Source organism: Lycium ferocissimum, chromosome 10 (assembly GCF_029784015.1).
Source record: "Lycium ferocissimum isolate CSIRO_LF1 chromosome 10, AGI_CSIRO_Lferr_CH_V1, whole genome shotgun sequence".
Classification (NCBI taxonomy): domain Eukaryota; kingdom Viridiplantae; phylum Streptophyta; class Magnoliopsida; order Solanales; family Solanaceae; genus Lycium; species Lycium ferocissimum.
Window position 1 is genome coordinate 26,645,260 of NC_081351.1, and position 71,824 is coordinate 26,717,083.

The 71,824-nt window shown below is 34.9% G+C and overlaps 5 protein-coding genes across 6 annotated transcripts; 4 read left to right on the plus strand and 1 right to left on the minus strand.

Annotated features, from left to right (window-relative positions):
• The first annotated feature begins 8,229 nt into the window (after nt 1–8,229).
• On the plus strand, nt 8,230–13,487 carry LOC132033071 (L-ascorbate oxidase homolog). The gene is made up of 8 exons (XM_059422933.1): nt 8,230–8,497; nt 8,788–8,897; nt 10,933–11,203; nt 11,758–11,860; nt 11,963–12,308; nt 12,411–12,773; nt 12,873–12,951; nt 13,047–13,487. The coding sequence occupies exons 1-8, from the start codon at nt 8,363–8,365 to the stop codon at nt 13,257–13,259; spliced, it is 1,620 nt and encodes a 539-aa protein (XP_059278916.1). The 5' UTR covers nt 8,230–8,362; the 3' UTR covers nt 13,260–13,487.
• Nucleotides 13,488–16,095: 2,608 nt separating this feature from the next.
• LOC132035262 (enoyl-CoA hydratase 2, peroxisomal-like) lies at nt 16,096–21,391 on the plus strand. The gene is made up of 11 exons (XM_059425533.1): nt 16,096–16,255; nt 16,337–16,359; nt 17,752–17,857; nt 18,050–18,120; nt 18,267–18,339; nt 18,877–18,916; nt 19,206–19,278; nt 19,353–19,503; nt 19,717–19,787; nt 20,840–21,013; nt 21,101–21,391. The coding sequence occupies exons 1-11, from the start codon at nt 16,193–16,195 to the stop codon at nt 21,186–21,188; spliced, it is 933 nt and encodes a 310-aa protein (XP_059281516.1). The 5' UTR covers nt 16,096–16,192; the 3' UTR covers nt 21,189–21,391.
• A 3,982-nt stretch (nt 21,392–25,373) lies between these two features.
• On the plus strand, nt 25,374–32,828 carry LOC132033073 (uncharacterized). Its single transcript, XM_059422936.1, has 15 exons — nt 25,374–25,580; nt 27,421–27,812; nt 28,038–28,158; nt 28,371–28,487; nt 29,174–29,335; nt 29,458–29,529; nt 29,857–29,925; nt 30,022–30,102; nt 30,182–30,301; nt 30,376–30,450; nt 30,568–30,648; nt 30,966–31,039; nt 31,123–31,183; nt 31,870–31,925; nt 32,449–32,828. The coding sequence occupies exons 1-15, from the start codon at nt 25,449–25,451 to the stop codon at nt 32,531–32,533; spliced, it is 1,698 nt and encodes a 565-aa protein (XP_059278919.1). The 5' UTR covers nt 25,374–25,448; the 3' UTR covers nt 32,534–32,828.
• An 85-nt stretch (nt 32,829–32,913) lies between these two features.
• On the minus strand, nt 32,914–41,035 carry LOC132033072 (uncharacterized). 2 transcript variants are annotated; one of them, XM_059422934.1, is made up of 12 exons: nt 40,729–41,035; nt 39,866–40,085; nt 38,736–38,936; nt 38,534–38,604; nt 38,124–38,283; nt 35,879–36,472; nt 34,889–35,269; nt 34,360–34,435; nt 34,206–34,269; nt 33,889–34,027; nt 33,527–33,640; nt 32,914–33,440 (listed from the first exon to the last, which is right to left on the minus strand). In XM_059422934.1, exons 1-12 carry the CDS (start codon nt 40,839–40,841, stop codon nt 33,375–33,377), a joined length of 2,199 nt encoding a protein of 732 aa, XP_059278917.1. In that variant the 5' UTR covers nt 40,842–41,035; the 3' UTR covers nt 32,914–33,374. The 2 variants fall into 2 exon arrangements, with proteins under 2 accessions (XP_059278917.1, XP_059278918.1); XM_059422935.1 differs by lacking the exon at nt 40,729–41,035 and having other exon boundaries at nt 38,736–38,931; nt 39,866–40,080.
• Nucleotides 41,036–46,995: 5,960 nt separating this feature from the next.
• On the plus strand, nt 46,996–52,193 carry LOC132033076 (rop guanine nucleotide exchange factor 1-like). The gene is made up of 5 exons (XM_059422938.1): nt 46,996–47,465; nt 48,905–49,021; nt 49,110–49,648; nt 50,589–50,942; nt 51,575–52,193. The coding sequence occupies exons 1-5, from the start codon at nt 47,159–47,161 to the stop codon at nt 51,926–51,928; spliced, it is 1,671 nt and encodes a 556-aa protein (XP_059278921.1). The 5' UTR covers nt 46,996–47,158; the 3' UTR covers nt 51,929–52,193.
• Nucleotides 52,194–71,824: the final 19,631 nt, after the last annotated feature.

Here is a 71,824-nt window from a genome sequence, read left to right on the forward strand (position 1 = left end):
TTACGTAACTAATATTACTTGTTAATAATTTATTTAAAATACGTAAAACAGATGGGTCACCACAATCTTTAATAAAATTTTCGATAAAAGATTACATAACTAATACTAATACTAATACTACTTGTTAATGATTTATTTAAAATGCGTAAAATAGATGGATCACCACCCTCTTGATCCGGCCCTTCGACCGAGAGTTACTTGTATCTTTAGCACCGAGCATAGGTCGCAACATATACGGACATCCGACTGCGGCCGAGTCTCGGTGTTCGTGCCGATTAGGGGACTCGACGGGAGATCTTAGCTACCGCCCCCACATCCTCGTGTCCCGGATATACTACGGCCGGGCGGTATCTCTCGGTGCGTCGAAGTTGGTCGGGTACGCGCACGATAGGTCGCTAGTGACGGATTGATTGAGAGGTGGCGACCGGAGACGCACGCATTTCATCTCCGCACCGGTGAGGCTACCATTACCCTTCGGGATGTGGAGGTCGTTGTAAACTACGGTGTTGATGGACGCCCGTTGTATATTGAGGAGCCTCGTGTGCCGCCTTACCGAGACGAGTTGATTAGGCTCGCCGGTTTCGCTGCTCGATGGTCGTATTTTCGACGAGAGTCGACTTTTGTCGGCCCTTATGCTCACTTGCGCCTCGCCGACATACGAAGATCCGATTGGAGAGGACACGCCTCAGCCGATGTTGATCGACGTGCGCGTCTATACCTACTCATCATATTCGGGGGCCATCCTATTCCCGAACACTTCGGTTCGCATAATAGCTTGAGGTATCTTCGGTATATCGACGATCTCGCCGAGATAGATGTTATAGTTGGGGCGCCGCCGTGCCGGGCTACATGTATCGAGGATTACCGCCGATGTTCTACGGGCACGAGGCAGGTCCCTCGCATTTTGCTCGCTCCTTCGTGTTATATATTTAAGCGCGTGTAATTATACACAAAATATATTTTTTTTTAAAACGACGATCGATAATTTTTTTTTAATTGACTATATCGTATATGGGTGTGGACTAGGTCGAGACCTTTTTCGACCCATTCCGAAATTTCGACCCTCCCGCCGACTATCTTACTATCCCGATGCCATACGCGCGGAGATGGTCGCGAGCGTACGCCGACGCGTGGAGACGCACCACGCCTTCTCCCGTTTGAGAGTCGGCCACCGCATGACGGCGCGCAAACGGTATGTTCATATTTTGGATTCACACGCTAGACCACATAACTACTATTTAGTCTTGTTGTTAACTAGTTCAATTCTTTTTACAAAGCTTTTATACGGACGCCGTATGATCATATTTTGGATGAGCCGCCGGCGTTTTGTAGGGGCCGGTCGCACGTGATGTCGCGGTGTCCATTGATACATATGGATATCGTTGAGTATCACGCGCCCGATCGCGTGTTACGGCGGTTGGATGTCGTTATACCCGCGCTACGGTTCGGGAGCACGACCACTTATACGAGGGACGAGCGTGCGGCGTCGATGATGCATGACGACTCATATACGAGAAGAACGTCCGGACGGGATGTGAGGATGGCGAGCCTAGCGGGGTCGGACACTCCCATCCATGCGTACGGAGCGGCATACGCGGATCACTCGCATCATTGGCAACCCCTTTAGGCGTCGTCCCGTATATATATGTAGCTCGTAATGAGCGTGCACGAGGCGCCGGTAAGTTTTATTAGTCTTAAACTTAAACCATCGTCTTATGTACTACTTTTTTTATTAAATTGTTAATATTTGCAAACATATGCGTATGGACCGTTCGTACGATGCGCTACGAGGAGCACCGCCGTGCACGGAGTCCCCCGAGACGGCGGAGTATGCGGACGGATGATTGAGCTTGTCGAGACCGGTATGAGACAGCACATGACTTCGAGCGTCTCCACGAGCGTGTTCCCGTGCCCCACCACAGCGCGGCGGTGGTCGTGGTCCGAGGAACCGGCGGCCGTCGCAGAGCGCGGCGAGGTGATGAGGCTCCATCGATTACAGATATCCCATCGACTTCTCATTCCCGGCCGTCGACTTCGTCGGACACCTCTATATACGCCGGACCTTTTTCGGTGTTATGTGCCCCGGCCTTCACTTTCACATCCACCGCCGTGATCCGGGCGAGCGGCCGGTTCGTGATCTACGTGGTGGCCTACATTTGCGCTTCGACGACACCATGTTCGAGGACTTCGTGTTTGATATGGCACCATTCATCACCCGCCGCGAGGGCCGCTCGAGCCCTCTCACCGAGGCATCTCGAGGCCGTCGACACACAAGTTTGACTTTACAACAAAGTAAAGTAATTTATTAATTATTTGTTTATTCCGAGGTTCATTTTATAATAAATCAAATCTAAATTATTTATATATTATTTCGGATTCATTGTTCTCACGCCCGTGGGTCCACAAGAGCGACCCATCCAGAGACTACCTATATTCACCACCCCATCCATCTCGTGAGCCTACGGACCCATCTCGGAGCCTACTCAGCGCCCGTTGGACACACAGTTCTATTAAATAAATAACGTTAATGTATTCAATATAAATAATGAATGGTACTAATTATTATATACTTTTCGGTTCATCCTTCGCCGCCGAGGTGGCGACTCCCGACGAGGTGAGGGTCGAGACACTGCACCTAACTCGGTAGGAGGTTCCGAGAAGTGCCGGGGGCGGATGATCATATCCCAAGAAAAGCACGTTCAGTTAAGGGATCACGGGTCGCGAAGAGATGATGATCATGAGTTGGAGCGCCCGGTTATTAAGAGGAAAAAGGGCGATGGAGACGATGACGAGCCGGCTGGGATGGTATGAGCACTTGGCCTAGGGGATAGTCTAAGGCATACTACGTGGGACCCATCTCGATAGTGTATATACATTAGTGTTGTAAAATTTATCGTAAATAATATATATTTTTTTTAGCATATTTAGTCTTTAAATTTATCGTAAATTTTTTGCATATTTTTCAACTTTCACGAACAAATTATCGCGCGTGAAAGGGTTAAATATGTTTGTTCCACTTTTCACGCATTGTGGATTTCGTGGTTTGGGTGTAAGTTTTTGAACTTTCACGCACGGAATTTGTGCGTGAAAGTGGAAAACCTTATTTAACCTTTCGCGCACAGAATTTGTGCGTGAAAGTGGCAAAACTATTTTACCCTTTCACGCACAAATTCCGTGCGTGAAAGTGTAAATTTTTTTTACACACTTTCACCCACAGATTTTAGGGTTTAGGTTGAAGTTGTTCCACTTTCACGCACAGATTTTGTGCGTGAAAGTGTACAATACGACTTTTGCACTTTCACGCACAAAATCGTGCGTGGGAAGTGCAATGATAACCCAACCCTTCACATACAAATATGCCGCATTATTTGTGCGTTTTGTATTGCGCACCAATTTAATGCGCACTATAAGTATTGATTTGATAACACACCACGCATGATAATTTCAGGAATCTATAACACATAAAGGCTTGATTTGACAATACGTTGCTGCATTATTTGACCGTTTTGTATTGCGCACCAATTTAATGCGCACTATAAGTATTGATTTGACAACACACCACGCATGACAATTTCAGGAATCTATGACACATAAAGGCTTGATTTGACAATACGTTCCGCATTATTTGCGCGTTTTGTATTAAGGACCATTTTAATGCGCACTATATGCATTGAGTTGACAACCCGCATGACAATTTCGTGAATTTATTTAACTTGAAGGCTTGACGAGTGAAAAACTCATCAATTGCATAGGCCTAAGTCTTACAAGTCATAAAAAAAATCAAACTTCATTCAAAAAATGTCTCAAAATGCTTCGCGTGTTAAGGTTTCAATATTTTGGGATGGAGATATCGTCGAGGACAATTACTCCATTCGTTATAGTGTCAAACCAAAAGCCCATGTTAAATTTCCAACAACTTTAAGTTATGAAACACTAGTCGGTTACTTGCACGAAAGAATGAAAACTACACCCACCGAGTTTGGAATCTCAATAACCGGCGATATCCACAAACAATATCAAACGGTGTAGTGCGTTATGGCATGCACAATATCAACGATGATGAATCTTTGAGTGATTATTTGGGATCACCTAGAATATCGTGATTTAGTATTCATTAATGTTAACTGAGATGTATGTTGAAAAGATACCTCGGGAACAAGTCCCTCAAGTCCAAATTCTATTCATGGTAACACTTATGGGGACTTTAGTTATTATGGAGACATTTTGAGTGGTCGAGTGCATTGAAAATCTAAGCCAAAGAATTTAATCAAGCTCACAATGAAAATTGGTAAATATGGTTTTGTTATATTATTATTATATGTAGTAGCATGTGTTTGTTGTATGAATTGGTAAATAACCGCTTTCAAATCTTTATAGAACTATTCTCAAAACTCACCAAGCTGGTACCAAATATGGATGTTGGTCAATCCCTCTCAGGTTCGGTGGAGTTGATCATTCTCCACACCATGACAAGCAATTTTATGAACAACGGAAGTTCATCACCTCGATATTAAATTATCTATATATATGTATGATGTTGGTATTTAAAATATGTTACTTTTCATGTAGGAGGATGAATGCACTTAATAATGAAGATTTTCCTAATTATTATGAGTCATCATCAAGTGATGACGATGAAATAGCTAATAATGCGAGAGGTAACCGATGAAGACGATGATGATGTTCAAGTTGGTATGACCAACAATATTCCTCAAAGCCAAAACCAACAACAACCAACGCACCACCACGTACCACCACCGATGGCTGAAAACCCAACTTCGAAAGCCCATTCGGTGGCATTAACAATATCCCTTATCTTGATAGCACCGGTGGTCGTGATGATGCATTTGTCTTCACAAGAGAAGATTATGATAGTCGCTTAAAAACCCTGGATTGAACCTAAGGATCTCAACAAAGATCGATGCTACCTTGCAAAGGGAATGTTGTTCGCATCCAAAAAGCTTTGCAACGGCCGTCAAAATTTATTGTTTTAAGGACATGAGAGAGTTTAAGGTTGATCATCAACCTCAAAGATATGGAGGCTAATTTGTAGACGACGGTATCAAGGGCGTGAGTGGTTGCTTCGGGGAATTGTTAAGCACGATGGTATGTGGGCTATCACAAAAATTCAAAACACACACTTGTGATATGGAAGAAAATCGAGCAGATCATTATAATTTAGATACAAACATGATTGCTCAAGTGTTACTTAAAGACATTGCCGAAACGCCAAGGTAACTTATCCTACCTAGTACATTATATGTCTTATATCAATTGAAAGATTATTACTAAAAGTTGTTTGTTTAAATTTGTGCAGGTTCACGATAAAGATTGTATTCGAAACGTTCAAGCCGTATATAGTAAAACTATAAGCAACAAAAAGGGATTTCTCGGGCGTAGACGCGCGCTTTTGAGATGGTCTTTGGAAATTGGCATACTTCTTTTCGATCGCCAGGTATATGGAAGCTACAACATTTTAATCACTCGTATCATTTGTAGAGTGGCGACTTATAGAAGGTAAAATCTTCAACTTCGTATTTTGAACATTCAAAAAATGCATTGATGGTTTTGCTTCACCGCTTGAGCCACATATCCATAGATGGTACGCATGTATATGGTGCCTACGACATCAAGCTCCTAATTGCAATAGGAATGGATGCCAACGGGTCAATATTTCTCTTTGCTTTCGCAATTGCGCTAACGAGAGAACGACACGTACGGGGGATCTTTTTGACCCATTTGAAAACTCATGTTATTAAGGATCGTACCGCATATGCGTGTTGTCGATCGTCATAAAGGCATAATGCCAATATGGATAATTTACCGGGGTGGCGACTCCTTTGTTTACCATCGATATTGTTTAAGGCACTTGAAAGGCGAATTTGCAATCAACGTTTCACAACGGCACTCTAAACAAATTGATGTGAGGGCACGATGGGAGCATCAACGAAAATGGGCACGCAAAATGGATCCGATCGAGTCGGTGAGTGAACCCGCATACGTTTGGTTGATGAAGCTCGATGTTGAAAAATGGACGTTTAAATGTGATGGAGGAAAAAGATGGGGCATGCTCACAACAAACAAATTGACTCAGTCTTTCAATGACGTCGAAATACGCTCGAGGACTACCCTCGCACCGCAATGGCGAGAATGACTTTCAAGCAAGTGGTGGAGCGATTTGTTGTTGGACAAGCGAAGCCAGAGCGATATTACCGGACGAAGGGACATGGATGCCAAAGCCATGGCTTCAAAACTATGGAGCATTATAGACAAAAATGTGAGCGTCACCAACGACCGAGTATGACCCCGATTCAATACGTGTATGAAGTTAGGACGGGTTATTATAACGGTAGGGTGGAAACGTGCATACTGGTTTACAGGCAACAAGAATATGCACTTGTGGTAAGTGGCAAACGTACCACGCCGTGTTCTCATCTTTGTCAAGTGCTTCGAGAGAATGAGAAAAACGGTAACAAATTATGTGGGGAATACAAGGTCCAAAGTTACCTTAGAGCATATTAGAGCCAATTCCACCCACTTGGTAATGAAGCTTATTGAAACGAGCCGTAGTTTTCGATGGTTGCTAACAAGGATTACATTAGAAAATTGGGCATTAACTCACGGAGTCGTAGACCCAATCAAATGGATATTAGTGAGAAAATTTGCACTCTCTCAAGTGCTACATATATGTGAAGAATATGACCGAAGCGTTCGTGTGGGCAACAAGTAGTGGTAGTACAAGCATGTCTCGAAGTAATAGAGCCTCTAGAACTTGAAGATTGTATTGTTATTGTAATTGTAATTTATTATTGTATTGCTTTGAATTAGTATTGTAATTAAATGGAATGAATTATTTTTTAATTAGTATAAACCTCTCGTATTGGATGAATTATTATTAAAACACTTAAATCAAAACCCTATAAATATTACAAGTTTCAAAACTTGCTTGGTGACTTTAGACCCCTAAAACGACGATCCAAACGTTTGGGTGAACACATGAATGGTAGGCGACATTATCGTACGCAAAAAAAGATATTAAGTTTATATAAAATATTGATATTTTAGAATTTTGAAATATGACTAATCTTTGCCCAAAAAATGGAAAAAAACGTGTTTGGAAAGGTAACGCAAAAAAAAAAAAAAAGACAAGTTCATCCACGCACGATTTCGTGCGTAAAACCAAATTGAAATTTTGCACTTTGTTCTTTTCACGCACGAAATTCGGCGAATACTATTAATTAATTTTTTTTTTTTTTCACCAGCCGGCTCAACTTTTTATTTTGTCTTTCATGTTTCTCGCGGATTCCAAGAAGCATGTGGAGGGGCATATGAGAGTTCTTCCTATTAACTACTACTGTTGTAGTGCCGCGTGGTCCCCAGCACCGACACATCAAACCGCCCTTTTTTAATTTCTCATAATAATATTTCTTGGTTTCCCCAATTACAGAATTGCAGTATTTTCAAAATTTTCCACTAATCTTTCCCTCTCTTTTTTCACGGCCACACTCCTAGACCCAACTTGACGTTTACTCCAATTAATAGTAGTGATAGTTGCCGGGCCGAAGGATGGTGAGAAGAGTGAGATTATTGCCATTTATTAGTACTTTCTTTCGTCTCAAATCATGCGATAGTGTTCCACAGACCATGAAGTTTATGAAATCTTTTTAAAATTTACGATCTAAAATAATTTAGAAATATTAGTGTGGTTATAAATTAACTCAGTTAAAATAGATATTTTAAAGTTAAATTATACTAAACGTAAAAATATGTTATTCTTTAGAAACTAACTAAAAAGGAAAAAAGTGTCACATAAATAGGAACATAGTGAGTAGATGCTTTGTTTCGAGCATATGTAATAGAACAACTTTTAATAGGTGTTTAAAAATTATAGTTTTGTTTGGACATGCATTTCACGTGGAAAAAAATAATCCTATTTATATATTTTTTCAAATAAAAAAAAATCAGCTTTAAGGTGAAATGAAAAATTAACTACGGTATATAATTAAACAGTTTCTTTCTAAAGAAGAGTTGAAATGAAGCAAAAAAGTTACATGTCCAAACACGCCCTTAATTATGGAGCATTTCTCTTTCAATTGATCATACATGGCAAATTTAAATTAATCCAAACAGTAAATTTTAAACTTATGGACAATTATAGGAAACTTACATAAAGTCTGTACCGCACTTTTAAATATGCCATATGCCTTTTTCATCACCTTCACTTTAATACTTCCCTCCTACCCCATCTCTCTCCCCACCCCCTTCTTCGAGAACCCACTCTTTCTTCTTTTAAATTCCTTCTATTTCCACTCTGTTTCTTGTTATAGCAAATTTCAGTGCAACATAAAGTAAAGCAGAAAAAATGGTGCCGCTAAAACTTGCGGTTATGGTGTTTTTAGCACTAGTTGTGAATATAGTAGTAGCAGAAGATCCTTACAAATTCTTCAATTGGAATGTTACTTATGGCACTATTTGGCCTCTTGGAGTTCCTCAACAGGTACATTTTCCTTTCTTCCATTTCTGTAAATGGAATGTGTGTATGTGTGTGTGTTTTTTGTGTGGATCTCTGTTTTTTGGGGCTTATTTTGATCATACGCTCATGCTACGTACTGCTTTTTGTGTCGCATTATTTCGTTGTTGGTACTGCTTTCACTTCCTGTATTTCATTTTTCAAACTCTTTTTATTGCAAACATGTAAAACTGTAATTATACTGTACCCTCCCCAGGGTATGTTGTTGTTGTTGATGATGATGATATGTTATTTTTTTTTATTTTTTTTGTGTGTAGGGAATTTTGATCAATGGCCAATTTCCTGGTCCTGATATTCACTCTGTCACCAATGACAATCTCATTATCAACGTTTTCAATAGCTTGGATGAGCCTTTTCTTCTGTCCTGGTAATTCATCAATATTCCATTTTTTTGTCACACTTTGTGCGTTGATTACATTGAAGATCATGCTTCTTAGTTAACGGGCATAGCTACTTGGGAATACATTTTGGGTTCTGAGTTCAATGATGAATATTCAATTTGCCTCGGGGCTTTACAATTCTAAGTGCATTGGTTGTGGCAAAAAAAATTACTGTATAATATATTTTGACCTAGTTAGGCAGGTGTTAAAAAGGTTATGCGGTCAGATCTCACTATAATAATCGGATTTAAGGCGAGTTTGGTGAGTTAAACTGAACTCGTAGTTTTTTGCTCGAACTATGTATATGTAAGCAAAAAATTATAATGTATGCATTTAACAGGATACACATAGTTCCAAATCTAATTGACTCTAGATCTTGAATTAGTCTCTATGTATTGCCATTTTAGTACAAGAAGCAGATTGACGAAATCATCAGTGGATACAAAATGTTATGTAGCTACTGTTAGTTTGGGGTAATTGATGTTACCATAGATCTACATTTTTCTACACATTAGTATTCAACTATGTAAATGTGGTTCTTTGTACACTCTGGCGAATATTACCACCCCTGTTCACCATGCTACACAGAAATCTACTAAGCTTTAATTTTGGGCAGGGCAGAGAGCAATAAAAGTCTCTTTGGAATAGGGAAATAGGGAATCTTCTTTTTTCTTTTCATTTGATTCCTATTCATTTAGTTTATTCTTGCGTCATCTTAAAGGAACGATTTTATTTGAGTAATTTCAATTTCACGTGGAATAGTACTAGTAAATAAGTTCCAAAGTAGAAGAAGTGCAATACAAGTTAGAACAAGTACTAGTAGATTTGATCTCAAAATTCATCGATTCAGTGACAGTATGCCTTTTTTTCGGTACACAAAAGCTATTATTGGAATTAATTATTTTTGTGGTTTAGGTAGGATTGGACGACAAGTTGACAAGTTCCACTTACTCACTGCTGGCTTCTACTAACATAACAAACGAAGTAACAAAAATAGAAAAATACCACATGGGCTTTGACATCAACATTGTCTTAAGTCTCGTCGGAATCTTCGTTGCTTCTTCTAAATTCACACGCAACGAATCAAATTTTAGCTATTTTTGGTTGCAGCTTAATAAGTTAGTTATCCAGCTGTATAATTATTAGCAAGTTGTTTTCCAATTAATAATTTTAGACGAGCATGTAAGCAACAACGCTTTGGTCCCATCAGGGGGATAACGAAATGTGGTTAGATGGTTGAGATTGCTTCATTAATAATCAAAAAGTTTTAATAAAATGAGTTGAAAATAATGAAGTTTCAAGTTCAATTTTTAACAAGGCAAAATAGTAGGTGATTTCTTCCTATCCGTCTAAGTTGTGGTGGACAAAGATACTCAGTACCTGGGCTGGTGGGAGATAACAAATGCATTCAACCACTTATTGATCGGTCTATATTGTACAGTTTGAACTAATCAGATCAGTAAGTTTCGACTACAAAATGATTAAAAGGGTAAAAATATAACGTGAATTGTTTCTCATAATATTTATTTAAAATCACATGGTTCCTTTGGTCTGCTTAACAAATGATGAAAGTGTGTAAAAATTAGATTGAATGTAACTAGTGGTGGGTCATGTCAAATACATGTGAAAAGTAGCTGCTACATCTTATTCTGGCTTCTTTGAGGCTCGTGCTCTGTCCTTGAATGTGGACAATAGAATAATTTAAAGTAAGTCGAAAGCGCAGTGTGTTGGCCATTTCAGCTCTTTTGTTTTTATTATTCCTAGACCTAACTTTCTTGTTTAAGTTTTAAATATTAGGTAAATCAATGTCTATTAATATTCGCTTTCTTTATTCCACCTTTTTCCTAAAGTCTATTCTCTTTTCTGTTTGGGGTATTCATTTTATTTCCGAGTTTGTCTAATAACATGAAAATAATAATTCTTGTACCTAAGAGCTCTTCATGTTCTCGTACCATACTACATTTTGTGAATTATCTTATCCAAAAATTTAAATTAATATCTCATTATCTTGAAATTTTATAGGAACGGGATACAGAACAGGAGAAACTCATTTGAAGACGGAGTATATGGAACAACATGCCCGATACCCCCTGGGAAAAATTACACATTTACTCTACAAGTGAAGGATCAAATTGGGAGTTTCTACTACTTCCCATCTCTTGCATTCCACAAAGCTGCCGGTGGTTTTGGAGGAATTAGGATTCTCAGCAGGCCTAGAATCCCCGTTCCTTTCCCGGAACCTGCAGACGATTACACCATCCTCATTGGAGATTGGTACAAGAAGAATCACACGGTATAAATTCTTTTACACCGTCAATATATAAAAGTTAAAAATTAAATTTGATAAAATGCATTTAATTCTCGCAAGTACATTGCATGTACTAATAGAGTAATAGTCAAAGGACCATGGGTTGTCTAATGTCTTGAGTGTCGGTAACGTAAAGTGTAGTCGCATTTTTGGAATTTAGTGTGCTTTTGCTCGTGGGGCGTAATTTGTTGGGTCTGTCCTTGATCAATCTTTTAGTAATGCGGGCCCATAGGAGACATCAACTGGAAAGTGCACCTCTTTTTTGAAAGTGTCAAGTAAAAAATCAAATCAAACTTCTTTACCCTGAGTTAAACATGATTGAGCAGAGTCATGTGAATTGTGAAAGTGTCAAGTGATTTCTGGATTTGTCAACCAGGTTGTATAACTTTCACTACTGAAGAGCTAGGATTATTGTTTTGAAAAGAAAATATAGATGTATAAGTTTGAGTTAAGAGTTAAAATTAAATAAGTTTTAGCCATTTTTCAGATATAGAAACTCAAATTTATTTATGATTCGAATTTCGTCGTATACAATACAGGCCTTGAAAAAAATTCTTGATGGAGGCAAGAAGTTACCTTTTCCTGATGGCATTCTGATCAACGGTCGTGGCCCTAATGGTGTTACTTTCACCGTCGAGCAAGGTAAACAGAAGGACAAATATTGGTATTAAAATCGCGTGAGAATTCATAGACTAATGTCATCACATTTTCTGATAATCTAACAGCAAGTTTTTCTTATAACAGGGAAAACTTATAGACTGAGGATATCCAATATTGGATTGCAAAATTCACTTAACTTCCGTGTTGAAGGACACAAAATGACATTAGTTGAAGTAGAGGGAACACACACATTGCAAACAACTTATTCCTCACTTGATGTTCATGTTGGCCAATCCTATTCAGTCCTCATTACAGCTAATCAAGAAGCAAAAGACCACTACATCGTTGTTTCATCCCGTTTCACAACTCCGGTCCTCACCACCACCGGTGTACTACACTATAGTGGCTCTAACAAACCCGTTTCCGGCCCTCCTCCTGGTGGACCTACCATTCAAATCGACTGGTCCCTTAACCAAGCCCGCTCCATTAGGTATGTCTAGCTTCCACTAAGCTCATATGTGGAGCCCGTTTAGTTTAACTGATTAAAAGTAGCTGATAAGCATCAACCTGATTATTTACTGTTGTCTTTTAGGACAAACTTGTCAGCAAGTGGACCAAGGCCAAACCCACAAGGATCATATCATTATGGTATGATCAACACAACTAGAACCATCAGACTTGCCAGCTCTGCTGGTCAAGTAAATGGCAAGCAAAGATATGCAGTCAACAGTGTGTCGTTTGTGCCACTTGATACTCCTCTTAAGCTCCTCGACTACTTCAAGGTTGGTGGATTCAAAGTTGGAAGCATTAACGATGCCCCAACCGGTGGAGGAATTTACCAAGACAGGTCAGTCCTAGGCGCCGATTATAGGAAATTCATTGAGATAATATTCGAGAACAATGAGGACATCGTCCAGAGCTGGCATCTTGATGGCTACTCTTTCTGGGTTGTAGGGTATGTTGTAACAAAATTCACTAGTGCTGACCCATGATTTTCTAACATTGCACCTAATTATTTCATTCTTGATTTTGATTTTTCCAATGTTAAATGCAGGATGGATGGAGGTCAGTGGACTCAAGCTAGTAGGGACGGATACAATCTTCGTGATGCAGTTGCACGTTGCACAGCTCAGGTAAAAATATAAAATGAACAAAACAGAGAACAGGATTTGAAGTCACTTGTTTCTTGGTAAGAAGTTAACCTAACGCGATAAAATGTGAAATGCAGGTGTATCCCAAGTCATGGACCGCGATATACATTGCATTGGACAATGTGGGAATGTGGAACCTTAGGACTGAATTTTGGGCACGACAGTACCTCGGACAACAACTATACATGAGAGTTTACACGGATTCAACCTCATTGAGAGACGAATATCCGATTCCAAGGAACGCTCGTCTTTGTGGCAAGGTGGCTGGCCGGCACACACGGCCACTTTAAGCAAAGTTGCAATTATAATAGAGAAGATTTTTATTTATATTATCGCGATTTTTAGAAGTAATACCTTATTACTACTACGGCCATTGGTGTACCACTAGCCGCTAATTTGAATGACCTTAGCTCAAGGTCGCATTCTTTCTTCAATTCCACGAAACATTGTATTTGGTTCTTTCTTCATTGCTGTAGTGTGTTAAATTATGATAAATGAAGTGCTTTTTCATTACTATATGCAGATTGCCAGATTTCATGCCTTTTACATTTTAGTTTTAGAGAAGCTATGTTCAGACATAGTTTGCCAGCTTATGAGTCTATAATACTCTGATTAATTCGGATTCGTGCTCGAAATTTTTACCTTGGGGTAAAACGCTTCCATTTCTGCTCTATCATAACCTTGGTATTATCGACCCAAATCGCTGTTAACATATATTTTCTTCCCTTTTTATACATACAAATAACTTTAATCTAGCATACAGAGATTGAGTGTGGCAAAAATTTTGTAGGTCACAACCTAATCAATGCGCATAGTAAATAGTAATGTATTTGTACATTGACAGGTGAAGAGTTGTTGAAATATCAACTATATTGGTAGCAATTTGATGAGCATTTAACTTTTGTCTCACCCATAATTTTTGCGAATTTCAGCAATAATTTACAACCATATTCATAAGCCGCCTACGTAAATACCATCTTCTTTTAAGTTTTGGATTAGCATTTAATAGATTGGTTGCAAATTCAATACTAGTACACCCGCCTGTTAAAAAAGAATGTCCATTTAGCTTTTATTTTTTGGTTTGAAAGGAGTGTTCACTCACCAAATCAAGAAAGAATTAACCTTATTTTTTCAGATTTGCCCTTATTAAGTGTTAAGTAACCAAATCTCAATCCCTACTTAATTAGGGGTAATTTAGTCAAATTACCTATTTTTGCCTAGAAGTTAATATTTTCTTAAGGGATGTGCAAATGGCTAGTGGACACTCTTTTTGAACCGGAGGGAATATTAATAACTCTCTTTCCATTTTATGTTTAACTATCGGATGGTTATTGAGCCAAATTTTGGATTCCAGGTCTTGATGCATTATTGTCAATCTTATACTTCCTCCGGTCCATTTTACTTATTGTTCTTACTAAAAATTGATGGTCCAAAATAATTGTCATTTTAAAAAATCAAGGTACAATAATAAAAAAGAGAGTAGTATTAATTAGGAGGAGTAATAAATAAGGACAATTTAGTCAAATAATCCTCTAGTTAATATTTTCCTTAAGGGGTGTACAAAAAAAAAAAACATGACAAGTAAAATGGATTGGAAGGAGTAATTGAGTTATGTCACTAAGATTGCATTAATCATAATACTAATTTTTTTTAATCAAAAATGTCACTTAACTTTGCCTAATAATAACTCAGAAAGTTAGTAGAGTACATTTTTTGTTAGTTAAAAAGTTACTCAACTTTGCCTAAATAACATAAAAATAGCATTATGACAACTACCACCATACATCCTAGAGCTTTCCGTAATATTTATAAAAAATTAAGTGACTTTTCGTTATGAAAAATAATTTGTAACTTTCGTGATATTTAAATCTAATTGAAATAATTTTTACTATAAAAAATATTTTAGTAATTTTGATACAATAAAATAAAAGTAGAAGGACCATCCATAAAATTAATGGGTAAATTTCATAGATATCACATAACTATTACTTTTTTTCACCAAAGTCACTTAACTATGTTTTATAACATAAAAGTCACCTAACTAGCACTTTTTTCACTAAAGTCATTTAACTATGTTTTCTAACACAAAAAAGTCACAAAATTTTGAACTTACTAACACAACAGTCACACCTACCGGAAAATCTAACTTCCCATGGGTAATATTTTATTTTTATTTTTTATCTAATAGATACAAACCCAATTAAAAAGAACCGATCTGATCCAAAACTCATATGCATATATTAAAATACTTGAAGGATGAATAAATTTGAAAAAATTTATCACAAGATTATTACTTCCGATGCAAATATACCTATTACTGCATAAAATTCAATTTCCCCCTAGCCAACAAAATATAACACTTTTCAATATATATTAAAAAAAAGGATCAATATACCCTAAGATTGCAAAAAAAAAAAAAGTTTCGAGTAAATTAACCAAAGTTAACTAATATTTACATAAAGCAATATAATACTTATTTACGAACATAACTTTTTCCAAAAATAGCTCTCCCAAAATTTTAGTCGTTGAGCATATAACTAAATAATCAAGGACAAGCTTATCTACGGTCATATTCTCCTCTGATACATTTTATTTGCATACCACAGTCAAGGGAATTCCATCATTATTTGCATACCACAATCAAGGGAATTCCATCGTCCAACAGTTAGTATAACAAGCAATAATATTTATTTCCACTCATGAAAATGAATCATATAGAAAAAGATTTTGAATTGCATTATAATTATATAAGAAAAAAAGGAATCAAACTGAAAAAAAATTATTCCTGAAATTAATATTTTATTTCTGCGTATTTTTGGCTTGAGAGTCCCGAGAGACAACGGTAGTGTATTTGGTGGAAGGATTGGTTTTTTCCTTTAGTAGTTTAACATACGCATATGAATTTTGGATCGGGCTAGTTCTTTTTTTTCTTTTTTAGTAGAGTTTGTATCCATTAGATTAAAAATAAAATATTATTACTCATCGGAAGTTAGATTTTTCGATAGGTGTTACTCTTGTATTAGTAAGCTTAATTTTTTATGTTAAAAAGTATAATTAAGTGACTTTAGTGAATAAATGATAATATATAACTTTTGTGTCGGAATGCATAATTAAGTCACTGTAAAAAAGAGTGATAGTTATGTGGCCAGCTACCTACTCCTATCTGTTTTTCTTTTCTGTTAAAAATTGAAGATTCCTCTCATTTTCTTTAGTTAAAAATTGCATGGCGGGCCCTGGAAGTTCTGAGTTTGATCCAGAATCTATCATTTCTTACAAATTTCCCGAGGTGAAGTTAATTGTTCTCGCTTTCTCACTTCTCAAACTTGTTTAAATTTCGTTATTAATATGTCTGTTTTGTAATTTGCAGACTTCATATACTTACACTGAAAGGTAAGCTACATACATACTGGTAAAATTAGTAACTTATTCATTTTTTATTTACTATCTATTGTCTCCTGTTCTTCACTTAGCATATTATTTTATTGTAGTTACTGTTCTTTTCTCGGACTGCTTGTCATGCTTTATATATATATTGCTATGGCCTCTTCATTTTTTCTGAACTGCTTTGATTGCTTTTCTTGACCCGAGAGTCTATCAGAAACAGCCTCTCTAGCTCCCAAAGTAGGGGTAAGGTCTGCGTACACTCTTTTTTCTCCCCAGACCCCACTTTGTGGGATTATACTGGGTATGTTGTTGTTGTTGTATTCAGTTTTTATTTTTATTTTTATTTTATGGTTTAGCAATTAGGTTCAAAGAGTTGGATCAGGATTCAGCTAGCGTTTGGCCATAGATTTTGTGAAACTTGAAAAAAAAAAAAAGTGTCTTTCAAGCTATGTTGAAAAATAATTTTTGAAACTTGAAGTTGTGTTTGGATATGCAAAGGTAAAATTTGAAGTTTTATGATAGGACGAAAAATTTCACCCAAAAACTGGTCCAAAAGTTTTTTCAGTTTTTGGAACTTGGAAAAAAAATCAAACTTGTTTCAATAACTGATCAAATTCCATGGACAAACAATGTTTTCAATTATTTTTGTAAAAAGGCTTTGAAAATTTATGGCCAAATGGGAGCTTAGTATGATTTGTATATTGACCTATGAGCATTTGCATTGTATTCGAATACTGATGGTTGATTTAGTACCTTATATTTAGGAGTGGAGTTGAATTTTGGTTAATGTTCTTAATCATTTGAATGATGCTCTCTAATTGTTGAAATAGTAGCTTATTCTGTTTCATTATGGTTTAGCATTTAGGCTTGCGGAGGTTGATTAGCATTTTAGTCAGCGGTCTCTAACTACCATCGCACTCACTAATTGTTTGTGACAATTGGCGAGAATTTAGTTGTGTTATATTCAGTAGGCGTTTGGCCATAGATTTAAAATATTTTTCACTTTATTTGGAATTCCTTGAGTTGGAGTTGGAGTTGAAGATGAAGTTGTGTTTCGTTGTACTTTTTGCAAAGAATATTTGGAATAATGTTCATGCTTCAATGCACTTAAATATAACTTAAAGGTGAAAAGTGAGTCCAAATTTGAAATACAACTTCAAGTTGGATTTGAAATTTTCATAGCCAAACACTGATTTTCAAATAAAGTGAAAAATTATTCTGGAAAAAAGTGAATAATTTCAGAACCTAAAATATATATATAGGTCGAACCGAAGGCAGTAGATGTTCTCACACCTGCTGCGGAAGGGTTATGGATGCTTGATTTAGGCTCTTATGGACTTGAATTTTGGTTAATGATGTTAATCATTTAAATGAGTCTTTGTGTAATTGTTGAAATAGGGATGCCGCTATTTATGCCTTAGGCATCGGAGCATGTGGAAAGGATGCTGTTGATGACAAAGAGCTCAAATATGTCTATAATGCAGATGGTCAGGAATTCATCCAGGTATTATTGGCTTGCAGTAGAATTATAAAGATTCAATTTTGGGACTCGAATAATCTTATATGGGTGCTTGTTACAAATGTTTTATCTATAAAAGCCTAACTTCATTGACCTAATAAATAAAGCACAATGGCATGGAATTTGTAACTGTAATTGTTTTTCATTTCTTTTGCTTGTGACCTATTGTCTTCGTAGGTCTTGCCAACTTTTGCTGCTCTGTTCCTTCATGGAGTAATTGCAGAAATTGCAAAGATTCCGGGCTTGCAGTGAGTACAACACATTCAATTCCTTTTCTATGTTTTCTCAACTTTACTTAAAGATGCAATACTTTTGAGACCATGCAATAAGAATTTAATCTCTATAATGCCAAATTAGTAGCTGAAGAACGTCATTATTTTCTTGCTTTTGCTAGATATGATCCGCACCGTCTACTGCACGGACAACAATACATTGAAATCTACAAGCCACTTCCTTCTAGTGGTTGTGTAAGATTCTGCACTAAAATCCTTCTACTACTTTACGGCTAGATACTTCAATTCTTAATTTTATATGCAAGAGGTGCCCTATAGAGATGAAGATTAAGTAATTTAGGAGTAACTTTTTCCTCGCATAACCAGTAGTGATGCATGTTGTACTGCTGTTTGTCTTTATATATGTCCTATCAACATATCTCAGAGATACTATTCTCTAACCTCAGCACTTATTCCCAACTTATATAGTTAGACAAACACATTTTTGGTGAATTCATGTATATGTGATTGTCCAAAGCTTAGCTAAAATTTTACCTTTAATATTTGGAGTCTTGTCATAGCTACACATGCTAGTTCCACCACATGGAGAAACATAATTTAGGCACTAGACTGCACTTGAAACGTCAGTTAGTTTAAATTCTTTTACAGTTTAATTTTCTTAGGAAATGGCATTTTAGCGTACTTGTCATTGTCCTTATCTTTCATATCAATTCTCTGTCCCTTTTCTTTCTCAACCCAGAATAATTTATTTGCTCAATCTTGTTGATGCAGATACTAAACAAAGTGAGCGTTGCAGGATTGCACGACAAAGGTATGATGTTAAATAGGAATCACAAAAACCAAGTAAGGGCAAGAGAGCAAGACTTATCCCATATAAGAAAAACAAGAAGACAAAACGAAAATGAAGTCATATAGGTAAAGAATGATATAAAATAACTAGATGTGAAGGCATGTGAGGTTGAGGCAAATAGTTTATGGTAAGTCTCCTGCTGTTGTGCAAAATTATTTTTTTATTAGGAGGCGGTACAAATGGGTTGGGATAATATGAGGCACCAGGGACAAAAGAGGATATTTATTGATGCATTGTTGATTTATGACAGGTAAAGCAACTCTTCTTGAAATTGAATTTGTAAGTTACGAGAAAGAGTCTGGTGAACTGCTGTGCATGAACCGGTAAGTTTCAACTTAACTGATAGGGTGAAGCTATTATTCTGCAGTTAATTGTAAATATGAGCTCTTAATTGCAGGATGTCTATTTATTTGAGAGGTGTGGGTGGCTTCTCAAAGTCATCTCGGCCTTATTCTTACTCTAGAAATCCAAGTAGTCAAACTGCTTTCCCTAAAATCCCCCAAAGTCAACCTTTTGCTATTTTGGAGGAATGTACGCAAGCATCGCAGGTATGTTACTTGAATTGCTGCGTCCATGTCTATACCTTGACTAGTAATTCTATATTTACTTCGCTCTTTTTGTAGAGCTTAAGAAGTTAAATATGCTTCCATGTCTGTACCTAGACTAGTAATTCATATATCTGCTTCATCCTCTTTGTAGAGCTAGAAAAGTTTGCAGTGTATGCTACCTTTGGGAACTTATTTTCTAATGACATGATGCAGGCTTTGCTGTTTACTCTATCTGGTCAGTTCGATCCCTTGCATTCAGATCCTATGGTTGCAAATATTGCAGGGTAATATGTTTACCATGGGCAGCACCATCTTTTTATTAAATAACATGTCCTGCTACTTGCGTTGCAACTTATTGATGATTGTAAATTAAGTACTTAGAGGCGTAGGTGGGTAGTTGCAATTGTAAGTGGATGCATGATCAAGTTGAACCAACCATCAATGTCGCAGAATAGGAAGAAAATTATCAAACTGGACATAGTGCTTAGCATGTCTAAGCCAAAGATGCATGCTGGGAAAATTGTGCTTTGGTTAGTTTATCTTTTAGAGGAAATATATCTGAATTTAAGCAAGTCTAGTTAACTGAAGATAGTTCTATAAGTTCTACAAATGCCATATTATAGTGAGTTAAGCGATTTGGCCCTTTCAGTTTACCATCTGAAATGTTAGCAGCGAACCACACACATTATTAAGGAAGAGATATATATCCAGAGTGGCCAATTGAAATCTTGCATGAAAAAAAATCTGAAATGCCTAAGTCATCCTGTGCTAAATTCTTGTACTCGCAACGAAAAGCAAAAACAAAGGCACTCTTCCTTCCCATCTTCAGGACTTGATCTTTCTTCTTGGACATTCCCTGAAAGACGAGGCTTGGCGAAATACATATTTGAATGAATTCAGAATCTAAAAACTCCATGAAATTCAAATGCAGACCTGGATACTATCTTTAGACATCTTTGTTCATTTTTCAACAATGCTTTTACTTTTCACCTTCAGTTCTTCGTGATTTTATAAACTGGCACTAATGGGCTTGGTGGGAATATTTTTTTGTAACTTTAAGAAAGTTGATCAAGAAAGGTGTCTTGTTTTTCATTTATTCTTCTGTTGAAGTTTTAAAAATTCAATTGTTTTTTTGCTTCTACACCAACTGATCTGCCATTGGGGCTTAGTTACCAGTCAATATTGACTGTTTTTTTTTTTTTCTGCTGTCCTGACGTTGCATCTGTGCAAACTTAGTTATGTATCTGGTGCTATTGACGCAATATCAAATCACCGTCTTCTTATTAGGTTTCTTGGAATTAAGATGTCTAATATATTTTTAACCAACTATGCCCAGATTTTCTCGCCCGATATTGCATGGGCTGTGCACACTTGGATTTGCAGTTAGGGCTATCATTGGACGTATTTGCCGAGGTGACCACACCTTGATCAAGAGCATATCTGGCAGATTTTTGCTACACGTCTATCCAGGTGAAACCTTAAGCACAGAAATGTGGCCTGAAGGCTCGAGGTATGTTGAAAATGTTCATAGTACATAATAGGATTCCGTCCATCCATTTGTTTTTTTAGCAGACTAAAAGGGATTTCGAATGTGCAGAGTCATATATCAGGTGAAGGTTAAAGAACGCAACAGGGCAGTTCTTTCGGGATTTGTTGATCTTGATCGTGTTAATTCGTCTCTGTGATTTTTCATGTCGTTCCAAGGAGAGGGCACCTTAATTATTTGTATTCCTATATCTAAATAAAATGCATTCTGGATTTATAGACGTTTATAAGTCCATCATGATTTTAGTGCACTCACAAGGAGGACGTTGTGATCATATCGTTCTCGTGCTTGGGTCATTTGTATTATTAAAATCAGAAAAGTATGAACTCTTGATTTCATGAACTAATGTGAGCAAGAATAATTTGCCTCAATCTCAAGCGAGTTTGGGTTTGGATTTTAACCGTCCATATCACTCCAGTTAGGCTTATTTATGTTCAAAAGAATTGACATGTTTTGCCGGGATTCATTAACCAATATTAAATCAAAATATATAGTAGTAGTATATTTTCAATCTTTATATCGTAAGTTCGTAACAAAGGATATTGGTCGCGTTCCCTTCATAAATTTGTTAGTTGTTTTAGGCTGTAATTGACTGTTAAATTGGTTAATTTTACTAGTCTTAACAAATTCTTTGGACGTATTTGTAAAGTTCCAAAATAGCCTTAAGTTTCAATAACGGTAGTGTATAATCTAGAGTAAATTTTACTTAACGGGCTTAACCTTTAATGATTGAGAAACAATACCCTTTTATCTTTTGAATGCAATGATAGCCCCTCAATTAACTTTTTCTGGCAAGCTTTAACATTCTAGTACAAGGAAAGAAGCGTGGTTATCATTTTTTGTTAACAAAATACTAATTTCTATCGGATGAGATGTGCCCTGAACACCTATAACATTTGAACCCCATCAATATTTCAATGCCAACAACCTTTGTTGATGCGTGGTGGTGAGCCAGATTTTTCTTTTTATGCTTCATACATCATAAAAAAAGTTTAAATATTCACGTAGTTGCACTATTCTTGCTGGAGAGAGCTTTTGGAGTGAAGATTTGAAGCAAAGCTAGGCTTGCGTTAATAAAATATAACGATAACAATATTTATTTCCTTGCATTAAATTTTTAAAGGTTATCGAAAAATGTTGTTTAAGAGGGTTATCATTCTAAAGATGAATGGGTGTTATCTCTCAACCATTAAAGGTTAAGCGGTATGTTAACAGATTGATATTTAAGGTTCCTGTAGGTTCGTATGATGATTTAAGACTTGTTTGGATAGTCCAGTTGAGTCTCGAGGGGCTAGAGAGTGATTTAGAATACTTCAGCTAAAACTAGTAACTTTGAAGAATACGAGTTGACCGAGGTCAAAGATGTGATTAAATGAGCTCAGATTGGTGATTTGGGAGTTTCTACAGGTTCGTGGGACGATTTTGGACATATACGCATATTTGATTTGCAACTCGAAGGGTTCGAGTGACTTCCGAGCACTATTTTTTCAAACCAGCTGTAACAAATTTAACTTTTTCTATTGCAGCACTCACTGTGTGATAGCATGGTCTAGGGTCACATCGTGTGCGGGGCAAATCGTGTTCGCATAGGGTGTCTTGGCTCATGGGTGTCGCGCTCGCGTGAAAGTCGTCCGCAAAAGTCTGGGGTCTACTGTTGGTAGCGTTTCGTAATCGCGTGGGTCCCCTCGCGGTCACGTATAGCAGGGATGGCAGTGTTTAAAATATTTCATTTTGGGGCTCAATGTTCCAAAACACATTTGGAGAATTAAGAGTTCGGTTTTGAGGCAATTCAAGGAGGATCTTCGACTTTGATCTATTGGATAAGTGATTTTAACTCTACTTCGAGTAATTACTTCGATTTGTCTATGAATCTGAGCATTTTTTTAGCGGGTTTGAATGGATTGAAGTTAGATTTTACAGTTACGTTATGAAATGATAAAATGAGTAATTGAAGGTCGGTTTGAGATTAGTTTGACTTGAGATTTAAGATTTGGAATTCCTACGGCATGCGGAATAAATTTTCAATTTTGAACCCGAGCCTCATATTTGAGTTTTCGTTGACTTTTGACTCGATCCTTTTATATTGTGATATGAGTATTGTTGGCATGAATGGCTCAACGAGGAGGCTAGTGAAGCCTTTGCTTTAGGGCCCCAAAAATTTTGAGGCCCCAATTGTTTTTAATGAATTGTCAATTTTATGATTTAATTTTCGCTTAGACAATATTAGAGTTTGTAGAAAGTAGAAAATATTTATTAAAAATAGAAAGAAAAATTGCCTACTTTTACAGTAGAAATATTTTAGAATTTTGAATTAAACCACTCACATCTTTATATTAGTAAATAAAATTTTATACAACAACATCCAACATATTTGTTTGATCAAGTAAAAGTATTTTCATTCATAAACATGGTCAAAGAACGACCGTATACAAGGGATGTACCAAAAGATAAAGAATCTACAAAATATGATTCTCTACGAACTCCACCCAATCCTATATACAATTAGGAACTTTCTGATTACACCAAAAGAAAATAAGGGAGCGAAGACTACTCCTCAATTGAGAAAAACTTGACTCTATTCCTTTAAAAGCTCTCTTGTTTCTCTCATTCCAAACAACCCACATCAATGCAAGCGGAACCATGTTCCAAACCCTTTGTTTTCTCCTCCTTCTCTCACTCTTCTAACTGACCATCAACTCTTTCACAATTCTTGGCATTGCCCAAGAAGTGTTGAACCACCCAAACATGTCCCACCACAGTCTCATGGTAAACCTACTATGTAGAAGAAGATGGTTCACGTCCTCCCCCGTCTCGTTGCACATGTAGCACCAACTGACGCAAACAACATTTCTCTTTCTAAGATTTTTCGCCGTCAAAATCACTCCTCTAGTGGCTTGCCAAGTGAAGAAACACACCTTCGTCGGCACACTTGGAACCCATATTGCATTACGTGGGAAATCAACTTCCTCCCTAACCAAAAGTTTCTCATAAAAAGACTTCACCGAGAACACTCTATTATTTCATTGGGCCCAACACTACACATCAAGATTATCCACCCGGTTGACTTGCCTATGAAGCAAATCTATCAATCTTTGAAACTCATCCACTTCCCAATCTTGAAAATCCCTTCTAAATCTCAAATCCCAAAAAGTCTCTCCACCTTGAGTCCCCTAATTTGTTGAATTGTCAAATCTCTTTGGCAGGATATTCTGTCCAAACTCTGGAAATCATCTTTCAATAATATGTCCCCACACCAGTTGTGTCCCCGAAAATATACCCTCCTATATTTTTCACAAAATTATCACATCCCTTCATGATATTTCTACATAAACCACAACCAAAAGGCAAAACGGTATCTCTAGTTTTCTAGCCCCCTTCCATAATCGCATATTTGTCAACTATCACCCCTCTCCACAAAGCTTGTACCTTCACCCCGAACCTCCACATCCATTTGCCCAATAAAGCTTTATTAAAGACTTTTAAATCCTTAACTCCGAGGTCTCCCCATTTTTTAGGAGACGTGACAATGTCCCAACCCACCAAGTGAAGATTAAGTGAAATTTACTCTAAATTTAAAATACAGTAAAATATTCTCTCAATCCCAAATTGATTGTCATGTTTTACTTCTCGAGAGTCAAACTATATGATCATTGACCAACATTTTAAAACATATTATCTACCAAATTGACATAAAAAAGTTACTGTACAACGTATAGTACTTTTTCATATATGGTTTTGAATCATTAAATTTTAATTGTAAGTCTATTCTAATTTAGCTTCGAACATTAGTCAAGTTGACATCGAGAAATGAAACATGACAACTAATTTGAGATGAAGGTAGTAATGAGGAGTCTTATTAGCTAAGTGGGTTCGATCCCCCAACTTGTAATCTCTTCCCTCATTTCCCTTCATTAAAACAAAAAAAAAACAAAAAAAAAAAAGGAAGGTGGAGGGAGTAATCATGTGTATTGAGGGAGATTGCAATAAGTACGCGTTTGGCCATGAAAATCAAATAGTTTTCACTTTGTTTGGAATTTTGAAGTTGGAGTTGCGTTTGGTTATAGTTTTTGCAAAGAATGTGTAGTTGTTTGAATGTAGTGAAAGTGAAAAAAGTGAAAACAGATTTTTAGGTATTTTTCAAATGAAGTTGTATTTGAAATTTTCATGACCAAACGTTAATTTTCAAATAAAATAAAAACATTTTCTGGAAAGAAGTGAAAAATAACGGGTCCTAAATCAAAAGATTAAAGAATGTCAAAATACAACATTTTTTGCGAATAATTAATGAGCAAATTTGAAACATTACTTGAATAAATAGCCAAAAAAAAATGAAAAGAGAGGGGAAATCATTGCAATTTATTTGGTTCAAAAAGTAGTTTCCAGTTCAGTGATACACGATATGGCCAGTGAAATTGAGGTTAACGCCGTCAAACACATGAGTTCGGCTGAGGAAGTGGACAAGTTACGTCTTCTCCGTGAAGCCGTCAATGCCCTGCCTGTTAACGCCGTTAAAGATTTATGGTCCATTGGGGTATCTACATCCTTTATTTATTCATTCACATTCTCATAAACCAATTAATTTTGTTTCTTAGGAAAAAAAAGAACTTCGTTGTGTATGTCTTTGAGTTATATTTTGTTATCAATCAGTAGTTTATTTCTAATAAATTAAAACGTGAACTGTCTTCTAGTATGGTCCGTTGGGGGTATGTATGTTGTTTATTGATATTCTTATTAAACGATTAATTTTATTTCCTAGACAAGACTTGAACTTTGTTGAGTTAGATTTTGTTATCAATCAACTTGACTGATAGTTGTTTTGCGTATTTAGTTTATTTGTAATAAACAAAAACTTGTACTTTCGCGTAGTATAACATAGCAACCCTGAAACAAGGGGGTTCAAATGATACCCATTGCATAAATCTTAACTTGTCATACATGTAATTTACAACCAAAAATAATAAAATGCATGATAATTTTAAGGATTGAATCACCTTGACTTGAAACAGAAGCTTGATCTTGCCTATTTTTGTATAAGTTGAATTCCCATAATGTAAAATTCTAGCTCCGCCATTGCAGCTGGGTATTATTTGGAAATTCTTGGGGGTGTTCTTGGCCATTTGATGCTTTTGAACATGATCCATGCGCCAAGGAATTTTTGGATTGCATTTTGTTAATCGAGGAAAACAAACGAAATCATGCAGGAACTTTCTTGAAGAAGTGTGTGAATTATTTCAAAGAGCTTCTTCGAGATTTAGAAAGCTGAATCACTAGTAAAGAAATTGGGGTGGGGTGAACAAAAAAGAAGTTTATCATTGAATCTTCATTTTCATAGAGTAGGTTGGGTATGAAATGTTCTGAGGTTCTAGAAGTTGCATCCATGCTTGCAGCCTTACTTCAAACATCTGTTGGAGATTTGCCTTCTGGGTCGAGCTCGTCGCACAGGGTTTCCCTAGTGAGGGTTATCTCTCCTGTGTGGTTTGCGAGCTATTGCACAGGAGCCGGGTTTACCCTGTGCGCACCTGAAGGGTAGTGGCTGCGGGTTCCCATGTCATTAAAAAAAAAAAAAAAAAAAAAACATTTGTTGAACTTGTTATATGAGATAGCACCTTTCAGCTTCAATTCACAGAAAAAGAGCTATTTGAGTATATTTCTTGAATTGGGAGAGAGGAAGTAAGGTTTCAAACATGTCTTTTTGATAAAATCCACATCATCCCTCCGTTTATTTATTCACGGGATATCTTAGCTTCAAGGTGGGTTGACATAGTTGAACATCTCACTTGCTGGAAATGATGAGAGGAGCAATGAATAATATACTTTCACCTATATGATTATAAAAACCTTTGAGGACAACTTTTTCTTAGCCTATTTTTCCGTCCTCCTTCCCCCATTCAAGTGCATGGATCTTGGAAGGTGCTGCCTTGTGGTTGGTGGAGTGGTTTTTGAGAACATTACGGGCGGAAAATTAAATGATTGAATTTATTGATTTGCTTGCAAAAAGATTAAAATGACTGAATTTTTTGAACATTAATGTATTGGTGGACGAAAACTACCTATTTGCAAATTATGAAGCTAAAGTTTACTAGAAGAATTACTTGATAAAAAAGTTTATTTCAAAGTTTGTTAAGTAGGTTTCTGGTCCTTTTTTTGTTATTTCAAAGCCATGCCAAGCGGTTTGTTGCACTATGCCATACTTGTGGAACTTTCGCCTTCTAAACAAGCGAATAATTGGTGAAGTTAATTTGGTTATTGACTATGGTGGGTCATCCATCTGTAATTAGTTTGTCTTGTCATTGGAGTAGAAGATGTTTTCTATTAGTAATTCTTAATCTAGCAACTCATAAATTTCTTTTGGTTTGTTTGTTTGATTTTAGGCATGCGTTCGATGCATTTTTCGAGTATTTGGACTTCACGAACTCATGTGTGCACATCCTTTACTCTCAATATCAAAGTGGTGTGATATTTTAGAAGATGTTATGAGAAAGAAAGACGTTGACACAGCTGATCATCCCCAAACAGACGGCGAATTTAGTAATGAGCAATCACATCAAGAAAGATCAAGGGAGACTAAGTTTTGCAAAATTTGCTTAGGCATTTTGCAATTTCTCTATTATGATGATAATGGAACTTTATTGAAAAAGTATAGTGCCGATGATTTTGCTTTAGTAATTGCTGAACTTGTAAAGAAACAATATCAACAAATTGACAGTTTTTCTCTTGAAGTCTCATTACCTTCGGCTGTAACAGAAAATGATGAAGCAGTCTGGTAAGAGTTAGAGTCTTATTTCTTGTTATCAATTTCATTGGGTCAGATGCCCCTCCAAAGTCTGTATGCTAGGAGATATGATTGCATATTATTTTCTTTTTTCGATCTGAAACTAATACTTGGATTTTGTTGCTTTTCACCATTATATATATATATATATATATATATATATATATATATATATGTATCTAATTTGAGTAACTCCCGAAATATTTTTGTTTTCAGGTTGTATATGAAAAATAAGTACCACCATGAACTTTGGTTCCAAGAGAAGGCTGAATGTCAATTCATTTCTACAAAAGACATCTTGAAATTATTAGTGATAAATCCATTACAAAGATTGTTGGTAATGAAATCTTCTTTTCTGATCTCTTTTGCACCTCTTCAGTAATATCAATATTTTGAAACTTTATGGTGATTAGAGATGTTGGTAATAATTGTGAACGTATGTGCTATAAGATACCTCGGAACTGAGAACATACATTGGGGACTAACGTTCTAGCTGAAATGCCTGTACAATAAAGGATATATATGTAATAGTTTGTTCATGTTTTGCAGGGTGTAAAATCTAATCAAGGTACTTTTCGTGGTCGTTTAACATACTCACATTCTGATGCATTAACAAGAGATGACGTTCAGGAAGGAAATGTAGGAAATAAGAGGAGGAAAACAGGCATGCTACCTTGTCAAAATACTTCTCTTTTTCCCATTTGAGATTTTAAGTTTCTGATACTTATACCTTACCTGCTGTCAATCTCATTCTTTCTGATACTTAAGTTTCTTTATTTTTCTTTTGTTTTGTTGAACGATATTTAGTTTTCATGTATTCCTCTTGTTAGTGAATCTCATGGCCTAGAAAGAGAATGCTAGGATGATGTAAACCGACGGTACTTCTGATGTTTTGACTGTTTACTCTATGAAGCTTATGTCAAAAAATCTTCTGTTTTAGGTTCTTCCAACTCTTTCCCTTGCCTATATTTAGTACCTCCAGCATTACCATCCTGTGATACTCATATTATTATTTCATATGCTGCCTCGAGCAGACTGGTCTGAAAGAAGTATTCAGTTAAATTGTCATTTAAGGATCTTGCTTGATTCAATATTAGGAGATGTATGAGTCTAATATCAATGTTCAAAGGAAGTAGTTTTAAAACCAAAAAAAAAAAAATAGAGATCCGTATATTATTTGATCTAATAGATAAGGGGGAAGAGATTCTCTCAGTCCTCCTCCTTTTCTGATTACCTGTGCTAACAAAGTTCCATTCTGTGCTTCATAATATCTGCTGGATCAAATGCTTCTTTGGTCGCCATCCCATAGTTTATTTGGGAGCAATAGAAAGTATATCTGATTGTTGACATACAAAGCAGGTTTCACTGGTGGCCTCAAGATAACTGGGGAATCTGTTACTCCCCATATTGAGTCTTCTGATAGCTCTATTGGTGATGGAGATGGAGACACTAAAGTTCGTCCCAAGGAGTCCCGAGATCTCAGTTGTAGTTTCTTAATGGCTCAGTTAGATAAGGTATTGCATCCAGGTTTATTCAGTTGGTCGGTTCTCTGACTTATTTGTTTTTCACTCTATTTGAAGTATTTTCAATGTGCATGTTTTTCTATCATATATATTGAGATTTTCTGCACTTGCAGGTCAGTAAGCCTTGTTGTCTGAACATTCATTGTTGTAGAAGCTCTATATATCTTGGAGGGAGATATCTTAAGGTATAGTAAGTTCAACCTGAAAAGCTTTGTTGTAAATAAATTTCTCTGCAAAAACCCATTAATAAGCACCACTGGTTGTTTGTCATCACTGAATTCTGTCAAAATTGAGTAATAAGACTATAAGGAGAAGGATGCAAAATGTTGTGGAGAAGTTAAATCATCCTATGTGAAGGACTGTTATCGGATGGGTTATTTCTATAGTCGTGAATTCGGCTTCTTGCCCATTATCATCAAACTTTATCGTTGATCAAACCTTCTTAGTTCCGACATCCATTTAAAAAGTTGCTTTGATGGAGTTATCCAACTGAAAATGTGCCTTTACTGCAGTATTCAAGAAATGTCAGCCAGACACGCTGGGTTATTGATGATGAACGAATGGGAGAAGCATCCGTTGAGGTATCAGCCTACTCTTCATAGTAGTAATTTCTCTTGTTAGTAGTTACTGTGAGTAAATGGTTATACATGTTAACCCTTCTATGAATGTTCTCATAGGAAATAGTAGGTGGGGCCATCCTGCCTGTCTTCCAGGGTGACAATTATAAGTTTCATGCTGCTGGTAGGGAGGACATTGATGTAAGAAAGATCTAAATTTCTAACAGGCCCATAAGTATTGGATGATTATTGATCCTCTAGTCTCAACTACCTTTCTCAGGTCCGGATGCTAGGTACAGGACGTCCTTTTCTGGTAGAGATACAAAATGCACGCCAAGTCCCTTCTGAAGCTCTCATAAAAGAAATAGAGGGGAAAATTAATAGTCTAGAAAGTCAATACGTGAGTTAATACTTATAAGTTGTCTTTGATAACTTAAATGAGTATGGAGCAGTCTCTAAATATTTTGCACGCAGGTCCGGGTTAAAAATCTTAGAGCTGTAGGTAGTCAAGGGTGGGACCTCATGCGTGAAGGAGAGTCTGAGAAGCAGGTAGACCTCTGGTTATTTAAGCTAGTATTAGCTATATTTACCAGCAGACCTCTGCTGAATAAATTATTTAATTCCCATACCATTTTCTCATAAGAAGATTATTTCTATCCAATACAGAAGCAGTACGCTGCATTGGTGTGGATTTCTCGTCCTGTCAGCGATGAAGATTTGGAAACTATATCATCACTAAAGGAATTGGTGAGTGGTTCTATTTGCATTTAATGGAAAGAGTTTGAAGAATTCCTAATTGTTTGTGAAATTTATGGTAAACAACTAAGACCAAGATTACCTTTAGCTTATCATTATTGGAAACGAAGTGTGAATTCTTTTTGTTTTGAAATAAAGCACATCCTTTTAGTTATGAGCTTCAAACTACTTCTAAACATGGGTCTAGTATCAAATTTGACTGTGTGTGTAATTGATAATTTGTTAAGGACTGATCCATGATCATCTTATCTGATGATTTGTTTAATTTTCTCTCCACTTTTTTTTTTTTTCGTTCCTCTGGGCTTCAGAAAGTTGCTCAAAACACGCCTATAAGGGTTCTTCATCGCCGAAGTCCATTGGAGAGAGAGAGAATTATACATTGGTATGAACAATTTCTAGCAACAGACTAACAGCTATGGGTTTACTTCTATATCAATCTCTGACTAGTTTTGTCTCTTGTGAAAGGATGAAAGTGGAGAGGATATCTGGAAGCTCACAATATCTTCTACTGCATCTGTGTACTCAGGTTACCATCTACAGTTGACATTACTTTGTTTTTCTCTAACTACGTTTTTTGAGAAAGAGAATAAATTAATAAATAGCTATCTCAAATCTCTTTGGAGTTGGCAACTTGTTTTTCTTTTGATATTGGAATGATAATGCCTTATTAGTGGTGTCGATTTTAAAGACAGAGGGCAATTGTCAATGCCTCTGTTTCAAATCATAACTGTTGTGTCACTTCATATAATTGATTAAGCCTTTTAGATTATGTAAATTGGTCCACTCTTTGTTGGCTTAAAATGTTAAGTTGTATAAATTTAGATTATGGAAGTACAAAGGTGGTTAGATAGTGTTTTAAATTTTGTTGTTTTTGAAATAAGGATTAGTATGAGGTATTGAAGTTAAGAAGAATTGAAACTATTTGATCTCCGAGCCGAGGGTCTACTGGAAACAGCTTCTTTACCCCCACAAGGTAGGGGTAAGGTCTGCGTACATCTTACCCTCCCAGAGCCACTTGTGGGATTACACTGGGTATGTTGTTGTGTCTCCTTTGATCTTGAAACATAGGTTGGTCCAAGGCTTGAGGATTCTTAACCTCTTTTGAATCCTTTTACAGTGTCATTTCTGTAATGCATGATTTCTCTAAGGGCTAATGAGTTCTTTCAAAATTATTGTAAATGAACATAATGGAGTGACCGTTATCTTTTACAGGCTGGGACGTATATCAAAGAATTTGTTCATGGGGATTTTGGTCGCACTCAACCCAGGTATAAAGTGGTTATCTATCTTCTACTGCTTTTCCCTTTACCATTATGTGGTTGTTATTAGTCGTCTACTTTATTCTCATCATTAAATGCTTCCCCAGAAATATTTACAACAACTAAGCCTCAAGCCCAAACAAGTTAGGGTCGGCTATATGAATCCTCATTTCATTTAAGCTCATATCATATCATCTTTCCCAGAAATAATTAAATAAAAAAAAGCTTCCCCAGAAATGATGTATTCTGAGGGGGCCCATAGAGAGTGACGAAATATTTATAATTTGCTGAATTTATAGTGACGAAATTATCAGTGACACCAACTGTGCTGATTTATGCTTGTGTTTTAATTCATGGTCAATAACTTATATTTAAATGTTGTATGGATTTGGATGAGGAGCCTTTCGCTGTTCTTGTCAACAATAGGAGGGCATAATTTAGTCTGTGAGACATCGTATCCAATTGTTCAGCTCTGTGGATCTACTTGTCAATTCTTCAACCATAAATTTACAAATCTTTTTGTATACTGCAGTATTGGTTCAATTCTTGGTTGCAGAACAGAGATATTGCAACTAGATGTTACGGACGTGAAAATGGACTGCTTTCAGGCAGATTGAGGACTATAATTCTATCGGAACCAGGGATTTGCATTTGAACATGATTTTCGACCTCCTCTGGTGCAATATGTTGTATGCATGGCATTTTGTACTATTTATTATGTGAGGAAACACCTAATTCTCCAAAATCAGTTGATTTCAAATGTTGTCTTCCCAATTTTTAGGGGCAAAAGTAGGACTAGATGTCATAGCATTTGTGTGGCTATACTTCTCATTTGTATTCTCATTAAGGTATAAAATAAGCATTGCAAGGTTAATTGTTCCAATTTCCAACTATAAAAAATTATCGTTTTTTTAACAGACTTAACGAGTAAATAGTCACATAAATTGAAATGGAGGACTGCTATTTAACGGCTCTTCGTCAAGAAAAGAGGAAAAGGTAATATCCAAATATACTAATTTCTCTTTCATAGAAATATTATGTACACATCAGTATTCTGGGGCGCACCATCAACCAAAAGTCCTATTGCGCTTACCAGCTCTATACACACACTACACAGGAAAGGGTGCTTCAAAAAACTATAAAACCTAAGAAACTATATCAGTGGTTATTCTACATGATAAGTTGTTCATCTTGTTAAAATTCTTTCCCGTGCACCCTCACGCCAAATAGCCGACCCCGACTTGCTTGGGACTGAGGCGCAATTGTTGCTGCACTCTCACGCCAAGAGAATCCCAAATGATACTGAAATGGTGGAAGCCTCTAATTTTTTTCCGAGAACTCAGTTTTTTTAAACAGATTTCTTTATTTGGAAATATAGCACCAACTGTGAGGACAACAAACTATGACCTCCTTATTCTTCCACCATTTTCCTTATTATGCCTTTGTACAAACATCATTTCACTCAATCCAAGCAGCACCCAACTCTTTAGCCATGAATGCATATCTATCTGCAGCTTCATCAATCTGCAATGCAGGTTAATAAAGTTCAACTATCTGACTTTGAATCAAAGATGCAAAAGAAATACAACAATTACTGGTGAGGAGCTTACAGTTTTTTGTGTTGGACGTCCACATCCATGACCAGCCTTACGTTCGATCCTACCAATAATGGGGTTGGTCTGCAGACTTTTCTCCTCACTCGTGCACAAGACATATTGCATTGTCTGTAGAACATATCGCGATGGAGTTAAGTTATATGCACTGATAATGAAACATTATTCTATACTATTAGTGTAACTTATTAACCTATTATAACATGTTTGCTTCCTATTTGTTCTAAGTTACTAATCACACGATGTTCATAGCTAGATGCATCTCATGAACAGCAAATATGCATGCTAATCAAAATAAATTAATGCACCTTGAATGTGCGCAAGTGAAGAACAAATGTTTTGGCTAATTAGTAACTTACAGCCAATAGTTTTAGTGAGTGCAACGGAACCACCCTATCATCATGATCTGCAGTCAATAGCATGATGGAAGGGTATTGAACATATGCTAGATTGGCAGATTGTTCCCACGGCCTCCTCACATTATGCAATGGTGAATATCTGAAAAGGGAAAAATTGTATATATGATGAGTAAATTCAATGTAGTCGCACGTGTTGGATCCTCCAAAAGACACACACCTATCGGCATTTTTGAAGAGTCGAACAACATAGTTTTTGAGTGACGATAGTGTAAAAAAATCGAAGTTAAGCCCTTTTAAATAAGAGTTCAAAAACTCACTTGATTAGCCATTGAAATTCTTCCTCCTTATCCGAACAGCCAAAATCAGAGGTCCATGCATGGCCTAATGAGAAAGGGAAAATAAATTGTTGTGGCATACAGAACCAACAACCAAAGTAGTAGCAAAATACAACTGTAAAAACAACACACTCACCTATAGTGAACTTGTGAAATCTAAGCATATCCATAACACCAACATGAGCAAGAGCGCAACCAAACAGATCAGGTCTCTGCAATTATGAAGCGCCCACAGTTAACACTGATCTATAAACACTACGCAACAAAAAGTAAAAGTAGGCATATATTTTCAAGATTAACTTCTACACACTGACAATGTAAACGTTTTTTACACTATGAGGTAAACTGCAACGACCTACAAAGGTGGAATTAGTAACCTGAACAATAATGCAAGTAAACTTCTGTAATATAGCATGTTAAGTTGCCCTGTCTCGTTACAATGCCAGTGGATACGGTGAAAACTCTCTATAACGGCGAAGTTTGTTTGGCTATACTTTAGCTGGTATAGCTAAATGTTGTTATAGAGAACATTATTATAATATAACATGAAAAACCGGTTCCAAAAAAAGACTTGGCCGTTATAGTGAAATGCCGTTACAGAGGATGACTGTTACAGAGAGGTTTGACTGTATAAGTTAAATTCCTTGAACAAATAGCTGAAGTACCTGATTGACACAGGCTCCAACAAGAAGGCCACCATTGCTTCCACCTTCAATACACAACTTATGGGGCTGTGTATAACCAGCAGTTACAAGATACTCCGCAGCCGATATAAAGTCATCAAAGCAATTTTGCTTTTTGGAAAGGGCACCAGCTTTGTACCACTCTTCTCCATATTCTCCACCACCACGAATATTTGCTATGGCAAAAACTACACCTAAATGCTTTGCAAGCACAACGCGAGCAGCAGAAAAAGATGGAGTAAAACTGACATTGAATCCTCCGTATCCGAATAATAAACAAGGGTTGCATCCATCTAGAGAAATGCCCTTTTTAGCCACTGTGAACATAGGTATCTTGACACCATCTTTACTTGGCACGAATACCTGCAAAATGGAGCCCGGTTCACAAGAAGAATTGGTCAAAAAACAATTTTTCCTTGTATATATATATATATATTGTTGAATTCCTGGTTCCGCTACTGTATTAAAGTGTTGTGACATCTGCTGGAATTAACAGCACAAGAGGAGAGATGCAAGAACATACAAACAAAGGAAACGAAAATATCACTATTTCCAGACGTGGTGCCAGTAATTGTCCTATTTTGCAAAAATTAAATGAATACACGATATATCGTCAGAGTAAACAACTTTTGCACTATCAGGTCATTCAAATGATATCTACCGGTAAGTCTCCTTAAAATGTGGGATTTGAAATCTTGAAAATAAGATATGTTACCTACTACAACAAGTAAAAATGACTTGATGGTGTAAAAGATGTATATTATGTAAACTCAGGAATACACACGCAAATGCAACATATTCAAGTAAAGATTTCAATACTCCAGAATAATTTAATAATGGTTATAAAATCATTTTAAGATAAGGTGATTCAATGTTTAAAAAGTCTTTAGAACAAACTTCTGTAAATTTCGCATTCATAAGCATCACATTAATGCCATAATGGCAAACTAATAGGGGGAAAAACTCATTCACCTGATTAACTTGGAACTCTGTCCGATCAAAGTCAGGAACGACGATTTCTCGAAATACTTTAAGATCAGGAACTTCACCCTTGAGGTTACACTCATATATCAATCCAGGGATCAAAAAGCTCATAAATCCAATAAAAACAGAATCATCTTTGCGACGAGCTGAAATTCCTGATACTCTACCAATATCAATAGGTAAATGATGAAGCAAGGCACCTGTTTCTAAATCTCTCAACTGCACAACATTTTTCACATCTCTCAGATAACTCACAACAAGTTGATTCTCATTAACTGCAACAGCTGATTGAAGCACATCCTTTTCGTCCTCTTGGATTATGTCAAACCAGAAATCAGGATTTTCCACGTCCACTCCGACTAATTTGTACTTAGGAGCATCCTTGTTAGTTTGAAAAGTGAAAACAGTGCCATTATGTGCAACATAATCATATGATGCATCAAATTTGTCAACAAGCTTGATAAAGGGAAATGCCTCGTTTTTGCCTTTGTAACTTGAAATCCCATTTGGCAATGTAGATAAAGCACAGTAATATAGTTGGTTGACAGTATCACAGTTCCGAAAAATGTATAGGAGAACATACTGCAAAACGAAACAGAAAATCTAATTTAGGCAAAAAGGAATAATTTTGAGCAGTTAAACTCTATTTTCATTTATGAATTTAACTAAGTACACAAAATTAGCCCACGGAAACATGACCAACCCAACCCGTTCAGACCCGCACATTTATTATTTTAGCCCATCTAAAAATTAGGCTGATATTTATCCCAGATTCACTCAGAAAACTTTGTCAGAAATATTTTCAAAAAGATATTTTTTTAATGTAATACTCCCTCCGTCCCAATTTATGCTAGTTTGACTAGGCACGAAGTTTAAAAAAAAAAAGGAAGACTTTTGAAACTTATGGTCTAAAACAATTTATAGATATTTGTGTGACTGTAAATCATTTCATTAAGGTTAAAAGGGGAAGTTTTGAGTTAAATTATTTCTAAATATAGAAACATATTATTTTTTTTCCGACAAACTAAAAAGAAAAGTGTATCACATAAATTAGGACACAGGGAGTATGTTATATATAGTTATAATAAAGAAAAAAATTGGTTTTATTAGGTACTTAAAAATTATTTTTTTAAAAAAAAAAAAACAATTAAAACTTAATGAAAAATAGGGTGGGTTGGGTTATCATCTGCGTTTTAGCCCATTTTGATATGCCCAAATCCAGACCTTCCCATTTGACACCCCTTAAATGTAACTAGTGGCGCAAGAATTATTTTTCTTGTTATTGTTTGACCTTTTCTTCAGTAGGATTGTTTTTGTTGTTCCTTCCTTTAAGGAGATTTGAATAATTTCCTCTATTAAAGGAGTTCACTCGGGAAGTTTGTTTCCCTTGACTTGTATTTAAATGTTACTTCTAGTTCAATAAAATGTATCTGATTCATTCACCTTATTTTCAGTTTCCTCTCACCGTCCACAAATGGCCTCCAACACTACAGTTGTCAATGCCAACGACACTACAGGCACAACTATAAGGTAGTCCAGTTCAACCCCGTTTCACAACTTCTGATTAAACTAAGCAGAAGTCACAACTTTGTTGTCTTGAAGGCACAATTGTCCATACTATGTATGGCGATGACCTTTATGGTCATCTAAATAGATTACTCCTGCTCCTAGCCTGATGTGGCGGTGTGAGACAGAGCGGAAGTAGGTCTGTTCAGATGACCATAGAGGTCGTGGCCATATATGATCATGGAAAATAGTGCCTTCCAGGTGGCAAAGTTGTGGCTTCTGCGAGTTTTAACCGGAAGTTGTGACGCAGGATTGAATTGGACTATCATAGTTGTGTAGGTTAGTGCTGCCAGCATCGATAACTGCAGTGTTCGATGCCATTTGTGGAGGGTGGGAGGGAAAAAGAAGTTCATAACTGCAAGCAACCAGTAAAGAGAGCAGGGAAAATAAGTTGCTGATGAATATCTGTATTTCCATTTATCAATGTGACATATTATATCAATTAGCATCATGAATATCTTTATTTCCATTTATCAATGTAACTTATATTATCAATTAGCATGACCATCCTTAATATGTATTTTTTTCTTTTGTTATTTGAATCAATGTCAAACCACTCAATTCAAGTTTTAACTGATTTTGCTTTAAGATTCCCTAATGCTCACATCACAACAATCATGCAACAATTAGGATTAAGGTAGATTTAGACTTAACAAGTACTAATTACCTTTCCATCTTCGGTCACTGAAGCTATATGTCTATGCATTGGATTTTCTGGATCTTTCCAACACAATATATCATCAGATTGATCAGTACCCAAGCAATGATAATACACTTGCTGGTGTAAATTTGCATCTGTCTCTCTCCCGTCCAAATTTTCGCCATTCCTAAGAAGCAAAATCTCCAGACTTTAGAATTAATCACATAAAATAGTTTTCTTACACTATCAGGTCATTTGAAAGGTACATATAATTAACGGTAACTGTCCATACTGAGTGTCATAATTTATCGAACACTAAGGCAATTGACCTTCTATAGCAGATTAAATTGTAGTGATACTGTAAAATTCCAGCACATCGTCTATGGAAACAAGTTAAATTAATTAGAAAAATACAACTTAAATTTATCAACACTCACTTGGGAGCTGGATAACTGCTATAGAAGAATCCTTTACAATCACGAGTCCAGCTAATGTTTGAGAACTTAACCTGCAGAGAACAAATTAAAATTACGACCACAACGAATAATTTGACCATAGTACACTGATAGTGTAACGTTTTTTCATATTGTCAACATATATAAATTTAAATCGAGATATTATATGTTTCTATTAACTTACCCACGAAATTATATCAGGCTCGTCGCCCTTATCCTCCACTCTCATAAGTTTGATAGTCACCCAATCACTTCCACTTGAACTAATACCATATGCCAAATATTTAGCATTCTCACTAATTGCACACATACTCAATGAAACTGTGCCATCCTCACTAAGTGTATTTGGATCAAGCAGTACTTCTGGCTTTCCATCCAAACTATCCTAAAGTAACAAAACACAATCCATACAAATAAAATTAGTCAAATAACATAAAAGAGACTTAAGGAAAGGAAAAGGTCCAAATTTATCCCTCCAGAGTTTAAAAATATATGAAATATTTTGATTTTACCGTCGGTCATTCACACTCCTGAAATTAAAAAATGATCTCGTATTTGTCCTTGATTTTATGGTAGAAATAGTGCCTACTGGCTACTTTTCAACATTATCTTTGGAAAATGGCCATTTGCATCGAAATCAACTAAAATGTGGCCATTTGTGAATTTACCCGATTTTTAACAGAGCTCCGACATGCACGTGTACGTGTCAAAAAACTTCGAGAAAAAAGTTCTAAATTTAGCCCGCATTTTGTCTATGGTTTTATACTTCAAATTGGAGGTCCAGCTTAGGTACAAATACGAAACGGCGTGCTAGGGTATGAACGACCATAAAGTATATAAAATATAGGGAAAAGGTGCAAATATACCCCTCGACTTTACGATTTAGAGTAGATATATCCCCGTTATAAAAGTGGTGTAAATACCCCTGCCGTTACAAAATGGTGCAAATATACCCTTTTTGCTAAGGATTTTTTTTAATCATTTAGTTTATTTTTTAATTAAAAAAAATACCACGTGGCTTTAAAAAAAAGTCCACCCTTTTTTTTTTTTTTTAGTAGACATATTTTTCTAAAACTGCATGTCATTTTTCTAATTAAAAAATAAGCAAAATGATTTTTTTTAAAAATCCGTTCGCGAAAAGGGTATATTTGCACTGTTTGTATAAGAAAGAAGGGTATATATACACTATTTTTTTAACAGGAGTATATCTGCTCTAAATCGCAAATATAAGTATATTTGCACATTTGCGTAAAATATAATAGAGGGTAAAATTAAACTATTGCGTATAGTAGAGTGATATAATAGAGCGCGAACCTGAACATGCAGGACTTTTTGAGGTTGAAGGCCCGTATTATGGAAGTAGAAGTACTTATCACCTGCCCTAAATGGAACATCATACTTGGGAAAATCAAACAATTTTGTTAGTTTTTCCCTTAGCTTTTCTCTTGTCTCACAAGTCTTGAGCACTGACTCAGTCAAAGTCACTTGTTTCTCAACAAACTCTTTCGTCTCCTCTGAATCTGGATCCTCAAGCCTAACACAAAGTTCAAAAACACAAAATAAATCAAAACGCGGCCAAAAATGAATCCATTTCCTTCAATTTAACGTTCTATATAGTTATAAAAAACCGGTAATTAAGAGCATGCATAAGCTCTTTTCTCCAAATTCTACCAACTCCATTTCATACAGTGAAGGAACTAGAAACATGAACAAATGGATTCAGAAAAATACGAAAATATTACACCTAGAATTTGAACCTAACCTAAAGCAAACTTTGAACCTCCACGGACCAATGCTAGCTACTGAACTAGAATCTTTCCCTATGTCAAGGAGATTCAATAGTATATATATATATATATATATATATATATATACCAAAAATAAAAAAAATAAAAAAAAGATTTTTACTCTATTAATAATGCAGAATATCTGCTAAGGGGATTCAATTGAGGCCTGGCCACAAGCTACGCAACCGTTGACGAGTCATGGAATTTAAGGAAAAACTTGAAACCGGTGGTTTTTAACTTTTAAGTATGCTAATTATTACCATGATATTAATTCTCTGGTAATAAGAGCAGGTCATTAAAATTTAAAGAACTTCTAAGTATAAAAATTTGTCATTCTAATCAAGAAAGAACGAATATCATATAAAATGAAACAAAGAGAGTAACACGTACCATCTATAAGGATCAGAAACGTCGACGCCATGATAGCTATCAATGACAGATTCATCACGCCGAGCAAATGGATATGTCCGGCTGGGCTCGTCAATGGCCTGAAGCGAACCCATTCTCCACAAAATAACGTCAACAAATCCTTCTATCGGAAAGTTTGGACGTAAAATTTAACAAGCTAAGGTTGCTTAATATGAATCAAAAGGCTTTTTTTGGAAGTCTTTGACGTAGGAACAACGTTGCTTATTGCACCAGTTAAATATAAGATAGAAGAAAAGACAAGCGTCACGTATTAATGCGAACCAGGTATGCATATTGTAGAAAATTGACATGAAGTATTATGGCGTGATTTGGTGTACAAATGAGAACATTGTGAGGAAGATGTCGAAGTTTGAATGGTTTGTTTGGGGCTTAGATAAACTAAAATACGCGCGAAAAGTAATAAAGAAATGAGAAGTGTTGTCATTTTGTGAATTATGTCGCCATATACTTTGGGACACTCATTTTCATCAGATTCTTTCATTATCGTAAGGAGACCTAATATCATGGGAAAAGAAAATGACGTACGGATGCACTCTTGGAATTGTGGGTTCTTAGCTGTCTTGGTCAATATTTAATTAATCGTGCGGATAAATTAGAAAAAAAAATTGTTTGGGGAAGACGTATTAAAATTTATAAGCAATAGAAAATTAATACATGTGATTTTCAAATCTATTTAGACATGACGTCTTTCTTAGTAGCGTGGAAGTATTGGTAGAAGTGGTGTTAGGTTTTTTCTTTTACTTTAATTCTATTTTCTTGGAGTACGTATATGAGCTTTGAATAAAAAAGAGAATGTATAAGAACGGAAGTTTATGAGGGATTTAAAAAGAAAAAAAATTATATACATTAGTGTATACGGGGAAAACCGGACGTAACGTAAACCAATGAAGTGAGGTCCGGGCAAGGAAGATGGGAACGTACCTGATGACATTCGAGCTGAACCGGAGGAGCGCTTGTACCGGAGCCGAACCGGAGGAGCGCTTGTACCGGAACTGAGCAAGGGTGCCATTCGGTCCCGTGTGGCCGTTGGTCCGGGTGGTCGTTGGTCCGGACCGGCGTACGTGAGCCGCGCGTCGATGGCGATCTCGTCACGGTCGGTATCAACCACGTGTGTCGGTGTCGACGACGCCGTCGATCCAAATCCCACCAAATCCGTTCGGAAGTTGTCTTGTTATTATTATTTTATTAGATTCACATTGTATGAAGCCCCCATGGAGGCGAGACTATAAATAAGAGACACCCCCTCCTTTGAGGAGGTTGGCTCCTTTACATTTCAAGAACATTTGTAAGAAAAGAATCTCATATACTTACTCTCCTCTCATTTATTAGGCCAAGGCCGTTTTCTTTCAAGAATTATTATTAATCATATAATACATTGCTCACAAGCGTCTACATCTTCGCTTCATTGGAGAGCCTTCCAATCTCTATTTCCTTTATCTAACATACGTCAAGAACAAAGCACATATCCTATACCCACTTACAAATTCAATTGATTATCCAAAGTTCGGGGTAAACAATTAGATGTTTGCACTTTCCATCTACTAATTAATAAGTGAATGATATGCGTATATAGTACATAAATTTTATCAATCAACTGTGATTTATTAATGTACGTATTCTCTCCACAATTTGTGTCTAATGCTCTTACGTCAAATTAATTAACTCAATTTGGTGCATGCAAGCACCACACATGAGTATATATTTTTCTGTATCACAATACTACACTTAAGTGATGCAATGTGAAATCAAAATTACTATGATGCACGTTGCTCCTGTACGTGAAACATGTTCCGTTAATTGTTGTTTAAAAAAAATGTTTTGTACTTCTTTCCGTTCTTAATTAAAAAGAAAAAGAAGAATAAATTGCCTCAATAAGGAATTCCACTAATAAATATTTTGGAGAAAAGACGAGTTGTTTCTTAAGCTTGAATGTACAAAGGAGAGGCAGGATAAAAGAGAACAGATTTCCCCCGTTCAATTTGTTGTTTGAGCAAAGAATTAAGACCTAAGCCTATTTAGTCGAGTTTATTTTTCCTCAAAAGTGTTTATTTAAAAAAGTGAGGTATTTGGTCAAGTTTTTGAGAGAAAATAAGTGCTGGGAGTAGCAAAAATCGTTTTTCAGAAGCTAAAAAAAATAGTTTTTGCCCAAAAACACTTTTTTGAAAAGCATTTTTGAGAAAAATACACTTAAAAACACTTTCTAAAAGCTTAGTCAAACACTAATTATTGCCCATAAGTACTTTTTAAATTAATTGACCAAATACAGATTGCTTTTGGCCAAAAATACTTTTCAAAATAAGTTGATTTTAGAAGTTTGGTCATTGATAAAATGCATTATTGTAACTTGTTTGTGAAAACATTAATTCTCTCCTAAATAGATATCAACTCAATTCCATCAGCTGATTGAAATAACTCTGCCAGTTGTAGTTCCTAAGACTTGTGATTAAATTTCATTAATGTTCGCTAAATATATCAAGATACTATTTCTCTTAATGACAAGTAAAGACCGGTTATTAGCGTGTTTTGGGTTATTTAATCTAGTTTATTTCTATAGCAGCATTACTGTTATTTAAAAGTTAATTACAGATAACTGTTTATAGCAATTAATTGTGAGTTGATAATAAGTAAACATGGAAAGAATGCAAATAACCCGCTTTAATAGCTTAAGCTATATTGATGAAAAGAATATTTTGTACCGTATAAATAAATATCACTTAAATCCTTTTATGAAATGAATAATGACTAAGGTTAGGAGTATTTGACTTTTTTGACATGCCCATCAAATAATGCACACCAGATCTCAAATTATGATACGTTCAATAGAATTAGAGCTAGCAGAGCAACGCAACATTAACCAGTTTGTGCACGCAAACTATGCTAATTGCACTAAATATGTGGTGCCATATTCAACGTTTGCAGAGTGACCTCTTATTTATTTTAATCTTTTCTACCACTTGGGTGTAAAAATGTCACGGTCGTCCGTCAGTAGAGATGAAGATTTTTTTTTAAAAACAAAAAAAGAGAGAAAAAGGAAAAATATCTTTTTCAAGCCCGCAAATTTCTCTTTCAAGTGCAATGGAAGTCACCAGTAGAGGCCCATGAATCTTTTTGATCATCCATCGGCCTGGCCCATAAAGGATGCAGAGGGATCAGAGCTTATAAGTAAAATTCTTGTTATTAACAGCTAGTTCCTAGTAAAAACTTACTCGTACCGCATATTTATTCGGTGTAAACATATTCGGTGTAAACATTCGATCCGGATAAATATTTACTGTGAGCTCTCTGGCAATTGGACAGCAATATAATGGCTCTAAGGATTGAAGGAGCCATCTAAAACCAACTAGATGATACCATGTCAGTAAGTTCGCTGGATAGTTAAAATGATACACTCATATTATAATTGCATATACAAATTGTACATGTGCCAACTCTTTCGAGTTAAAATTGTGTAAAAGTCAATCACATACACCCACGAAAGATGCAACAATAAATAGTTGGATACTCATAAATAAAAGTGTATTTTTACGACATTACCCTTGACTCTCTCTAATTAATTGCACTCTAATCAATATTGATTACTTTAAAAAACAATTAATGTTAACGACAAAGTAGGAAAAATTTAATTAATTCTATCTTGATTTTATAAGTGGACAAATATTTTGGAACGGATATTTATTGTGATGTGAACAAATAATATGAGACGGAGAGTATAGTTTAATTAAAGGGGTGTACGTAAATGATAGTGCAAATTAAATTTGTGTATGAAGAAGAAATAATAATTCAGCAATAGTAGAATCTAGTTGGTGTAGGTCGCACGCATTGATGACAGTATTAAACCGCGGTGGACAGAGGTCTTAAGTAGCCTTGGCAACTATTGGCATTTACCAACAGGAATAACTGTCCAAGTCTCCAAAGGGAAGGGACAAGCACCAAACTAAATTAAATTCTTTTGGTAGATATAAATATATAGCAACATAAACTCTAGCCCGTGTCATTAATTTCAAAATTAACCCTCAATAATATTACTGCACACTGCACCAGTTGACATATATGATGCTCATTTTTTCTTTCTTTTTAACTTTGTTGAGGTGATATTATGTTCTTCATCAAATTGTATACTACTATGTGCTGGTGCCGTCTCAAAATACTTGTCATCTTTTTGCTTTACAAGATTCAAATTATATGAACTTTGACCAATATTTTAATATGTATTTATTCATTATAGTGATTTAAGAAGATTTGCAATTACTTATAGTAGTACTTTTCATATAATTTTCAGACATTTACTTTTAATTTAAAATATTAAATTAATTTAATTCAATTTAGCTTAGAACATTAGTTAAATTGACTTTTGGAAAGCGAAACATGAGAAGTAATTTGGGACGGAGGGAGTGGTATTATATCTGTTCTCAAATCTGTTCTCTCCAAGTGAGCTTTTTTCTCCTTTTTCGTCTGAAAAAACAAAGCATATATACAATAACTTAATAATATTGTGTTATCAATGCCATTATTGATTGTAAACTCGTGTTTCTTAATGTGTCAACAGTCACATGTGATAAATCCACTACATGAGATCCTTTTACGAATTTTTTTAAGCTACTACTCGTGATTTACTTTTTACTACTTTTAGTGACATCTACTGTACTTTAAATACTACTAGGTCAAGCACTCAATAGAGACATCCACCAAAAATTCTTTTTCCAACTTTACCCCAAGTGACAACCATGTCTAAATTAAAACGGTTGAACGCAAGCAAACTTTTAGCTCTCCTAAGAAACAAACGATTATACAGTAGGAGTAAGACAAACCTTATTAAAAGTAAATGCGGATTCTGGATTCAAGTTATGTGAATTCAAATTTTAAGGGTTTTAGCCTTGAATTCATTGTTATATTTTTAAAAAATTATGAATTCATATTTATTATTTATTGTAATTTAAATGATTTTTTCACATAATTTGACATTCTACGTCGAAAGTATTGAGATCAAATCTTTGATTAAAAGATTCTTTACTTCTGAACTTGAATTCGAGACCTATTAAAAGTGAAGTGATTTATCCATCCATTAAAATATCTAATTAATTTCATGGATTAATGGAATAAGCAATTCCAATTTATTTGGATTAACACGTCATTATTTGTCAATCAAAGTCCACGCCTCGAATCAAACAAAAAGGAGTCCAATGCCATGTGATCATGGGGTCTCCCTGCTTTCCGCAAAATCAAACGTTCGATTATGAGAGTGAAAAAAAAAGAAAAAAGAAAAAAAAAAGTGCGATGCACATTGAAAAGAAACTGAAAACAGTGATCACTTTCATTGCAGCAACTAACAACCTTTAGTTTTGAGTGATAATTTTCTCAATAACTGTGGGATTCAAGTTAGCTTGAGCAGTGGAAAAAAAAAATTTGCTTGAGTACATTTTAACTAATTTCATGAAAATTGTTACCTCTTACCAATGCAATTATAATATGAATATCGAATAATTTTGTTCACTAAAGCTTGCACACGAGAAAAAATTACTTAATTTTTTTATTTAGGCAGAAATTGGAACCTCAAATTTCACGATTCTTAACTTACTTTATTCATCATAGATCACATAATTTGGCGCAAAGCTTTTGAGTGGTAATCCGTCCTTCCAGTTTTACTTGTCATGTATTGACTTGACACACCTTTTAAAGAGTCTTAAATGAAATGACAATTTTATATATCACCCTTAATTATTACTAAGTCATTTAATGAACAAAAACAATCCAATATACTTTAAAAGTTGTGCATCCACTTAATTTCTTAAAATATTCAACCTAATAATTTATATTAAAAATAAAAATTAAATCATCCCGAAATTTTCCAAACTGAACAATTAAAAATGAAAACTATTTTTAGCAGGACAAGTAAAAATGAAAGTAGGAGTACTAGATCACATAATTAGGCGTGAAGCTTTTGAGTCCATTCCATAATAAGTGGTGTTTTAACTTATGCAAACCCTTAAGAAATTATTTATTCCAAAAAAATTATGAGTATTTTTACTAACATACCCTCAATGCCTAAAAAAAAGTAACTTAATTATTCTTGATTATAAATAAGGATAAGTTTAGAAAAACAAGATCAATTTCTTCTTAAAATCTTAAAATATTATTTATTTTAAAATTAAATAAAAAGGTTAAAACACCAGATATTATGAAATGGGAGCAGTATTATATTAAGTGCGCAGTGGAAAAAAATAAATATACCAGCTGCTTTTATGACACACACTTTTGCTTTTTCCTCCCACTTTACTCAACAATTCTTCCCTCACAATCATAGCAAACTCCATTATATAAATTGCCTTTATCACACAATTCACATTTTCCCGTTGTTACCACACTTTTTACTTTCACTCAACTCCCCGGAAAAATGACGAGTTCATCACCGTCAACCGACGACGAGTACGATATACAGAGCGAGCGTTTTGATGACAGTTACAGTCTCAGTGCTGACGTCAGCGAGTCGGAAACTAGTTGTAGTAGCACCAGTACTTTCTCTGGTCGTCGTCAACAACAACAGGATGTTTCTACTTCTTTATCATCTTCTTCTACTACGCTTCATTTTAACTCCAATTCCGGTTTCCCTGAACCGCCTACTGTTATGTTGCCGGTTGTTGGAGATAGACACGTCATTGTTCCCCGTAAGAAACCGGATAAAGGTGAAGCCGAGTTATCAGGTGCATATTTTGATGCCCTTTCTATATTCTGTGTGTAATTTTGTAACCTTTGTGCTACAGCTTTCCTTTCCCGAGATAATGGTAAAATCACGTCTCAACTGTGTCACTTTTTCGTGAGTTTTCTACCTGAATTATTAGGCGCGCGAGTTTTCTAGCTCAACTATCACTTTTTCATGAGTTTCTTACCTGTACTGCAGCTTTTTCATGAGTTTCCTACTTTAGGCGTGCGAGTTTTCTAGCTGAACTATCATTAACTATTTATTAAAACACACCTTAATTATGGGTTATTCACTTTAACTACCTGAAAAAGTGATAGTTTAAATGTGTTTTTAACCATTAACTCTTTTTTATACTAAGCAAGTAAAAATGCAACTAATAGTGAAAGTTTTTACTCCATCCGTCCCAAATTACTTGTCACATCTCCTTATTTGAGAGTCAAACTATATAACTTTTGACCAACATTTTATATACTAGTATGTACTTTTCACCATATTGATATTAGAAGAAGAAATGCAACTGTAGTTTTTGAATGTCTAAGTTTATTTTAAAATATTAGATTAATCTAATTCAATTTAGCTCTGAAGATTAGTAGAATTGTCTCTCGAGAAGCGAAACATGACAAGTGTTATGGGACGAAGGGAGTAGCTTCTTCATGTATACCCCGTTTGTCCCAAATTACTTGTCATGTTTCATTTCTCTGAGACTATTTGACTAATCTTTGTAGCTAAATTGAACTAGATTTATTTAATATTCTAAAAGTAAAATTTAGATGTCTCGTAACTATACGAAAAGTATTATATATTGCAATTCTTCTCAAATCAATATGGTGAAAAAATATCTTAAAATGTTGTTAAAGTTCATGTGGTTTGAATCTCATGAAGCGAAAACTTACAAGTATTTTGGGACGGAGGGAATATAAGTTAGATTCCTATTTCTTTTTGTATTTTTAATGTGTTTTGGCATCTTTGTTTGTTACCAAGAGCATGTCATTCAACACTAATTACGGCTTGTTTGTCTTCCTTCAGTGGTTTCATGGACACTGAAACCACCTGGTGGTATCAAATTGAGCAAAATCAATAAACCATGTTATTCGACTGGGGGAGAATTGAACTTATTCCGAGAAATTTCGATATACTTTGAGCCTAGAGAATCTTCTCTTCGCTGTTATTTTAAAAGAAGTATGTTACAATGATATTCACTTCGTTTTCCCTTGTAAGGTTACTGTTGACATTAAGGATGTTTCTTGGAAGTTGGAATATTTTCGTTTCTTGTGATTTTGTATAGGCTTTTGGATTTTTCTTTTAGGATGAAAATGGATTAGAAAGGATGCCATTTGTGCCAGTTTTGTCTAGTTTAACTCTTTCCAATAAGTTGTGTGTTTATGTAGTATAATTTTACCTGATTTCATGTGGCACTGAATGTTGTTTTTGTGATTACAGAAGTTGAATTGATGAAAGAGCGGTTCGCTAAACTACTGCTAGGAGAAGATATGTCTGGAGGAGGACAAGGGGTCTGTACTGCTTTCGCCATCTCCAATGCCATCACTAACCTAGCTGGTATTTCACTTCGCATTTTAGCGACCTTTAATTTTGGGCAAATACCTCTAGGATTAACATTGTGCATATTCTCTCATTCCAATTGCAGCCACTGTCTTCGGGGAACTCTGGAAGTTAGAGTCATTAGCACAACAAAAGAAATTGATGTGGCATCGAGAGATGGACTGGCTTCTGTCTGTAAGTGATTCAATAGTAGAACTTGTACCTTCTGTGCAAGAGTTCCCTGGTGGTGGGACTTTTGAGGTTATGGTTACTCAACCACGGTCAGACCTCTATGTAAATCTTCCAGCACTCAAGAAGCTAGATGCAATGCTAATAGGAATATTGGATGCCTTTTCTGGTTGTGAATTTTATTATGTTGACCGAGGGGTAGTTGTTGCTGATGGAGTAGACGTTGAAGCATATCCTTGTTCCCCCTCCTCTAATAGACCTTCCATTAGGCTTGAAGAGAAGTGGTGGCTACCATTCCCAAAGGTCCCACCAAAAGGTTTGTCAGAAGAGACAAGGAAACGATTGCGGCAGTGTAGGGAATGCACAAATCAAATTTTCAAGGCAGCTCAGGCGATCAATGCCAGCACACTATCTGAAATGGAAGTACCAAAAGCTTACCTGGACGGCTTGCCAAAGGTAAGTGTGCTCATAATTGAAATGGTCGATCTTTTGTAACCTTTTTCTCTTTCCTATCAATTAATAAGCTATATGTTTTAGCTGGACTGGTATGGACCTTTTCATTCATCTGCAGGAAACACCAGTGACTCATTAATTCTAGGCACACTGTACGTTTAATATTCCTATGTCCACCCATATTTTTGTTTTTTAAGTGTCCACCCTTCTTCATGTCGCCCATGGCATGATAATCTTCTCCACTGATACAGCAGGTGCAGTTGAGTTTCTTCTCTTCTACTTCTTTTATATAGTTCTGATAATAGTAGAGTATGCCTTCAATTTCTGATTTTTGCCATGTCAGACAAACCAACAACTTTGACTGCTTAATTAGCATACAGACAGTTAATTCCATTGTTTCTGTTCTTTTTGGATTTGTATATTTTATATATATCAGCATTATATCTGCACGCTTAATCGTGTCTAGATTACCTTTTAGCTCTGAGCCTCCTCCATGCCCTTTGGACTAGGTTTTGGAATGATTACAAAATGAAACAATGAAATATATATCAGCATTCTTTCTAAGCATTTAGGTTATTGCTCTAGCGTTGTCAATGACTGTATAGTCCATTCTCTCCGTTTCTTCATCTTCTGAAATTTGGTCACTTGTTCGTGAAACTAAGTACTTCTTGGTTATAAACAGAAATAGAGCATCTTGGTGTGGAACTTTTCTGAGATATGCCTTATCTAACGTACTTCAGAAAGATAAATAGTCTTCCGACATGATCTTCATAGTCTCTGCCTTTTATTTTTCGTGTCCTCTTCCCTTTGGGCTTTTGACAGCTTTTGACAAACTTTGTTATTGATTTCTCCCCCAGTATTACTTTAGTTACTTCCACAGCTCTCTAAAAACTTTTACACATGCTGCTTTTGTTTAATTCACCGTTGGCCTCTAATTTCTCAGAGTGGGAAGGCATCTTTAGGGGAAATTCTCCACCGATATATCACTGCTGATCAATTCTCTCCAGAGTGCCTTCTTGATTACTTGGATCTCTCATCAGAGTTTACGACTTTGGAGATTGCAAACAGGATTGAAGCTGCTATGCACGTTTGGAAGCAAAAATGTGAAAAGAAGAACTTGAACCGGTCAAAGTCTGGAAAATCATCGTGGGGTGGAACCGTAAAGGGACTTGTTGGTCTTATGGAAAGATATCAACTATTGTCACAACGAGCTGAGAACCTGCTGAGGAACTTAAAGCTAAACTTTCCCGGCCTTCCTCAAACTGCATTGGACGTGAACAAAATTCAGTATAACAGGGTATACTCATGAGTCTCTTCTTTACTGTTCTACTTCTGTAACCACTTCCATCATGTCAGTCGCTTTTGCTTATTAATGGCTGAAAGTTAAGTAAGGGAGCTGATCATCAAACTTGATTGAACAGCCTGGTTAAGTTGCTTATTCCACATATCAAATGCTGCTTAATGAGAAGATCACCGCAGACACCAAAAAATCTGAAGCTGGCCAAGTTGGTAAAATGGGGCCTTAGGGGGCGTAGAACCCTTCCAAGTATATACTTATAATAAAATCACAAAAAATTAACCTTTGAAGGTTGATGCTACAATTTTCTAACAATTTAAAAGAAGGTCGATGCTACAATGTTCTTATTTGATATTTGCATGACGCTTCAAAAGCTTATCTCGTGTTCATAATATGATTAATATCACCTCTTCAATCGAAATCAAAGCTTATATTTTTGCGACTTTATTGCTACCTAAAGTAGTTAATATGGTCATCTTAATACCAACCTTTGTTTGATGTAGAAGGTTACTAGAAGGACAAATATAAAACTGTTTACCATTACTAACATCTATTTCATGTGTTCCAAGGAGTTCCTCAATTATATAAGGATTAAAGAAACTGAGCTGCAACTGTCATGTTCATGTATGCAGGATGTAGGACATTCAATACTTGAGAGCTACTCTAGGGTGTTGGAGAGTCTGGCCTTTAACTTGATGGCGAGGATTGAAGATCTACTATATGTAGATGATGCTACAAGACAGCGTGCAGCTGAAGAGTCAGCAGCAATGCTCGACCAGCAACAAGGATTCTTTAACGCGCATTCCCTACAGAATCGGGTTCCTTGTGCTTCCAATTTGGCCCGAAATAAGTCTCATCCGTCTTTGACAAGAGCTTTCAGTTCCTTGGATATAGTAGCTGAAAGCCCCGAGAAAACAGCTCAGTCAATTGGGCATACTGCTCTTAGCAGCCCACGAGTTGAGAAACACAAAGCACTCAGTTTTTGAGGACTTGGAAGGGTGATAGTAGTGGAAGTAGGTATAGAATACAATGACAATTAACTGCGATTTGATGCTCATCAGTTCTAGAAATTTAGGGGTTATTAGACTTTAGAGAATAGCTATTCTAATATCAGTCTAATTCTTTGAGTAGTTAGCTGCAACTTAAAGTTTCCAGATAATGCAAAATCCAAATGTCCGAGACGCGGTACTGTGACTATATTCTGGATTTGGACAACTATATGTATATTGTTAGAAAGAGATTGTATGATATCCATTTAAACTTCGACCTTCTAATCCAATAAGAGCAACCATCTGGGTAAATGTTCCTTTTATTTATGTAAAATATACTGAATTTATTTTATTGAAGCATAACCAATAAGACTTACGATTGTTCTTTCAGCTTATCTTGTATCGGTTTCATGATGTGGCGTTGGGTCCTCACCACCTACCCGAGGCTTAAGCATCTTAAATTCTTAACAAATAACTAGCAAACTATGCCCGTGCGATTTACGAGATTCAGCATGATTAATTTAGTTACTCACTTTAGTTAGTCTTTATGGTTTCTATATTTTGCAAAGAATACTGCAATTCTCCTTAGTGAGTCTTTATATTTTTTTCTTTTCCTCTTATTTTTCCCTTTAATTTCTCAATTATTGTTAAAATTTGTCTTATTTTGGTTATGTCCGCCTCTATTTATATTTAGTAAGTTGACAATTCAAATATCTTACCTGTCAATTTTATAATCACAAGATTCAAAGGATATTTTATTATATTATACACATTTTTAATGTAGAATCACAAGATTCAAAAGTTTATCTTTATTTCTTAAACTCCGTGTCTAGTTAAACGTAGACACTTAAATTGGGACAGAGAGAGTATATGCTAAATGAAGAAAATGAAAGGATAATTGAGACGCTGCGGACACGTGAGGACTTAAAAGGCAAACACACAAGAGGTAGTATTAATGTTAAACTTCTGAAATGTACATATGTTAGTCCCGGCTTAGAGTACAATTTCAGTTGCTTTTTGTACAACTTATTGTTGCTGTGTTTGTCCACCTTGGGCGTTTATACATAATAAGAAAAATATAGAATAGAAAATTAGACATATTAGACATATATTTTTAGTTGTGGCTAAGTAATATGAGACGAAGGGTGTAGTAATATGGGACAGAGGGAGTACTTCATTTTAGGGCTGAGCATAAATACCGAAAATTAAAAAATCGACCGAACCGAACCGAACTTCAAGAAACCAAAATCGAACCGAACTAGTCTGGTTCGGTGTTCACCTTCAAAAAACCGAAACCGAACTAGCCGAACCGAACTTTAACGAAACCGAATCGAATAATCGAAATTTAAACCGAAATTTAATACATTACCCAAAAAAATTAAAATAGTCCGAGCCCATTAAGTTTAAGACTAAAAAAATCCAATTGTAACAAGCCCTCTTTTGCTTTTGTATCCCTAATTTTTCACTTCAGTTGAGAAAATCAAATATCCTTAACAAAGAAAGGTGACTAGGATGTATCTTTAGGATTAATGTATGTCCTTTATGTGTTTTCTTAATTATTCTTAGGTCAAACCCATCGACAAACACCTGTGGTCATCCAAAACCTTTCACTTTGAGCACGAAAGTGGCCCTTGTTCCATTTAGATACTTCGGGTGGGTCATTCTATTCCACTTAGACACTTTTTGCTGACCGTTATCGAGCAAAACTAACACCGATCATCTCCTACGTGGATTAAGTGGCCAATTAAATTGTGCCGGACTCATTTAAATTGTGCCAACTCAATTAAATTGTGCCAACTCATTTTAATTGTAAATTCACTAATTTGTAAATTCGTGGAGTTTTGACCATTAAAAATTGGGGCTTTTGGGCTGGTTGGATGTGCAATGAGGTGGCGCCCCCTTTGGTGTTGGTTTTGCTCCGATAACGGTGCAAAAAGTGTCTAAGTGGAATAGGAATGACCCACCTGAAGTGTCTAAATGGAACAAGGGTCACTTTAGATGCTCAAGTGAAAGAAGTGGACGACCACAGGTGTCTGTCGATGGGTTTGACCTTATTCTTACTGTATGTATATAACACCTAGTAATCCTATATTATTATTATGGTTTTCTATTTCTTGTGTATCCTATTTGTTTGATTTTGATTTTAATTTGTCAGTTTTATGTTTTGTTGCTTTTGATAATATGAATTAGTGTAAATGGAATCGCTTCTAATATCATATCAAAAAAATCGAATTGAAAAAATCGAAACCGAACAGAACCAAACTTCAAAAAACTGAAACCGAAAGAACCGAACCGAACTAGTTTGGTTCGGTGTTCGGTGTCCACCTTAAAAAAAAATGAAACCGAAATAGTCGAACCGAAGTTTGATAAAACCGAACGCCCACCCCTACTTCATTTATTAATTCTTAAAGAATATGAAAAGTCAAAAGTGAACAAGTAAAAGTGCTCAGAGAAAATAAATATGTGTCGGAGAATTAAAATTGAAGTGCATACACGTATATATGAGACGAGAATAAATATTCAATAAGAACGTGAAAAGTCAAAAGTGAATAAGTAAAAGTGCGCAGAGGAAATAAATATCTGTCGGAGAATTAAAATTGAAGTGCATACGTGTATACATGAGAAGAAAATAAATATTCAGTACTATGACATTTGTCCACGTGGAATTTATTAATTCTTAAAGAACGGGAAAAATTAAAAGTGAACAAGAAAAAGTGCACGAAGAAAATAAATTTATGTAGGAGAATTAAAATTGAACAGCATACGTCGCTATACATGAGAAGAGAATAAATATTCAACAAGAACGTGTAAAGTCAAAAGTGAACAAGTAAAAGTGCACGGAGGAAATAAATGTGTCGGAGAATTAAAATTGAAGTGCATACGACTATACATGAAAAGAAAATAAATATTAAGTACTATGACATATGTCCATATGGAATAAAAAATAGTTGATTAAAGTATACAAGTTATATAATTTTTGGTACAAGCAGTCAATATTGTGTTGGTCCACCTTCCACACTTATATATAATAGAAATGTCATTATGTATGCAAATATAATGGTCTTCTCCTTGTCGGTTTATGCTTTTAAGGGGTCACTTAGTTTAGAAATAAGTTATGCAAGGATTAGTAATGTCGAAGTCTAATAATTATCTTCCCACTTTGCCTTTAACTAGAGGCTCTTCTACTGTCTAGAGGTTGGCATGATTTGTGCAATTCCACAAGACGGGCACTCTTATACATAAAGTCGTGGTAAATTGACTATTATTTTTCAAGCTTCATAACCAATCAAATGGTGTCAAACAAACTGGGACGCCAAGAGATCAGTTTTAAAATCCAAACTTCTATGAGCGCAGTTGACATTTCAAGTTTTAACAGCCTAATTTTCCTGAATGGAAAAAGAAAGTGAGCTAGTGACATTTCAATTGAGAATCGTTCAACTGAACTCTCGAAAATATAACAAAAATATTTACAATGCCATAGAAAATTTAGTTGGTGTTCTCAGAGATAACTATCCTGACATCAATGGATTCAATACGATTGAATAGATTTGCTTGGACGCAAAGGGCTTTTTGAGAAATGGGAGATTTAAGCATCATTAAATATCTATTGGGCAGAGTAAATATTCTTTTCATTAGGATAAAAGATAGAACACGAACATCATTTGACTGACTGGGCTGTCATAAGTCACTATTTCTGGGATTGGAATGATTTTATGTTTTAGAACCAATCGTCTTCGCTTCAACATCATTATAATTGTTATAGTGAAATATCCAAAGCTCCATTTGGTGCTCTCTATTTTTCCTTGAGGAAAACGTTAGAAACTTGAGGGGGTTAATCAAAGAAGAAATTTGTCACACTTAATCTATCTTCTCATCAGTCGTTCTCCGTCCCATTTTAACTATCTTTTTAGCCAAAAAGTTGTCCTAACTAGTTGTCACTTTAGAAATTCAAGATTAAATTTGACAATTATTTCCAACTATACACTTAACACTAAAAAGGTATGCACAATATTTGAGAGAAAAAGTATCAATGTGTCTTTTTAAAATATGGATAACTTAGTAAGCTATATCTTGTATTTCTTGTTCTTTTAATGGGCGTGAAAAGAGCTAAAACGATAGTTAAAATGAGACAGAGGGAGAAATTTGTAATATTGAAGTGAAATAATATTAAGATCATCAAGTACCTTCAGAAAATGTGACAATATTCTTAAAGAACATTATTAAAACAACATCACAAATGATGCTCCTCTCGACAAGCGTTGATCAGGAAAGTGATAGTTTTGGTAGAAAACGCGATGTAAAAGCAATGCAACAAGTTAACTGGTCAGGACACAATCTAAGCGTTGCATATTTCATTTTACTTTCTAAGTATCACTCTTTGTAATATCATCACAAAGTATGTTATAAACTCAATTTATGTTTTGTTTATACATATAAGTATCTATTTAACCAAAAAAAGATGTTATGAACTCTATAATGATTCTAAATAATTTAAAATTTGTCTAGTTATTAATTTTTTCATACTTGTTAAGGGATAGCACTTCACATCTCTCACTAGGAATAGTAGGTAAGGTCTAATCCTACTTATACTTTCCTCTTTGATTTTTTATATAATTTATTAACTAAAAATAATATTGGTGAAGAAATATTCCACAAGAGATCCTATCGACAGATAGACATTGTCTAAGAACCATCGAGAGGTGTGGTGGAATAGACGGAATCCTTCCGACCTTTATCAAAATTTCGGAGTTAGAACCATTAAAAAGAAAATATTCAAAGTAGGGAGCACCTCCCTCTTTCCATTCTTACACCACGCAAATTCAAATTAATCAGTGTGTTCTTGACACCGGACGGTTAGATGTGCTGTAAACCGATTCCATTCTTTGGTTCAATGTTCAGTTCATATACATGAAGATCTTAAACCCAATCTGCTTTCTTAATTGTTGAAATTCCATTTTATTTTCCCACCAAAATTGACACTGTACATACTGTATTATTATGTCCAGTAATAACCAATGGAGTTGCTAAAAAATTAATTGATGCGTATGCTGTAAGCTGTAGGGGAACAGGTAACAATCTACGAAGAGAACAGAAATTATTCATCGAAAAGGCTCAAATATGTCATCCAACTATCAGAAATGACTCATTTATGCCACTCATCAATAGTTTGGCTCATTTATGCCATCAAACTATAGGAAATGACTCATTTATGCCATTGAACTATAGAAAATGGCTCATTTATGCCACTCATCAATAGTTTGACTCATTTATGCCATCGCCTATTATCAAAATGACTCATCGATGCCATATTCATTAAAACTGATTTTACAATACTATATATGACACGTAACCTCCAACTAGATTATGGTTGTGGGTGGGTAAGGTGTATGGATCGGATTTTTTATTAATTTGTTATTTAAAATTGGACTGATTTAATTAAACAATGTAGACCTCTAATTGGAGCCACATGTCATATCTGGTATTATAAAATCGGCGTTAATGAAAAATGGCATGAATGAGTCATTTTGGTAACGGGCGATGACATAAATAAGTCAAACTATTGATGAGTGACATAAATGAACCATTTCCTATAGTTCGATGGCATAAATGAGTCATTTCTTATAGTTCGATAGCACAAATGAGCCAAACTATTGATGAGTGGCATAAATGAGCCATTTTCGATAATTGGATGGTATATTTAAGCCTTTTCCGATTATTCATTACGGTTCGTCTTGGTAATTAATGGACTTAAAGAGTAGGTAACCCTAAGGGACAAATAACAATATTAACCGACGAAATCTACGAACATGGATAAGATACGCAGTTCTATTTTAACTATAAATACCACTCCCTCGCTCTGTTTCATAATAAGTGATTTTTTTAAGCTAATGTCCACCCCTTAAGAAAGTGTTTACTTCTAGAAAATGAAGAGTATTTTTATTAGCTTATCCCAAATTAAATATCTAAAACAAGAAAAACTTAATAATTCTTGATTATTGTAAATAATGATAAGTTTGGAATAACAAGATCAATCTCTCTTGAAATCCTGAAACATCAATTATATTTTAAAATAAAATGAAAAGCCTAAAAAATCACGAAGGGACCAAACGACAATAAATCGGACAAAAAAAAAAAACAAGAAAAAGATACCCATAAACCATAATTCCTCAAGGTGAACTATTTAACTTTTTAATCTCTTTTTTCCCAACCACTATTTACTCCATACTAGAAGGTCTACTACGGTGTGGCAAAAGGTAGGTCCGTTCCTATTCCCCATTATTATGCAGAGAGTAATTCATTAGGTCCGCTTAAATAGGAGCGTAGAAAAAGGAACTTTGCCATAATTTATTGGCAAAATGTCAGACATCAATCATGAGCCTATTCCTCTCCCCCTCTTCATCAATCCTCTGTGCATGTTCATCGCAGTAGTAGTCAAAATTCAAAGTTCATAAATTTTCGGTTATTACATATTTGTACATACCAAATGAACTTCATAATAAATTTATTGAGTTTAAACTAAAGTTATTGAATTTATTCATACTATCAGTGCAAGCTCCGCCCTTGCCATCGCCGACCAACACAAGAGGCTACCAGCACTTCTATTGACATCGCAGTAGTAGTCAAAATTCAAAGTTCATAAATTTTCGGTTATTACATATTTGTACATACCAAATGAACTTCACAATAAATTTATTGAGTTTGAACTAAAGTTATTGAATTTATTCATACTATCAATGCTAGCTCCGCCCTTGCCATCTCCGACCAATACAAGAGGCTACCGGCACTTCTATTGACTAACCAAGCCCATTCATAATTCCGGTGTCATCTTTTTAATCATTTATTGATCTAAAAACTCTCGAGAGCTAACTAGATACAGTTTAAGTTAACTCAACAGAAAATATAATGAGCTTGAGCACGCGATAAGGTTCGAATTTCTGATGTGTGAACGCTCACAGCGTTGCCCTAATACTATTGAATCCAGAGTCAAAACCTAGCTATACTATTTTCATGCCTATTGTTTCTTCGCATATATTTACACTAAGCAGATAAATTTCTACTTGAGAAAAATCTCGGGTAACTGTCAATTTCAACTACCGTTCATTAATAATCCATATTAGATCTCACCATTGACTCGTCTCACCTTCTCTACGTTCTTGACAGCTCATTTTTGACCCAACAAGTGTTTCAATGGCATGTTTTGATCCTCTTCCCCGTTACTTAGAAAAAGTGAGCCACCAATTCAGGTACACACATACTATCATTGTGGTTTGGACAAATTAGCTAGACATCCAACTCTTTCCAATTTAGAACCATTCAATGATTCTTTCCTACCGCTTAGACATTATTACCTGAATGGACGATAACGCTAAACATTATAGTTAGAGAGGAGCTGCAAGTGACACAGTATGCAAATGGGGGGTCTCTCACATTGATCTTATATAAGATGTTTCGTTTCATCTGTCAAACTTTTAACAAAAACTGTCAAAACTTACACACAACAAAAGAGCCATCCCTTTGGCAACATAAGAAAAAGTAAAAATCCTTCATTTCAATGTTTGATCCAAATCGTAGTGGAATAAGTACAACATGGTTTATGGTAACCATTTAATATTCTCAGAACCCATCCTATTTTCTAAGCCCCAACCAAATGGAAAACATCCTCCATCTTTCTGGATCCCTTTACCATCTGGAGTAACTTCTTTTTATGGATAAGCATAGTCAAACAAGTGCTAAATTATTTTTTAGAACGAAAAAATACAAATACAAAAGTTCTATATAGGTATAATGAATATATAGCAAACATAAGAAATTGAAATAAGGAGAAATGGCTTGGATGAAAAATAATAGCAAAGATAAGAAATTAAAGTAAGGAGAAATGGCTGGGATGAAAAATATATAGCAAAGATAAGAAATTAAAGCAAGGAGAAATGGCTTGGATGAAAAATAATAGGGCTTTTCAGCTCCAAGTACGCGTCAGCTGGATCAAGAATATTTTTCATGGATCAAGGTATATCTTTTCAATGATACACACAAAGAAAGAAGCTTGAGCTTTTAGGATATAAAACATTATAGTACTCCTTTTTTCACGTGCTCAATCTTTTGAGGATTGAGCAAGAAAAATCCAGTGAAGAAACTTAAATCCAAACAATAAAGATTTGTCCTTTTGTTACCTTTTGGAATTCCTCAAACCCTAGTCATCATCATCAGCGCAAAATCTGGGGGGAATTAACAACAACAACAACATGAAGAACGTGTGATAATCACGAGGATTTCACAAAGGGATACCAACACAACTCTGTTGACAATATGCCCACCTCCATCTTTACACTTTTTTTTGTTAATTATTTTTTTAAAAATAATCTAAAAGGATATTATAAAGGAGGTGGACAGAATGCCAAAGAACTCTGTAAGAAACTCTTTGTGAAACCTCCATGAAAATCAAGATTACACTTGTAGTCTCTGCAGCAAAGAATCATATATATCCTCTTTTTCATACTCATAAAATATGATGAGTAATACAGAAAGGTGGGGAGAGTATATTGAAAAAGAGGGGCAGTTGAGCACTATTTAAGATGGTGGAGCTTTTGTGGTACGTACTGTCAAATATAAGAAAGAGAGGGTAGTGTATTCTTGGCTGTAAAAATAATTAATAGAGGGAAAGGGATAGATCATAAATCAGATTTGATGTTTCATTCTTCTCTTTCGGAGAGAATCATCATACTTATTCTGAATTTGTCCCTCGTTTCGAGAGAACAAAAATGAGAACACAAAACCTACGAGGTTGCTTAGAAAGGGCTAAAAATAGGAGTATTTATATGAATCTACTCCCTCCGTCTCAAAATATTTATTGTCCTTACTAAAATTATTTATCTCAAAATATTTGTCATTTGATTTACCCACAAAAAAATTAAGTGGCTTTTCTCATTTTACCCTTATATTAATTACATTAATGGACTGATTTTATGAGTTTACATACCAACATTTAAGAGGTTTCATCATTAATAGAGTAAATATTTATTGAGGAGAGAGAACATGATGAAATCTATTAAGAGTGTAAAATAGTCAAAATACTACCCTCATAAATGCTTTCTTAATGAACGTGTAAATGAAAAATGCGATCAATATTTTGAGACAGAGCAAGTACTTGATTTGCACGAAGTTTAGTGAACGAAAAGAAAAATATTTAGAACCTAAGATAGAAAAATATGTTACTTTATAATAATATTCGTGATAATAAGGTTTTAAAATTTCTATTCTTAAATATGTTGCTACATAAGAAGAAGATTTGTATGGAGTAATTATTATAAGAATTTGTCAATAATAATAAGTAAGAAACATAAGTTAAATTATTTTTAAATTTATCAAAATTATTCTCTTGTTTAATTGATTTTTAAAAGAAAATAGGGATGCAAATTGGAAAGGAGAGAGTATGAATTTCGGTGAGCTTTTTTGTTATTTTCTCCCCAAGGTTTTTGAGTACTCCTAAGCTATTTTATTTGTCACTTCCACATAAAGAATACTGGTTAAAAATATTTTTCATTTAAAAAAAAAATAGAAGACATTAATTAATCTCACTGTCAGCATTACCACTCTCATGTGAACGCATATAACATATAATTACTCATTAAAAAGTTTTGAAAAATAGTTAGTGACTGAGTCAAAACCTTAAAACACAAAAATTACAAAACTACAAAAATCGGAGCATGCGTTTGAAGTGAAAAAAGGAGCTTTATAATGTCAAAGAAAGTCCTAGTTTTATATGTCCCCGTCTTTTATCTTTTTCCGCTCTCTTTCCTCTTTAATTATAAAGATTGGAATTTATGTGTGAAAACAAAAGGAGTCAATAATAATAATAACTCAAAGTGAAAAAGAAAATAGGAAGAGCTGGGTAAAAGTGGTAGGAGATCAATTCTCACAAAGTCAAAAAAGAACAAGACTCTTCGTGAAATATATAGTGTAGGACTAAAAAGGAGTCGTTATCAATGCGACAAATTAAATGGCATAAATAAATGATCCAAGAGATAATACTGATAAGTCAGTATATAATAATATCATAATGGTCCAAAACTTCTTAGTTAGAAACCTAAAAATGCTGCCATAATGACTAGGCACATTCATTAGAGATTATTGTGTCCCCAGATTTGATTTGGTACCCCAAGATCGACATATGGCTTATGAAGTTGTTAGATCATATTGTTAATTGTACTAGTATAATTTGAATTATTTCGCAAAAACACTATAGTGTTTGGTTAGTTGCGTAAAAAAATAATTATCACATGGCCAAACGATGTCGCGAATTCAAATTAATCAAGTTCTAGAACAAATATCGAATCTGGGATAGAAAAAATAATTAAGAAATTTTCTTGCAATATTTTAGAGTGTGTGAGAGAGAAAATGAAAAATGGTAGTTGTCGGCCATTAGTGGTGGGATCCTAGTTATAAGGATGCTAAAGCAAATAAGTAGGTCATAGATAGAATTAGGAAGAAGCTTCAAAAATCAAATGATAAAGTTTTGACCTTCCTCTTAACAAAGGTTAAAAAGTTGGACAGAGACGCAATTATTACACAAGCTAAGTAGAAAGAAGCAAATAAAAAGAACAAAAGAAAGCTCTCGAGAGAGAGAGAGTTAAAAGGAATAATGGTCAATGGCTTCAATTATATTGCTTCACACCTCATAGCAGTGTTCTCTCATGTCAATCCATTTTCCAAGACCAAATTGTCTGATTAAATTAAAATATTGTAAGGGGAAAAAAATAGAGAAAGATAGGAGTAAATCCTTTTTCCACCCTTTTGCCGAGTGATACGTCGCACTCATGACACACTCTCCGTAGTTTCTTCTTACTGTACTTTTTTTATTTTTGGATTTTACCATTTTTCTGTTAATTATTTACACTGCTAAAGTTAAATTAATTCCTTCTGATATACTCTCCCTGCTCCATTTTATGTGTCTCTCTTCCATTTAATTTGTACTAAAAGAGAATGATATTATTTTTATTTTTAAAAGTAATTTGATTTAAATTTCTCATTTTATACTTAATGATACATAAATATCATAACATATTTAAAATTATAAATTCAAATTTTCTTTTTCTTAAAAATAAATTTTATTTGAGTTAAACACCACCATATAAAATAACTTTGGTCCTTTTATCCCTTGGCCAACAGTGTACACACACATCCACATTTTCCACCCTATTTATTGCTTGAAAACAGCAGCCTACCAAACTCACAGTTCATTTGGGTGCACTATTTATTGCACAACATGAAACAGAAAGAGGGAAATCAGAAGCCCATAACCCCACCCCCCGCCCAACCCCCAGCCCATCCCTCTCTACCCTTCAAATTATAGTGGGGCAAACGAGCGTAAGCAAGATTTGAAATTTATAAATTTTTATAATAATTTTAAATTAATATCTTATAATAGTTTAAAAATTAATATATTATAATAATTAAATTTTTAATGAAATATTCATGAATATTTATTAAATTTTTAATATATATATATATATATATTTGGATAAATTTTTAAGAATATCTCATGGATTGAGATAGAGTTGGATATTCATGGGAATAGCTATTCCACTTTGGTATGGGATAAGCTAATTGCACTTAGTACAAAATGTATCTCCGAACTAATTAAAACTCACTTCGTCTCTATTTATGTGATATAGTGTGACTAGACACGAAGTTTTAAAAATAAAGAAACACTTTTAAAACTTATGCTTAAGTTTTAAATAAATTATTTTTAAATTTAGAAATGTATCATTAATTTCAAGACAGAATGAAAAAACGTATAAGATGACATTTGTTTCTTTTCCTTCTCTTTGGGGGAGGTGGATAAAAGGCTATATTGAAAAGTTATTTTGTCAAAAGGCCATAAGTGTTCAAAAATTGGTGCTTTGGCCACCATTTATGATGTCAGCATTTCAGAGATGTGATGTATCAAATTTCAGCCCCAAAGTTTTGAAAACTACACTTTGGCCCCTAACTCCCAACATTTTAATTACCCAAAAAAAAATTTAAAAAAAATATTTCCCTCCAAAATCTCCTGATTTATCCACTTTTCAGATCCCGTTTCCTGTGAAAATTTTGGCAAATATTCCTAAGAAAAGATCTGACTTTTCATCAGAAAATTAGTCCCCAACGACTTAGTATGGCATTGATTGCAGTCATAGACCATAGCCGTAATCTACTATCGATTTATTATGGCGTCGATTGCAGTTATAAACCATAGTCGTAATTTATTATAGATTTATTATGGCGACGATTGCAGAATATATTATAGTAGGTGGTAATTACACGGGTGAATGGGAGGAGACCTCAAAATGTTGTAATTTGATTTTTATGAGTAAGATGACAGGATGATCCTGATAGTGATGACGAAGAGTTTAGGGACAAAAAAATAAAAACCACAAATCCCAAATTGCACAAATCTAAGGGATCGTGGATAGGTATACCATAAACCGATCGTTTACACGCATGGTCAATAATTTTTCACATGTTTTGTATAGCCCAAGGACAATATTTGTCTAAAAAGCCATAACCATAAGTAAATAAAATAAAATAAATTAAATAAATCCACGTGTCATTATTTAAATATTATAATAACACTTTAATACACCATGTGAGAGTCTCCATCCATTGAACACATGATCAAAAGAGTTTTAGGACAAGTAATGGTACTTAAAAGGCTAATATTTGTCTAAATAGCCATAATTTTTTTTTTAAAAAAAAAGGACATACCACTATTTAAACATTATAATAATATTCTAGTACAATCATATGAGAGTCCCCATCCATTAAACACATGATCAAAAGAGTTTTAGGATAAGTAATGATACTTAAAAGATCAATATTTTTCTAAAAAGAGCCATAAATAAATAAAATAAAATAAAATAAAAAAACAAAATGACATACCACTATTTAAACATTATAATAACACTTTAATAAATCATATGAGAGTCCCCATCCATTGAACACGTGATCAAAAGAGTTTTAAGACAAGTAATGATACTTAAAAGGCCACATCCATGAAACACATGATCAAAAGAGTTTTAGGACAAGTAATAATACTTAAAAGGCCAATTTTTATCTAAAAAGGCCATAAATAAATAAAAATAAAATAAATAAAAGGACGTGTCACTATTTAAACATTATAATAACACTTTAATACATCATAGGAGAGTCTCATTCATGGAACACGTGATCAAAAGAGTTTTAGGACAAATAATGATACTTAAAAGTTCAATATTTGTCTAAAAAAGTCATAAATTAATAAAATAAAATAAGAAGAGGACATACCGCTATTTAAACATTATAATAACACTTTAATACATCACATGAGAGTCTTAATCCATTGAACACATGATCAAAAGAGTTTTAGGACAAGTAATGGTAATCATAACACTACTGTCCAATTAGTCTGACAATAAGTTATTGTTCTCAAAGCACAACCTTGTTCTAAGGATAACCATTACTTGTGCTTAAACTCTTTGGATCATGTGTCTAATGGATGGGTACTCTCATATGATATGTTAAAGTGTTATTATAATTTTTAAGTAGTATCAAGTCTTTTTATTTTATTTTATTTATTTATGGCTTTTTAGACAAATATTGGCCTTTTAAGTACCATTGCTTATCCTAAAACTATTTTGATCATGTGTTCAATGGATGGAGACTCTCCTGTGACGTATTAAAGTGTCATTATAATATTTAATATCCTTTTTTTTTATCTTATTTAGTTATTTATGGCCTTTTTTAGACAAATACTGGCATTTTAAGTACCATTACTTATCTTAAAACTCTTTTGATCATGTGCTCAATGGATGGGGACTCTCATATAATGTATTGGTTTTTTTTTTTCCAATTAGACTAGTGCAAATTCAGCATGCTTTTCATTCCATCGGTTGCCTTTACTTCTCTGATTTATCATCGACCAAAATGGTCTAAAATTATCCTAAGCAGTGAGTTATTATAAACTAAGGTAGCTTATTTTCGGTTTGGCTTATAATTGACCCAGCACATCTGGCTTTATTTCGACTGACAGACCACAAATTTCTCTACAACGGTAATAAAACAACAAATTCTTAAATTTACAACTTTAACAATACATCCTTCCCTATATAATACCGACCAAAAGTTCAAACTCCTCCATTGTCTTTTTTCTTGAACAAACTCCTCTATTATCTCTTTTCTTGATCAAACTCCTCCATTATCTTTCTTGAACAAACACCTCCATTCTCAGATACATAACCATCATTCTCAACTCTACTATCAACTCTATCTCCTTCATCACCATCAACACTACACTCATCAATGGGGTCTCAGTAGGACTCACTCTCAGCTTCTGCACTTTTTTTCTTTTTACATCTTGGCTAACTTCTTCACCTCCTTTTTTTTTTTTATCCTTATGATCCGCAATAGAACGGGTTTAAACCATATCATCAGAACGAAGGAGTATTTTTTCTCTTTTTCCTCTATACCAAGGCATTTATACGATCTATATATAAACAATACAGACTTTGAACCACGATATAAGAACCATCACTCTCAACTCTCAACTGTATCTGAACCATGTATCTGAACCATCCTGAACGGGCTCAAATAAGGACTTTATTTTGCTTGTTTTTCAGATAGAAAATAAGAATAATCGACTAAAAGTCTATTAATAGACCATAATTTACAAAAAGCAAAAACACAAAAAGAAAGATCGAAACAAGCAAAATAAGTATAAATAAGACACATTTTGACGAAAAAACAGGCAAAACTTCAAAGGTTTTGGAAAAAAGCAGAACTTTATGAACACTAGGTTTTTATCAAGATCGACAAAAATTAATCAAATCATACTTTTAAATAGGCAATATGGATCTTAAAATGCTTCGCCATTGATGCAAAATTAATTAAAATACCTGAGGACAATGAGTGGAGAGCTTCTGAGCACTAGAGAGAAGAAAAATCGACTGAAGAAATTGGCCTTGATAGAGAAGAGAGTGAAAAGAGAGAAGGGGACTGATGCATTTTTTAGGAGAAAGAGCGAGGAGCATTGTATATTTTATTACAAGTCACAGGAACTTAAGTGTATAACTTAAAATCTTCAAACTTTTTAAAATTATGAAATATACCCCATTGCCCTTTTTCTAAACCTTAATACCGAAAAATAATTTTTTTTAAAAAAATGAGTGGCCTTATTCCCAATTGAAACTTAGGCCCCATTTGGACATGGTTTGAAACTATGTTTGGACATGCAATTTGGATATTTTAAGGAGTATTTTCTCTTATAGACATAAAAAGCCCACAAGTTGTGAAAACTATCAAAACATTTTCAATTCTTATACAATCTTACCAAATGAGCAAGACATAGTTCATAAAAAAAATTAATACGCTAATTCATAACAACCGGCTCAAAATTAATACTAGAAGACCTTTCTAAAAATACAACATCAATTGATCAAATTTTAGTTCAATAAATAAAATTAAACTATAGGTCCTTTTTTACAAAATTAAAAGGTTGGTAGACATAAATAAAATTTGATGAAAGTTAATGAGATTGGTAAATGATTAATGGGAGTAATTGTTAAAAATATCTACCAACTTATGAGTCTTTTTTTACAAAATATAAACTTATGGGTTAAATTTTATATTTAAAAAAATTGAAACCATAATTTTAAACCATGCATAAAAATGCATGTCCAAACGCTGATTTGAAAAATCATGGTTTCAAAATTCACGGCCATACGCCTACTTAAAAGTGGCCTCTACCCCAAATCTTCTCTTGTTTCTTTTTCACTTTTCATTTGTGTGAATTAATGTGTAAGAAGCCATTAGTGTTCCTCTTGGAGATATACACGACCAGTTGGCATACCTCAGTTTTTGTCAGATACGGCCATGATTGAATCATTGGGATACTCATAAAGAAATATACGACTACTAAGTAATACCTCCAGCCTTTTTTTCCTTCTCGTTATTTAGTGAAATAAATTACGGTCCGGGGCTTTAGCTACTTAACATTTTTAATAATTTTAATCAATAAATAAATCCAAAAGAAAGTACAACTGGTTCTTATACTTCCTTTTGTAACCCTAGGTCGGGGACGTTTTGCCTCTAATATGCCAAAGGACTGGTCCCAAACAGGCGCCGAGTTAGAGTTAGGCCTCATTTATTTTTATTAGAGAAAATAGCCAAAAGAGCCCCTAACGTTTGGCCGAAATTCCAACTGAATACTCAATCTTTGCGGGGGTCCTACTACCCCCTGAACTAATTTAAAATAGAGTATATTGCTCCCTAAATGTTGAGGTGACAAAGAAAGTGTATTTCACTGTCTTTGAGCGAGTGAGAGGCAGAAATAAATTATTAAATTTTTATTTTTATAAGTATATTTTATTTAATATTAACTTTTTGGATTTTTTAAATCTTTCCCTTTCTTTTTTATTTTCTTTTTCACTAAAACATTCTCCTCCTCCAAATTTTCATAGCCGCCGCCGCCAACCCTCCACCGCGGAGCTCCGGCAAAACCATCCAAACTCACCGCCGCTGCCCCTTTTCTCCTCCTCTTCTCTCTCTCCCTCCTTTTCTCCATCACCAACGCGAACTCATAGCTCTGGCGAGCTTCACCCCAAACTGCTCTGGCGAGGAGCCTCTCTCATCTTATTTTTTCCCCGACCAACAAAGGACCAACACATATATGGGTGTGACTTTTTAAGGGGGTAAATATTCTATTTTAAATTAGTCCAGGAGGGTAATAGGACCCCCGCAAAGGTTGAGTGTTCAGTTGGGATTTCGGCCAAACGTTAGGGGCTCATTTGGCTATTTTCTCTTTTTATTAAGATTAAGATAAATTTCCATGATTAAGATGTTATCTTTAGATCTAAACATTAAATAATTAAAATTATTTGTTTTTCAATATGTGAATGTGCATAATATATTAACATAATAAATATACAGTTCAAATAAAAAAATAACTAAATATTAAAAAATAAATATAAATCTAATAAAATTAAATATTATTTGATAAAAAAAGAAACATTTATGTTCGCAAGTGATGGTGGAGATGTTTTGTAGTGGTGGAGTTAGTTGATGTTAGTTATTGACGATTTTGGCGAATGCAGCTGAAGAATGCGTGGTGGTTGAAGATGGTGTTGGTGGTAGTTGCCGGCGTTGCTAGTTATAATGTTAGTGGTGGTTGTGATGGCAAAGGTGGTTAATGGTGGTGGCTGATTTGGGGAGGTGGTGAGCGGTTGGGAGGGTCAGGGTAGTAGTAGGGGTGGGGTGGAGAGGTGGGGGTTGGGACAGTGGGGTGGGCTGTTGGTTGTGCTGTCAGAGATGGTTGGTGGTGATGGGGTGGGGTGGTGGCTGTGATGGCAGAGGTGGTTACTGGTAGTGGGGCTGGTGGTGCGTGGTAGAGGGGGTTGGGTCGAGAGGGTGGGGTGATGGTTGTAGACGAAGTCGTGGTAAAAATTATCCATATACAAGTACCTCTTAATGATATTATGACTTTGTTCAAGATCTTAATGATTAAGACCTAGTCAGACCAAATAAGTGCTTAGATCTTAATGTAAACAAATACACTCAATGGCCCAAGGTCTGAACCATTCAAATTTATATCTCAATTAAATGCAAACAAATACGGCCATTGAGTTTCGAGTTACAGATTCGATAAGATCTCATAATTTTGTTTAATAAATTATATTTAAAAGAACATGTTTGCAAAATAAGCCACCCTCCACTGGATAACAATGCTTTCATCTCCTACCACTTTATTTTATACCCAATCCTTAAAAATTCATCTATAATTTCAGTAAATTGCCTTTGCTAAAATTTAGAATCAATAAAGCCAAAATATATTCTAGATCTGTCTCTAGTCCCAAAAATATTCAGATTATCAATTCCTTGAAAAATTAATCATCTTCTCGCCCATGGTAAGAAACTAAGAGCTCGTTTGGTACAAGGGATAAGGATAAATAACTCTAGGATTATATTTGAGATGAATTTATCCCACATTTGGTTGAGATAAAATGGTGCTATAACTAATCCCAGGATTAGTTATCCCTGAATTGTAGTGTTATTTTATTCCTATGGGAAGGTGGAATAACTAATTCGGAGATAATTAATCCCAGGATAAGTTATCTGGGATAACTTGTTTCCAACCAAACGACCCCTAAGAATGAATCTATTGTTGCTAATTATCTTACTTTTTCCGCAGTGCTTATCAACGTATCGACATTCTCTTGGTTAAATTTTCGTCAATAATTCATTCTTAAACTATTACTAATAAGGGGTCGTAAGTTGATATGATTGGTTGGTAATAATTCTTCGAGTATTGATGATATCCTAGCATCATGCTTAGCACAATTGAAAAAAGGGAGAAAACGTTCAGACAGGCAGAAAGATAAAAGGTTATCCATTTGGAAAAAACAGATTGACCTTTATGGAGTTTTTTGGGCAGGCAATTTTGGTGACATGAGAAACTTTAATTATAGCATGGATTTTCTTCCTAGTATAATAATTAGTACGGTAATATATTTTATGGTTGTTGTCCTTTAATTCTCTACACTATGATATTATGTTATATGAAGTGCCTTAGTTTCTTTCAGCATGCATTAATGCTTTTTTCTGTATTAATTGTAGCCACACATCCTTTCAGCGCCACCAAACACATTGTCAAAAGATTTTCTGGCAGGATCTAAGTACACGTATTATTCATCTTGATTTACTAGCCTTAGGTTATGGCATTGTCGTATCACGTGGACATATGATATATCTTTAAAAAAAAATTATTTTTCATTTTGACGTGGGATTTGCCGAAGTTATAACATGCATTTTGTTTTAGAAAATTTATCAGCCTTGAAGCATGTTAGTCTTTCTTGTCAACCATGCTTGTCGTCCAGCCATTTGTCATGGTCATCAAATGTAGTTCTCCTTTAAAGTTCGTCTAATTCTTACGAAATTTATCATCATAATCTGTATCGTCTTTTTAGGAAAGGAAACAAAAAGTTGCATAGATCCCTCTATTTTTCCATTTGCTCATATACGATCGATTTATTCCTCTCAACATTAAGTCTTTTCATTTTAACCTTTCCAGGTAATGATAGTACCGCATATTGTGGAGAAAATGCCTCGACCAAGTATTGAAAGATGCCTTCTTGCTTGTTCTTTTGGGTAATAGAAGAAATCTAGTGAGTTTGTGATATTGATTCGTGAGCTGACACTTTATCCCCCTATTATAAATAATGTAACTAGACTATGTGTTAGCATGTGTGTTTTGAATTGTGGTGCATCCGAAATGCAACTTGACTCTGAAAACTTCGGGATACGATCCAAAATTAGAGAAAAAAAGGAAACCTATGTTGGTAACGGAGGTTGAGGGCCGATATGTAGAAAATTCTCTCTGCATCTATCCCGACAATGTAGGCTTGGTCGAACATCATTAAATTATGTCATTTCCTTTTTCTCTATATATTTGCTTTGTTATATGGTTTTGTGTAATAGTTGCCATGAATATATGAAAATAAATTAGCTATATGTAGGGGTGTACAAAGTAAACTGATAAACCGTACCAAATCGATAAATCGAGAAAAAAATCAGACTAATGATTTGGTTTGACTTGGTTTGGTGTTGAAAATAAAAACTCGATCATAATTGGTTCGGTTTGATTTTAGCTAAAAAAAGTCAAATCGAACCGAACCAAACCAACCCGACATTACATGTATTTAATTTTTAAAATATTTTATACATAAAAATATTTATTAGTAATGTAATTTATAAATATTTTTTAAATTTTTTCGTAATTTTTTTTTATCTATTATCATATTATTCAAGCTTGAACTTACAATTTTGAATGTGAATAAGTTTTATATCCTATAGATGTTAGCAACTCATATAAAGTTCAAACCAAAA

What these genes read in the sequence shown, in the direction of transcription:
- LOC132033071 (XM_059422933.1), top strand. Translation starts at nt 8,363, where the DNA reads ATGGTGCCGCTAAAACTTGCGGTTATGGTGTTTTTAGCACTAGTTGTG. An exon ending in GAGCCTTTTCTTCTGTCCTG is followed by an intron (nt 8,898 to 10,932) that starts GTAATTCATCAA and finishes GAAATTTTATAG; the next exon opens with GAACGGGATACAGAACAGGA. An exon ending in GGTACAAGAAGAATCACACG is followed by an intron (nt 11,204 to 11,757) that starts GTATAAATTCTT and finishes TATACAATACAG; the next exon opens with GCCTTGAAAAAAATTCTTGA.
- LOC132035262 (XM_059425533.1), top strand. Translation starts at nt 16,193, where the DNA reads ATGGCGGGCCCTGGAAGTTCTGAGTTTGATCCAGAATCTATCATTTCT. An exon ending in ATGGTTGCAAATATTGCAGG is followed by an intron (nt 19,788 to 20,839) that starts GTAATATGTTTA and finishes AACTATGCCCAG; the next exon opens with ATTTTCTCGCCCGATATTGC. An exon ending in ATGTGGCCTGAAGGCTCGAG is followed by an intron (nt 21,014 to 21,100) that starts GTATGTTGAAAA and finishes TCGAATGTGCAG; the next exon opens with AGTCATATATCAGGTGAAGG.
- LOC132033073 (XM_059422936.1), top strand. Translation starts at nt 25,449, where the DNA reads ATGGCCAGTGAAATTGAGGTTAACGCCGTCAAACACATGAGTTCGGCT. An exon ending in ATCCATTACAAAGATTGTTG is followed by an intron (nt 28,159 to 28,370) that starts GTAATGAAATCT and finishes CATGTTTTGCAG; the next exon opens with GGTGTAAAATCTAATCAAGG. An exon ending in CTGGTAGGGAGGACATTGAT is followed by an intron (nt 30,103 to 30,181) that starts GTAAGAAAGATC and finishes TACCTTTCTCAG; the next exon opens with GTCCGGATGCTAGGTACAGG.
- LOC132033072 (XM_059422934.1), bottom strand. Translation starts at nt 40,841, where the DNA reads ATGGGTTCGCTTCAGGCCATTGACGAGCCCAGCCGGACATATCCATTT. An exon ending in GTTTCTGATCCTTATAGATG is followed by an intron (nt 40,086 to 40,728) that starts GTACGTGTTACT and finishes ACTTTGTGTTAG; the next exon opens with GCTTGAGGATCCAGATTCAG. An exon ending in AGCCTGATATAATTTCGTGG is followed by an intron (nt 38,605 to 38,735) that starts GTAAGTTAATAG and finishes TGTTCTCTGCAG; the next exon opens with GTTAAGTTCTCAAACATTAG.
- LOC132033076 (XM_059422938.1), top strand. Translation starts at nt 47,159, where the DNA reads ATGACGAGTTCATCACCGTCAACCGACGACGAGTACGATATACAGAGC. An exon ending in AGGTGAAGCCGAGTTATCAG is followed by an intron (nt 47,466 to 48,904) that starts GTGCATATTTTG and finishes TTGTGATTACAG; the next exon opens with AAGTTGAATTGATGAAAGAG. An exon ending in TGCCATCACTAACCTAGCTG is followed by an intron (nt 49,022 to 49,109) that starts GTATTTCACTTC and finishes TTCCAATTGCAG; the next exon opens with CCACTGTCTTCGGGGAACTC.